Source organism: Mus caroli, unplaced genomic scaffold (assembly GCF_978045245.1).
Source record: "Mus caroli unplaced genomic scaffold, Mus_caroli_1 scaffold_16, whole genome shotgun sequence".
NCBI lineage: Eukaryota > Metazoa > Chordata > Mammalia > Rodentia > Muridae > Mus > Mus caroli.
In genome coordinates, this window is record NW_028227271.1 from 2511570 (window position 1) to 2580922 (window position 69353).

A 69353-nucleotide genomic window follows, 5' to 3' on the forward strand; every position below is an offset into this window, starting at 1 on the left:
AAAGCAATCTACAGGTTCAATGCAATCCCCATCAAAATTCCAACTCAATTCTTCAAGGAATTAGAAGGGCAATCTGCAAATTCATCTGGAACAACAAAAAACCTAGGATAGCAAAAACTCTTCTCAAGGATAAAAGAACCTCTGGTGGAATCACCATGCCTGACCTAAAGCTTTACTACAGAGCAATTGTGATAAAAACTGCATGGTACTGGTATAACGACAGACAAGTAGACCAATGGAACAGAATTGAAGACCCTGAGATGAACCCACACGCCTATGGTCACTTTATCTTTGACAAGGGAGCAAAAACCATCCAGTGGAAAAAAGACAGCATTTTCAACAAATGGTGCTGGCACAACTGGTTGTTATCATGTAGAAGAATGCGAATTGATCCATTCCTATCTCCTTGTACTAAGGTAAAATCTAAGTGGATTAAGGAACTCCACATAAAACCAGAGACACTGAAACTTATAGAGGAGAAAGTAGGGAAAAGCCTCGAAGATATGGGCACAGGGGAAAAATTCCTGAATAGAACAGCAATGGCTTGTGCTGTAAGATTGAGAATCGATAAATGGGACCTCATAAAGTTGCAAAGCTTCTGCAAGGCAAAAGACACCGTCAATAAGACAAAAAGACCACCAACAGATTGGGAAAGGATCTTTACCTATCCTAAATCAGATAGGGGACTAATATCCAATATATATAAAGAACTCAAGAAGGTGGACTCCAGAAAATCAAATAACCCCATTAAAAAATGGGGCTCAGAACTGAACAAAGAATTCTCACCTGAGGAATACCGAATGGCAGAGAAGCACCTGAAAAAATGTTCAACATCCTTAATCATCAGGGAAATGCAACTCAAAACAACCCTGAGATTCCACCTCACACCAGTCAGAATGGCTAAGATCAAAAATTCAGGTGACAGCAGATGCTGGCGAGGATGTGGAGAAAGAGGAACACTCCTCCATTGTTGGTGGGATTGCAAGCTTGTACAACCACTCTGGAAATCAGTTTGGCGGTTCCTCAGAAAATTGAACATAATATTACCAGAGGATCCAGCAATACCTCTCCTGGGCATATACCCAGAAGATGTTCCAACCGGTAAGAAGGACACATGCTCCACTATGTTCATAGCAGCCTTACTTATAATAGCCAGAAGCTGGAAAGAACCCAGATGCCCCTCAACAGAGGAACGGATACAGAAAATGTGGTACATTTACACAATGGAGTACTACTCAACTATTAAAAAGAATGAATTTATGAAATTCCTAGGCAAATGGATGGATCTGGAGGATCCTGAGTGAGGTAACACAATCACAAAGGAACTCACACAATATGTACTCACTGATAAGTGGATATTAGCCCAAAAACTTAGGATACCCAAGATATAAGATACAATTTGTTAAACACATGAAACTCAAGAAGTTCGAAGACCAAAGTGTGGATACTGTGCCCCTTCTTAGAATTTGGAACAAAACACCCATGGAAAGAGTTACAGAGATAAAGTTTGGAGCTGTGAAGAAAGGATGGACCATCTAAAGACTGCCATATCCAGGGATCCATCCCATAATCAGCTTCCAAACGCTGACACCATTGCATACACTAGCAAGATTTTGCTGAAAGGACCCAGATATAGCTGTCTCTTCTGAGACAATGCTAGGGCCTAAGCAAACACAGAAGTGGATGCTCACAGTCAGCTATTGGATGAATCACAGGGACCCCAATGGAGGAGCTAGAGAAAGTACCCAAGGAGCTAAAGGGATCTGCAACCCTATAGGTGGGACAACATTATGAACTAACCAGTACCCCAGAGCTTGACTCTAGCTGCATATGTATCAAAAGATGGCCTAGTCTGCCATCACTGGAAAGAGAGGCCCATTGGACTTGCAAACTTTATATGCCCCAGTACAGGGGAACGCCAGGGCCAAAAAGTGGGAGTGGGTGGGTAGGGGAGTGGGGGGGGAGTGTATTGGGGACTTTTTGGATAGCATTGGAAATGTAAATGAGGAAAATACCTAATAAAAAAAATAAAAAAAGAAAACAGTCATATGACAGCATCTGCTTATGAAATAAATTTGCTTCTATAAAGAGAAAATATATATTATAGAGAAGAAATGTACATAATAGGAATTTTCAAAAATGCTTTGTTTTATATATGTTTGCCCTTTTCCTTATAAAAAAGAACTATACTGCTCACAATTACAGATAGGGAAAATATACCAAATTAACTTCTACCTTCCTGAAGCTTTTATATTTAATTATCCCTTATATTAATATGTGGGACCTCATACAGTTTTGTTCCTTCAGAAATAGTTTAATCAGAATATAATTGCTACATCTGTTGTCATTGATGGGTTATTGAAATAAAATAGGCTAATATCCCCTAAATGTATTTTAAAACAAAGGCACAGAAATAAAACTTTCATGAGCATGCACTAAAAACTGGACCAGCACAGTTTACTTTTTCTTTTCAGCCCCATCTTTTAGTGAATTGGTCCCCGAAGTATCTGAGGCTCCTTGCAGAACACTCCACTCTGACTCCCTACCTCAGGGACCTCTGAATCCAGCACTGGTCCTCTAGAACAGAACTTGTTAGGAAGATGGTCAGTGCATCTTGGCTCTCTAGTTACCAAGTCCTTTGTCTTGAGGGAGCAGCTTTGAGATATTTCTATCGAACCAATGGGTGCAGTTAGAAAGCACCCATCCTCAGTATACAAGTCTGAGGCCACGTAGCACTGACTTCTGAATGGATCTCACATAACCCAGAGACACTTGGTTCAGATGAAGAACATTAAATTCGCAGGACATGTCTTAGTTGTCTTGCTGCTTTCAACAAATAGATATCGAGAAAGAATTTTCAAGGAAAGGTTTGTTCTGACTTGTAATTCCATCATGGCAGAGACAAACGGCAGCCATCACTTCAGAAATGGAGGCATGAGGAGAGAGCAGCTGTTCACTTTGTGTTCGTAGTTGGAAATCGAAGTAGTTGGTATTCTTGCCCATATCAATTTCCTCTTTCTATTCAGCCCAGAGTCTCTCCCTATGGAACAGTACCAACTTTCTGTACACCACAGGGCAGGAAAACATGGTAGCTTCCCAATACAAGAGGCTAAACCTTTAGCACTTCCAATCTGGCACTGACTGCCTAGAGAGCTACTGGGTAGTGGGTCTCACTGAAAGGCTGAAGACACCAGTAACTGATGGCCACGAGATATTCATTCAGAAAGTAAAGAGGCTTGCAAGCAAGTCTTCCTGCAACATCCTTCCACTTGGGTCACCAGGCTGTTGGTGCTGCCCCAATTCAGCAGGAGTGTTTCTTCCCCCAGTCACTCCCATGACTCTCTGCTCTAGAAACACACTCACAAGCACAGGATAGGTGTGTTTTAGCAATCCAGTCAAGCTGGCAACCAAGACCAAACATCACGCCTGAAAACCTTCCCCTCACTGGTAACACACACACACACACACACACACAGAGAGAGAGAGAGAGAGAGAGAGAGAGAGAGAGAGAGAGAGAGAGAGAGAGAGAGAGAGAGGCCTTTCCATGTCTCCTGACCTTGCAGGAAGGAGAGAGCATCTCCAGCTGGTGGCTCATGTTGGTAAGAACTGAGCTGTGGATTGTGTTAACATGCATTGTGTTTACTCTGCTTGTAGGCTGTTAAAAGGCCTTAGAAAGGAAAAGTGGGACAAAAGCAAACAGGTAAAAATATGAATGACTGATAACTCTCAGCAGTGGGAGCTGAGGCGACGGCTGCTCCTCTGTGTACTTTGCTGCTACACAGGAAGGACACTACTCCCCTTCTCAGGAAACACCCCCCACTTCTGTGATCTGCTGCCATCTCTTCTACTTCTTATTGGTCCTGTCCATCCCTTTGACCTTGCCATTGTAATCACCAGAGCTTTGTGTACACAGTAGGACCTCAAGTCCTTGTTGACGTATGGTGTACCTTGATCTCGTATTCAATCCCATCTTAAAGATGGGGGGGGGGGGGAACCAAGCCTCAGAAAAGCACCTTGCCATGTTAATAGGCAGGGCTGGGTCCCAGGGCTGAGTACTGAGGAACCTAACCTATGCTGGAGTTTCCCTCTATTGGGGAATTTTGGTCTTACTATGCACTGGGTTCTCTCTCACCTCCCTCTCAGACCATGGATAGGGGACCTGGCCAGTGTCTTTCTCCTCCAGCCTTACATGCCTTGCTTGCCCCCTGCTGGAGATACAGCTGGCCTAGGAGACTAAGGCAGGAGTTAGGGAGCAGGCTCATCACCTGACAAGGCCATGCTGGGTGATGACATCAGCTGGTGACAGATACACCTACACATCATGGGTGAAGGCCAAGCAATGCTTACTCTACAGCTTGGTGACTCCAGCCAGTAGTGGGAGGGTGATAAATTACCACTCTCTCTTCCCTTGGCCTCTAGCCAAGATTTATTTTTCTGTTGTCTTCCAAGAGTTCTTTTGTGCCCCTGAAACCACGCTCCCCTGCTCTGACCCTTCTTTGTTCTTTGGTGGTAAGGAGTAAGACATGTCTGTCATCAGCTCTTGTTGCCCTGTTACTTTGTCTTTGAAACTACCTTTGAAACCTCATTACTCCCTTTTCTGTATCTTTAGGAACTTAGCAGTCCAGCAGTTGCTCATAAACACAATTTAAGGCTGCCTGTGGCTCAACAGGGCTCTGGATATTGAAGAACAACTTAAAATAAGGTCAGCACATTCCTGAATGTGTGTTGAACTTAACTGACTTCTGTGATTTTTCTTTTTCAAAAACCTTCCCTGTAAGTTCCAGAATCATGGGCATAAACACATACATGCCATTACTACTATACCACACAGACCAAGAGACAAGGGGGTGAAAAGTGTGTGAACATGGTAGGCTCAACTTCAGGAAAGCCAAGTGGGCACTTGCGTCTTCAAGGGGACATTTAGGAAAATACCATGATGCTTCCCTAGCATCATCAGGACAGAGAGAATCGGTGTTTATCTTGTAGAAACAAGAAGTGAAACAGATAAGCAACAAACAAACTGGCCAGAATTAGTTCCTTGGTCACTCCAAAAATCTCTGTCACCTCTCTAGATAGTCTTTCCCCAGGTAGTGACAGAACATAGAAACCCTTTGATACGTCAATGAATTATTCCTTAAGGTAGTCCCTGGTTGGATGCCATAGCAACAACAAAGAAACACAGTGGGTTCTGTCACAACTACCTCCCCCATCCCTCATGCCTGTTATTTCCCAATCCATTCGTCATTTTTCATGAGTCTCTGAGCTCACTCGAGGTTGCCCAACTCTTGCTTAATAAGGTGCTGCTCGGGGTGAATACGGGGCACTCTCAACTGTTTCCTTTAAGAGGAATTTGTCTCTTGTTGTCTGCTGGGAGCACAAGCAGAGCATGCTGAGGCAGGGACCATGCAGAGAGCACTGGAGTCTTGCCCATAGGCCACCTGCCATTTTACTGTTTTCCTTGAAGGTGACCAGTATCCAAATAGCCCAGATGTAGCCTTGTCTGTTCACGTGTTTCTTCCCCTTTGAGTCCAGTGGCATGTCTGTTTCACACCCTGGAGCTGCATGTCAATCAACTACACACCAATTGCACATCAAGAGAGCTGACTAACTTAAAAGGCCCTCAACCAAGTTCCTCTTCAAAGACATTAATTCCGCTGTGCTGATGAGTCACAAGCCTAATCTATCCCTCGGCTTTAGGGTTTGTACCTTCTGAAAGCAGAACAGAACGTGGTTCCCCTTTTCCAGGCACTGTCAGTCAATCATTCCCAGTTTCCGACATCAGTGTCATCATTGTCTTCATGATCAGAATTCCCGATGGTGCCTCCAGCTCACCTGGGTGTCATGCCGTGCAAAGGGCGGTGATTCCTAGCACAGTCCTGAGTGTTTTGTGAGACTAGCCTTCTTAGACAATGTTAAAAGCACAGTCATGCATCCAGGGGCCACTCGGGTCACAGAGCTGTGACACAGAAAGGGAGGGTGGGTAAGCATTCAGCAAGTAAACACAGACCCATCCTCGGGGTCTTGGGTGGGTTAGCTCTGCAGTTCTGGCTTTATTTAATACAAGCTAACCTAGATACCATCAAGTTCTTCTCCTGTGTTCAGACACCAAGTCATGTCTTTCTCTTGTGTGTGCCCAAAAAATGACATATGGAGTCACCCGGTAGAGCAAGACTCATCTGAAGTCCTCAAGACCATTTCTGAAACTAGCCAAAACACTCCCTATCTAAATACTACATTTTGTAATTATTTCAGACAGCCTTGCATGTGACTACTGTTTTCTATACGTCCTTTCAGTCTTACCTCATAGCCCAGAAAGCTATAAGAGGGTGTGAACCACAGAAAAAAAGTCACCTCCCATTGTGGCCACTGTGCTCAGGATGGAAGACAGTAGTCCTGGGTCTGGTTTTACTTTCAACTTCCTCCAGGACACTGAGACTCACTCTTTTCACTCATAAAACATGGGATTCCAAGGCCTGAGTGTCTTCAAAAGGAAAACAGACAAGTTGTTAAAAAAAGAAAAAGTCTGAGTCTTTCTTTCCTGTCATAATCACACCCCACAAAAGAACAATTACACATTAAAAAAAAAAAAACTTAGTTATAATTTACCCTATACCTAACAAAGATATGATAGCTATGAAAGGAATTGTAAATAAAACAGAAGAAGAGAAGAGGAGGAACAGAGGAGTGTGTGAAGAATGAGTCTAAAAATGGCATTAGCAGTTCCTAACCAAATGAAAGAAGTGTAAAATGAGTTTACAGCGTGGCAGAAAACAGTACTCGACGGGTCTCCATTATCTCTTAAAAGAGTAAATGAGCAGAAACACTGCGTGTTGGAAGGTTCGGATCTGCAGAGTCTCTGAGGTTACTAGGATTGAAGGAGTGGCAAAAGCAAGGAGGACCCAGTTTCCAGGTCCTCAAAGTTCATGAATAGAATACTAAGGCAGAGCCTGCCAGGCAATTGGGATGAGGTGACTGCTTTGAGATTTCCTCCACAGCTGTGACACACACACCAGGCTCAGCAGCCACCTCCACACCAGTTGCAAGCCAATGAAGTTGTGTCAACAGCGTCCCTCAGCGCAACAGTATCATCCTGCCCACCCAAACTGTTTGCCTACAGACTGTGTCTCCACACCAGTGCTCAGCACACCAGGAGTCTACATAATATACTCCTTGTCCTTTGGAGGACTTCCAGGTCTCTGCCTCCAGCCAGAGCAGCAACTCATTTGTGTCTCTCCTCCCTCACTGTTTCCTTCCCACAGCTCTTGACAGGAGCCAAAAAGACTTAGTGGATGAGACAACCCATCCTGGGAAGAAAAAAAAGACCACTGAAGTGGTTGGAGGCCAATGACCAAGATATATTTTATATCCAACTTGTCTCGATCTCCCTACCCACCATGAGATGATGGCATCTCATCCACCACCTCCCCCAGAAAGGTAGCTAACTATGTGTCACAGACAACAGAGAGTCTGCCCCTCTGTGATCTATAGGATTAAGGGAGTCTTAAACATATGAGGGATAGCAGAAGGAAAGAAAGAAAGAAAAAGAGAGAGAGAGAGAGAGAGAGAGAGAGAGAGAGAGAGAGAGAAGCAAAGAAAGAAACAAAGAAGCAAAGAAAGAAACAAAGAAGCAAAGAAAGAAACAAAGAAGCAAAGAAAGAAACAAAGAAACAAAGTAGCCCAGCTGCCAAGTGGATGGATGATTGATAACAGGTTTGCCTCCTCTATGACCCCAAGATTCCTCATCTGCACAGCTTCTCCTGGTTTTAAAAGACCAATCCTATTCCTTTGTTTTATTTGTTTGCTGCTGTGCCTAGTCACCAGCATGTCTCTGTGCAGAGTGTGGTCAGGTGAGTTCATGCTAAGATGTGTGTGTCTGTAGACCTTCACATAGGTACCTTCACTGGGTATATCTGATGCTCTTGGTCATGGAGGAAGGCATGTCTTGTTTCTTAGAAGTGCAAATTCAGATGGGAAGAGGGTGCCATTTTGCTAGTAAAACTACCTGGGAGAATCTCAAGGACTCTGCACTGCCCATCACCCAAGCCACAGTAACAGACCATGGGAAGCAGTCAACAATGAGTAGAGCTACACGCAGGCTCATGTCTCAGGTCTTGAGTGTTATCAGAATGCTGAGGTGGACTGACAGAGCCAGTGAGGGAGCAATTGTCATGGCTGAGCACAGGTGCAAAGGGGACCAAGCATGAAGTCTGAGCCCTTTAGAGGCAGGCTGGTGTTGCCTAGTAAACACACCAAATATTGAGGAAATATGACCACCCTCGTGCACAATCAAGGGAGGAAAAAATGCCTCTATTCTGGATGTCCATCGTCCCTCCTCAAGAGAATTGCTTTCTCCAAAATCAGCCCTGCAGAATAAGCCAGTTGGAAGGCTCAGTGTGAAGGCATCTTCAAACTGTATCTGTTTCTTCTGGCATGAGCTCCAGGAGGAAAGGGGCTCTGTCTGCTTTACCCCAAGCTGTCTCCCTTGACTGTAACAGTGAGCAGTCAGCACATGATAGGTGCTGTTGTGAAGGGAGGAGATTCAGGGCAATGGGGTAGGCTGTGGCTGTGGCTTGGGTCCTATGATGCCCACAGAATAACCTGCTCTAGGGAGAAAGCTATTCCTCCTGGTCCAATTGCATTCTGATTAGACTCCTCCTCTGCCCTGGCCTGACTAAAATTCAAAGCTCTCAAGTACACCCCCAACTCTTTACTCTTTGAAAGCCTGTCTCAATGGTTGCCAGCCCACTACTGATGGGATGAACACTCTGCCAAGGGCCTCAAGTTCTACTGAGACTATGGCAGTCAGCCTAAGACAAAGGGGAAACAACAGGGTCCAGCTGTCTCAGGTTTGTGAACCACACCCCACACCACAAGAAAAGCCCAGGTAAGCCTAGTAGCATGGCCAGAGAGCAGAAGAAATCCGTGCATCTTCTCTCTGTTTCCCCCTTTACATCAGATGACTCTTGCTGCCATTCTGTCAAAGGATCTGAGGAGACACATCTTGGGGAATAAACACCCCAAACCCCAGAGCTATCCCAACACCCAGGCCACTAGAAGTCCCGCACATGGGAGAGCAAGTGTTCCATGGGACATGTCGATTGGAGGTAGCACATGGCTCTGGCCTACCTGAGGCTTCTTGGAGGTTAGTGTTTAGTTACTAGCAAAAGAAGTTAGAAAGTCATGTTGGGGGCCTGGGAGATAGTACGTGTGTTGTCACACAAGTGTGAGGCCCCAAGTTTAATCCCCACAACTCAATATGGAGGTTCCTGCTTATAATAGCAGCACAGGGAAATAGGGACAAGCAGACCGCTGGAGCTTGCTGGCCTGCAAGCCTAGCCTAACCAGGGAGCACCAGGTCCCAGTGAGAGACCTTGTCTGAAAAAAATAAGGTGACTGGCTCCCAAAGAACAACATCCAAAGTTGACCTCTGACCTCCACATGCTCATACACACACACATACTTGCACAATACTTGTGAGCATATGTGTTACCACACATACACAAATAAATATCCCCAACAAACTCCCTTAGTGGAAAGCAAAGAAGAAAAGTATTAAGAATAGGAAGGCGCCTCAGGGAAGAAATTAGAGCAAACTGCTCTTTCCTTTCTTCTATCATAATGACGAACTCTTGGTATTTAATTGTTACTAACGTCCCTTTTTAGAATAAAATCTGTTCCCTGACTAGACAAGGCTGCCCACTTTCTCCCTACCTATTCAATATAGTACTTGAATTTCTAGCCACAGCAATTAGAAAACAAAGGACACCAACGGGATACAAATTGGAAAGGGAGAAGTCAAAATATCACTATTTGCAGATGATATGATAGTAGTATATATAAGTGACCCCAAAAATTCCACCAGAGAACTCCTAAACCTGATAAACAGCTTCAGTGAAGTAGCTGGATACAAAATTAACTCAAATAAATCAATGGTCTTTCTCTACACAAAGGATAAACGGACTGAGAAAGAAATTAGGGAAACAACACCCTTCACAATAGTCACAAATAATATAAAATACCTTGGTGTGACTCTAACTAAGGAAGTGAAAGATCTGTATGATAAGAACTTCAAGTCTCTGAAGAAAGAAATTGAAGAAGATATCAGAAGATGGAAAGATCTCCCATGCTCATGGATCAGCAGGACTAATATAGTAGAAATGGCTATCCTGCCAAAAGCAATCTACAGAGTCAATGCAATCCCCATCAAAATTCCAACTCAATTCTTCACTGAGATAAAAAGGATAATTTGCAAATTCATCTGGAAAAATAAAAAACCTAGGATAGCAAAAACTATTCTCAACAATAAAAGAACCTCTGGTGGAATCACCATGCCTGACATTAAGCTGTACTACAGAGCAATTGTGATAAAAACTGCATGGTACTGGTACAGTAACAGACAGACACTGGAATAGAATTGAAGACCCAGAAATGAATCCACACAGCTATGGTCACTTAATCTTTGACAAGGGAGCTAAAACCATCAAGTGGGAAAAAAGACAGCATTTTCAACAAATGTTGCTGGCACAACTGGCAGTTATCATGTAGAAGAATGTGAATTGATCCATTCTTATCTCCTTGTACAAAGATCAAGTCTAAGTGGATCAAAGACCTCCACATAAGACCAGAGACACTGAAATCAATAGAGAAGAAAGTAGGGAAAAGCCTCGAAGATATGGACACAGGGGAAAATTTCCTAAACAGAACAGCAATGGCTTGCACTGTAAGATCAAGAATTAACAAGTGGGACCTCATAAAATTGCAAAGCTTCTATAAGGCAAAAGACACTGTCAATAAGACAAAAAGCCACCAACAGATTGGGAAAGGATTTTTACCAACCCGAAATCTGATAGGGGACTAATATCCAATATATACAAAGAGCTCAAGAAGCTGGACTTCAGAAATTCAAATAACCCCATTAAAAATGGGGTTCAGAGCTAAACAAAGAATTCTCAACCGAGGAATGCTGAATGGCTGAGAAGCACCTGAAAAAAATGTTCAACATCCTTATTCATGAAGGAAATGCAAATCAAAACAACCCTGAGATTCCACCTCACACCAGTCAGAATGGCTAAGATCAAAATTCAGGTACTGGCAAGGGTGTGGAGAAAGAGGAACACTCCTCCACTGCTGGTGGAATGCAAGCTTGTACAACCACTCTGGAAGTCAGTCTGGAGGTTCCTCAGAAAATTGGACATAGTACTACCCGAAGATCCAACAAATATCTCTCCTGGGCATATACCCAGAAGAAGTTCCAACTGGTAATAAGAACACATGCTCCACTATGTTCATAGCAGCCTTATTTATAATAGACAGAAGCTGGAAAGAACCCAGATGTCCCTCAACAGAATAATGGATACAGAAAATGTGATACATTTACACAATGGAGTACTACTCAGCTATTAAAAACAATGGATTTATGAAATTCTTGGACAAATGGATGTATCTGGAGGATATCATCCTTAGTGAGGTAACCCAATCACAAAAGAAGTCATTAGATATGCACTCACTGATAAGTGGATATTAGCCCAGAATCATACAACACCCAAGATACAATTTGCAAAACACAAGAAAGTCAAAAAGAGGGAAGACCAATGGATGGATACTTCATTCTTCTTTAGATTGGGAACAAAATACCCATGAAAGGAGTTACAGAGACAAAGTTTGGAGCTAAGATGAAAGGATGGACTATCTAGAGACTACCCCATCTGGGGATCCATCCCATAATCAGCCACCAAACCCAGACACTATTGAATATGCCAAAAAGATTTTGCTGAAGGGACCCTGTTATAGCTGTCTCGGATGAGGCTATGCCAGTTGCCTGGCAAATACAGAAGTGGATGCTCACAGTCATCTATAAGATGGAACACAGGGCCCCCAATGGAGAAGCTAGAGAAAGCACCCAAGGAGCTGAAGGGGTCTGCAACACTATAGGTGGAACAACAATATGAACTAACCAGTACCCCCAGAGCTAGTGTCTCTAGCTGCATATGTAGCAGAAGATGGCCTAGTCGGCCATCACTGGGAAGAGAGGCCCCTTGGTATTGCAAACTTTATATACCTCAGTACAGGGGAATGCCAGGGCCAAGAAGCAGGAGTGGGTAGTTTGGGGAGCAGGGCAGAGAGAGGGTATAGGGAACTTTCAGGATAGCATTTGAAATGTATATAAAGAAAATATCTAAATGAATGAATGAATGAATAAATAAATAAATAAATAAATAAATAAATAAATAAATCTGTTCCCTGTTCAAAAAATAAAAAAGTAAGTAGGAGAGGAGGAATATGGTGTGAGGTGTGGACATGATCAAGATACATTTTATACATGAATGAAATATGTAAGAATACAATATGAGTGTATATATAATATGAATATGTATATATTATGAATACAAAGAATAAGTAAAGATACTATTTTACTAAAAGATCCACAATGTTGAGGTTTTATAGGGGCAAGATTAGCATGAGCAAGAACCTCCAACACAACAAAAATGAAGTAAATACAGATAAAGGGATAATGGTGTATGTCAGGGATGGTGGCTCTCCTAGGTGCTCGCCATTAACTCGAGAAAAGTCACAATGAAAAGTCACAGAAGAGGAGTGAGGCATGAAGGAAAAGATTCACCTGCCTCAGTTTAGTTCCCAAGGTGAGTGAGTGAGGCCACCTTGCTTGAGCAGCCAACACACTGATGAGAAAGTCAGAGAGCGAAGAAGAAAGAGTGAGTGAATTACCCCAGAGAAGACATGGTTGTGGGTAGGAAACAGTAAGTCTACAGTAACAAAAAAGGGGGCACCAGGAGAGCAGGTGAGAAAGGGGTGGCTAAAGGAGTGGCCAAGTAGATGCCAACCTTGATTTTCCATAGACAGCTCAGTAGGAATGTGCTAAGACATCCCTTGCATTCCTTCTTGTGGGCAGGTCCCATGCTGGGCACCTACCTTTGTTCTGCAGAAGGGTCTAAAGTGCTCAGGAGACAAAGCAGCAGTCCCTTCCTCTGGGAGACAGATTGTCACACACAGAGACGCAAAGAACACAAAGCTGTTTATTTTTTCTACAGGCAAAGATAAACATGCAGCAACTAAGCCAGACTCAGGTACACTGGCAACAAAGTACCAACCCATGCTTGGCTTTGTCCCGTGTCAACAAAAGCTGTGATTCACAGGCTCCCTGCAGAAACAAGGAGTCTCCAACCCCAGCAAGAGAAGCTCAGCCCTTGGTCAGAGTCCCAGGTAAGATCCGGCTCCCAGGACAGAGACCAGCCCTCTGAGTGCCCAGGTGCCATTCCAGGCAGGTGAGAACATCAGCCAGGCACTGTGGGGCTCCCAAAGGATATCTGTACAGAAAGGCCACGGCACCTGGCACACTGTTTCCCACAACCAGGCTGTATCAGTCTGCCTCTAAATGAGCTGTTATGAGTCTAGTTTCCTTATCCAAATATGGAGTGCGAACACCTTGGTATCATTTCCTCGTACACTCGCCCACTCTTCCAAATCATGGCAGGAAGCAAGCAGACAGCAAGACCCAGGAGGACGAGCCATCTGCCACACCCCTCACAGCAGAGACGGGGACAGGGAGAGGGGAAGAAAGAGGATGAGGAACACTGGAAACAAACTGTACATCCATGCCCTGGTGTAGAATGTGAGGCAGTCAAGGTGAATGAGAGGTCAACAACATGGCTCTGAGAAAAAGTACTTGCTCTGCAAGCCCGATGACCTGACCTGAGCTTCATCCCTGGGTCCCCTGGTCAAAGAAGAGAACTCTTGAAAATTGCCATTTGGTCACCACACATGTGCTATTGTGTGTGTGCAGCAGACACACACACTAAAAAAAATAATAAAATAATAATAAATAATAATAATAATAATAATAAATGAGGGCTTCTCCAGTAACTATCACTTGGAGATGTTTTGGTGAGAGAAATAAGAATTGGGGATACAGGTCTTCAGAACGGGATAGTCTGGGAGACTTCCAGAAGAAGATAGCCTCAAAGATAGTGTTACTGTGTGTATCATTTTGTTCAAAGTTACCCAGCATGCTTCAGTTTTGTCTTCCCAACAGGACCCTGACCTTATTGATAAAAATCAAGAATGTGTGTTACATTTCTTCCAAATCCTCACAGGACTCACTCGAGGATGAACATGTAGCCAGTCATTCATGAATACCTGTCTTATCTGCCAAAGACTGACACAGTGGATCCATCCTCTGCATTTATATGGCTGAAGCACTATGAAAGCATTTTTAATATGCGAATACTCTCCATAAACTCATTTCGCAGATACACACTGAGCCTCAGAAAAGTTGTATCATCAGTACAAGGACCCATTGCCCAGTGCACCACTGGACTAGCCACTGGAGGGGTTGGAATCCAAACCCAAGTGTTTCTGTTCTCACTCCTGTCCATTGACGACAGAATGACAAATGGCCTTCAAAGGCAAAGATGAGCACAGACATGGCATCATGTGTGTGCATATCAACACAGGTGCTCCAGGAAATCACGTGATACCCAGCAGGCATGAATGATTTGGAACAAAATTAAAGGGCCATTCATGTTGTGTGGAAGCCTAAGGAAGATGAACACCGACCTGGAGGACCAGCCTGATAGCCTGGAGTAGCTGCTGAGAAAATGCTCCGGCATAAGAAACACAGGAAGGAACAGGAGACAGTGTTGCAGCCGCTTGTGTTGACACAAGATGTTTGGACTGGAGGGAGTTGGTCCTGCGCCTAAGAAAGCGGTTCAAAAATGAGGCAGTGTTTTTGAGTCCATTAGAAGATGCATGGTTAGGACATGACTGAAAGCAATTAAGTTTATTCTCACTGGTCTGCTGATCAAGTTACAACTAGAAAGAAGTTTCCACGTGGGGGAGGGGGAGAGGGAGGCAACAAACCAACCAACTGGTGGCTTTTTTTTAAATGCCATTTTCTGCGGGGTACTCAGGGTGAGCTCAGGGCTGGCAGATGCCTAGGGGATGCCATCAGCAGGGGCCCCTTCATTAATCAAGCTCCGCCCTTTGGGGGAGGCCCATAAAAGTCTAAGGACCTGCACCTCCCTAACCGCCTGGCTTCTCTATCCCCTTCACGAATCTACCTCGGAGTTCCTGTGCTGCCTTCTTTGTCCATCATGTCCCGGCAATCCACCATCACCTTCCACTCCGGCAGCCGCAGGGGCTTCAGCACAGCCTCAGCCACCACGCCTACCGCGGGACGCTCCCGCTTCAGCTCCGTGTCTGTGGCCCGCTCCTCAGGAAACAGTGGGGGACTGGGCAGGATCAGTGGTATTGGTTCTGGCTTTGGGAGCCGCAGCCTCTACAACCTAGGGGGGACCCGGCGGGTCTCCATTGGTGGATGTACTGGCAGTGGCTTCAGGGGTGGCTTTGGTGGCAGGGCTAGCAGTGGCTTTGGGGGCAGCAGTGGCTTTGCTTATGGAGGTGGCATTGGAGGGGGCTTTGGTGGCCCTGGCTTCCCTGTCTGTCCCTCTGGAGGCATTCAAGAAGTTACTGTCAACCAGAGCCTCCTGACTCCCCTCAACCTGCAAATCGACCCCACCATCCAGCGGGTGCGGAAAGAAGAACGGGAGCAGATCAAGACTCTGAACAACAAGTTCGCCTCCTTCATTGACAAGGTGGGCCTGTGCTCACCCATCCAAGTTCCCAGTGCCTGGAGTCACTAGGTGGGGGTGGCTCATCTCTGGAGATAGCAACAATGGGGGGGAGGGTCCCCAGGAGAACTTTGCTCAACCAGTGCCATCCATGGACATTCTCAAGTCAGGCCATCTGGCCCACAGGACCTTATAGAGATGCTTCCTTCTCCTCTCTGGGAGTCCCCCTCCAGAAAGAGAGGTTCTAACTATGCCGCTACCCTGGCGCAAAGTATCAGCATTGAGAAACTCAACCCAGACTCCATGACTCCTGCTAGGTTGGTCCCCATGTCCAGTCCATTAAAATCCTAGAGTCTCTAGGGTACTTCCATGGGCTCTCTCATTTGGAGGTGGATTTATCATAACATAGCCGCTGATCGATCACAGCGTAAAAGCCCCTTGTGCTTGTCTCCTTTGTTAGCAGGTGTGCCTGTTTCTGCCTCCCCGGCTTCTCAAGTGAGACTCATTCTCTCTGCTCCCCTGTAGGTACGCTTCCTGGAACAGCAGAACAAGGTCCTGGAGACCAAGTGGAATCTCCTGCAGGAGCAGGGCTCCAGGACAGTCAGACAGAACCTGGAGCCTTTCTTCGATGCATACGTCAATGACCTCCGCCGGCAGCTGGATGGCATCACAGCTGAAAGAGGCAGACTGGATGCTGAACTGAGGAACATGCAGGAGGTTGTAGAAGACTTCAAAGTCAGGTGAGTGGGGAGACAGGCTCCTGGCTGCACACAACCGACCCTGGGGCTGTTTCCTCTGAGGTCCAGAGAATGCAGAGGCGAGAATGCCACACCAGCCAGGAATGTTGGATGAGCAGGGAGCCCAGAGTGCAGGAGACGGAGGGGACCAAGGTGCCTTCGTCTCAGCATCAGGGCTAACAAGGAGCCTGTTCTTATCTTTCTACACCTCTGAGGTGGGCACCAGCAGCAGCATCTGTCAAAATGAACACTGCAGCTAATCCTGGTAAATGGAGTTGCTTCACCTTCAGCTGTTTATCTCCACTGGATTTATCTCAGTCCAGGGGCTGAGATGGCTTGAATTTCCCAGATGACATAAGCTCAGAGTGAAGGAAGGTAGCAAGGAAGGAGGGGTTCTGTTCTTCCTTGTGGAGGTGAACACCATCTGCTCATTGTTTGGGCTACAGTGCAAAGGCTACAGCTAGCAAGTCCTTTAGGTAGCTTAAGCTCTACTTCATCACAAATGACCATTGAGCACAGTTCTCAGTGGTCGCCTTGAGGCCCAGTGGGAAAATATTTCAAACAAAATACATCTGAAAGACTGTCCCGGAACAAATAGTTTTCTTTGCCATTTCAGCAGCCATTACTGAAGCAGCGTATGTTTCTGGTGATTAGGATTATGTGTCTATACAGTGTTATAATTGCCTGAGCACGTGATTCTGTTCCCGTGAGTCTACGCTCACCTTCTTATAAAAAAAAAAAAAAAAAACAGAAGGAATTATCTAACTTTTTTATGGAGGAAGAAACAGAGGTCAAGTGAATCACCCAAAGTCATGTGCAGGTCACCAAAGAGCTGGCAAGAACGGAAGAGCGTTTAACTCTTGCTACAGCCCTGGGAGAATTAAGCGGAAGCCTTGCTCAACCTCACACACCCCCTTCCCCTCATTCTTGCAGGTATGAAGACGAAATTAACAAGCGTGCGGCTGCCGAGAATGAGTTCGTGGGCCTGAAAAAGGTGAGTGGGGCGTGCGTGTCTCTTAAGTGAGATTGATGTATGAGCCCGTAATCCCCGAACTTGGAAGAGCCGAGCCTGAAGCCAGCCTAGGCTACACGGTGATACCATACCTCAAAGAAAGAAGGGCTGGATGTGTAGATCAGGGGTAGGACTTAACGCAGCATTTACCAAGCCCTGAGTTCAAGAGCTGGCCTTGAGAGGTAGAGAGACAGAGCTTCAGAGAGGAGGCTGGAGGAGGAGAGGAGAGAGAAAGAGATTGCGTTTAAACTTTAAATTTCAGAATATGAGGCAGTCTGGCCCTAGGCTCCCACAGAAATATGACATCAATGATGAGATCATCCAATGAGCTCAAACCTTTCAGAAGATAACCCTTATATCAGTATATATCCCTACTTCTGCTCAGGTTTCTGTTAGCCCACGAAGCTTAAACCCTGGTTTTAGTGACCACCTAGTCCATTCCTCTGGAAATCCAGGCTTGATGCCCTCCGCTCGCTTCGACTTACTGTTTGGATCTGGGGTCATTTCAGGACGTAGACAGTGCCTACATGAACAAGGTGGAGCTGGAAGCGAAGGTCGACTCTCTGACTGACCAGATCAACTTCTACCGGATGATCTATGAGGCAGTAAGAATCTGCAAGTGTTTCTTCTGTTGCTCCTGGTACCAGAGCCTAGAAAGGAAAGGATGCTTCAGGGTGTCATTCACTTAGTGAGTTGAGCTGGTATCTCTCCCCGAAGCATCCTACGTGGAAGCCTGCGGGAAAGGTGGTGCTGGAGAGGAATGCTGGGAACTTTGATTCATCAAACAGTTTCAACTCTGAGACCTTTCCTCAAACATACAAATGGCAAGACAGCCCTAGCCCTAGAGGGGATGAAGACTGCACTCACTCTTTTCCTCAGCTATAGTTCAACTCACGATGGCTGCTTAGCCTCTGAAGAGACTTCATTAGGGGGCTCTGCCATTTGGAAAGCAGATACCTGGGGCGGTGGAGAGACAGAGGAAGGAAGCAGTGCAGTCACTCTGTGGGGGTGGGGTGGCTGGATCGGCTGATTCCAATGAGCTCCTCTGTGAGACATGGGAACCCATATGTCGTGATTGTGTCACCAGTGGAAAGCATCACTGGAACCGGAGAGAACAGGTCCCACCACCACACTGATGAGTCGTCTAGGAACTCCCAGGGCCATGATTAACAGGACTGGGGGAGGGGAGGGGCGCCTGGAAAGACTTCTGCCAGGGATGCCAGAGAAGAGAGTCCTAGCCTAAGTAGTTAGTTACCTCAGAAGTGCAAGGTCCCTTCCTTTTTTTCCTGGGTGACTCTGAGTTGACAACCCTGCAGGAGCTGTCTCAGATGCAGAACCAGGTGAGTGACACCTCTGTGGTCCTCTCCATGGACAACAACCGCAGCCTGGACCTGGACAGCATCATTGCCGAGGTCAAGGCCCAGTACGAGGACATTGCCAACCGAAGCCGGGCAGAGGCTGAGTCCTGGTACCAGACAAAGGTGAGACACTACACTCAGGGTGGGTACTCTGAGGCTGCACTCCTTCACATCCCTCACGGAAACTGCACAAGTGGAGTTTGACACCAGGGAAATCTAGCTTAAACACAAGTCTAAGCACACACCACTGTGTTGCCCAGGAAGTGTCCGGTGCTCAGAAGGACGTACCTGATCCACATCTCACGATAGATGGAACTGGGTGAAACTCCAAAACGATGAAGAAGTCTGCATCACGGCCCTGAAGGGCTTACGAATTCTTCCTCTAATCTGGGCTCCTCCACTCTGCCAAATGGAGGTTTCTGGTTATAAATACAGAAACTGCAATCAGAAAATTCGGGGTCTAGAAGTTCAGAAAGAGGATGGGCATTCCCAGGAGGGAAAAAAAGAAAGACACCACAGGGTTTCCAGCAAGATCTATGTCTTTGGTCCAGCAGAGAAGGGTAAAGGAAAGTGAGAGACTAAGAGGGATTTAGTGCTGACAAGCAGCTACAAGATAAGGATGCACACACTCATACCAGAAGGAGGGCACAATGACCTTAGAGAAATGCCACTGCAAGCCTGGGTGGCCAGGTTTGTCCTAGAATAGTGTGGCAGGCCCAGAGCCATCCCCTTGCTAAACCCAGGCCCATCAGAGGGACATCTGCCTACTGCTCTCTGACCCCCATCACTTGTGCTGCCCTCTGTACTTTGTTAGTCCCTTCTGTAGGAAGTGGAAGAAAAGAAGCAGTTTTCCGATGTCAGGGGTCCACTGTGCAGCTCCTTGACAGTGAGAGAGATTTAGGGTACACTTAGCCCCAGCAGGATGTGACATTGGTAACAGACATCTCCCTGCAGTTTGGGTTTGGGGTTGTTTGTTCCTTCTAATCCTGAGAATCTGGCCGCAGAACAAGCCTAGCTGTCCAGCACTTTCCAAACAGTGGGTCTTGACTCAGACAGGAGCCTTTCTGCAGAATAGGCTGGAGGAGGCAGGGTGTGGCAATCCCTTGTATACAAGCTTGCCCTGGGTACATTTAGCATGAGTATCTCTAAGACCAGAGGCTCTACTAGGTCAACGCAGTGCCTCCTGTAGCCTCGGCACCATCCACATGGTCTCCTGCCCTTCCTCTCTGATTCCCAACACCACTGTCTACAGGGTTACCTAAACCCATGGGCATAGCTGATCCTGATACAAGAAGCGGCACCACACAGTGGCAGTAAGCAAGCTACTTCCTCACTTCTACAACTGACCGCCATTTCCCCTGCCTCAGAGTTTCTCATAGCTCCTTTGTACAGTGTAGATTGTTCTCTCTCTGAGATGACTATATAGGCACCTCTCACCCACGCTGCAGATGAGAGCTCAATGTTTCTCCTTCAGTCCCTTTCCTTTCACACACACACCACCACCACCACCACCACCACACCACACACCTTCAGACCCAAATTGCACTCCTTTGTGGCACTCTGGAAGACCCTGTTTGTTTGCCACTGGATGCTTACATGTTTGGATACACAGAGGCAACAGTGTAACAGGCAACAGTGTAACAGGCAACAGTGTAACAGGCAACAGTGTAACAGGCAACAGTGTAACAGGCAACAGTGTAACAGGCAACAGTGTAAGCATCTGAGAACCAGGCTCAGCTCAAGCTTGTGTGCTGTTTCTAGAGCTTGATACCTCCCAACAAGCAGATGGGCTCAGAAAGAACAACCCGGAAAGAGTGAAAGAAAGGGAGTGTGGCTGGTGAATGAGTACCTGCTTGGCTCACAGGCATTTGACTAGGTGATCTGCTCTGGTTCCAACAGTACGAGGAGCTGCAGGTGACAGCAGGCCGGCATGGTGATGACCTCCGCAACACCAAACAAGAGATTTCAGAGATGAACCGGATGATCCAGAGGCTCAGATCTGAGATCGATGCCGTCAAGAAGCAGGTACAGTGAGCGCAGGAATGCTCATTTCTTCTGGATTATCCCACCACCTCCAGGGACTCCTATCCAAGGATCACAATGCCTCCAGGGTCTGCCCACAGACTCATGCACCTTCTTTCTCTTCAGTGCTCCAGCTTACAAACTGCTATCTCTGATGCTGAGCAGCGTGGAGAGCTAGCTCTCAAGGATGCCCGGGCCAAGCTGATGGAGCTTGAAGATGCCCTACAGAAAGCAAAGCAGGACATGGCCAGGTTGCTGCGAGAGTACCAGGAACTCATGAACGTCAAGCTGGCCTTGGATGTGGAGATCGCCACCTACAGGAAGCTGCTTGAAGGCGAGGAGTGCAGGTGAGGGGAGAGGTGACAGTAGTCTGTTCTTACAGCAGACAGAACTTACCTCAGCAGCCTGAGCTGTGGCATTGAGAAGGTGCAAATCTCTTTCCAGACTGCTACATCATTCCAGGTGCGCCCCGTAGAAGCATAAGGGCTGAGCATGTCTAAGCAGTCACACCCCGTTAAAGGAAAGTGCTGGTTGCATGGTAGACCTGAAAAAGTGGAGTAAAAGGCTCTGGACTGAAAGAAACTGTCCTACATTTGGGCTTATAGGTCCCTACTCATTATGAAAAGTTGTTTTCCCTACAGCCCTTAATTTCTTCAGGAGAAGAATAAAGGGACTAGATTCTGGGACACCCCAAAGCTCGTAGGATTTTGGTAATCTTCCATTTGGCAGCTGTGTCACTAAGGACGAGTTACTTAGCCATCCCGCATCTCAGTGTTCCTATCTGTCAAATGGAGGTAGTGATAATTCTGATGTTGTATATTGTTTAAAGGGTTAAAATAAGGCAATGTCATGAAACACTTGCAACCACTCATGGTATGTAACAAGTGTTTGCGGGTTTTATTTAGGTTTTCTTGTCGTTTTGTTCTTGGAGCTGGTGAGGTAGCTGGATGGTTAAGAACATGTTCTGCTCTAACAGAGGACCAAAGTTTGGGTTTTGGCACTCACAATGGGGGGGGGCTAATAATAGCCTGTAATTCCAACTGCAGGGGATCCAACACCCTTTTCTGGTCTCTTCTGTCAACTACACTAGTAAGCACATACCTACACATAGACATACACATAAAATTTAAAGTCCTATTTATTTATTTTTATATGTGTGAGTGCTTTTCTTGGAACCTGTGGAAGTCAGAGAGGGCATTGGATCCCCCGAAAGCTGGTGTTACAAATGGTTGTAAGCCATCCTGTGGGTTGTGGGAACCTGGATCTTCTGTAGGAACAAGTACTCTTAACCACGTGGTTGTCTCTACACCCCTAAAAATGTTTCGCTAAAGTTAAAAAACATACAAATCTTGCTGGCATCCAATTTAGTGGCTAAAGGAATGGGCTTTGAGGGTAGATAAATCTTGTTTCAAACCCTGTAGTCTCTGATCTTCACTTTCCCGCTGTAAACTGAGATGATAATTTCTACCTAACAGGATTGCTGAGAGAAGGAATGACTGTAACAGGTGCTCAGTAATGTCGGTGTTAGCTCCACGTGAGCACTTAGGGATGAAGGCCAGTTGCTAAGACAATAATAGACTGGTTGTAACTACTGTTATTTTCATGATTTGGACACCTCTCCACACCTATAAGAGCCTTGGTGTCTGACAAGAATCCCTTGTTGAGAGAGAAATATGGTTACAAAGAATGTACTGCCATTCTAATGAACTCTAGTCTGCGATTGGTTTTCGCTTCCTCGGGTGGGGGCCTGGTTCAAACCCAAACTCTGCTTCTAAAGTTACAGGCATCACGGCTCCAAACCGCAGGCTCCATTTATGAGACCCTTACTATTTTTTAGTATCTCAAGTATTTTCAGAGTTTTAAACCTGCATGACTTCTTGCAATAAAAGAAATAATAATAAGGGGGTTTTCAGTGCACTTAAGACAATCACAAATTCATCATGGCAAATGCCTGCCAAGTGACAACCTGGATAGTAACCTTCCCTCCTCTCTTCCCAACCAGGCTGAGTGGAGAGGGAGTTTCCCCAGTGAACATCTGTGAGTATGACCCCTGTGGCCTGGGGCTCACGTGGTCAGGAGAAGGGTGGATACAAGGCAACTGAGAGAAGTCCACAGGCAGAGTTCATTTTGAGACAGTTTGGGGGGGCCTCTGTTTGTTGGAGGAGAAGTCATAGTGGGTTAGAGGGGCTTGTTTAATTTATGTATTTACTTACTGTAGTGTTGGGAGTTGAACCTAGAGCCTCTCATGTATTATGACTATGCTCCCAATGCCCACCCTGTCTTACCCTCTGCCTCATACAAACAAGCTCTGCTCCCAGTCATGTCTTAGTATTTTGTTTGTTTCCCACTGAGTTAAACCCACAGCACCTGAGTGACCATAGGTGCAGAACTAGAGAGATTTGGGGGGGGGATTTAAGACAGATTTCGTGGGACCCAGGCTGGCTTCAAATTCCAAACACCTTCCTACCTCTAGCTCCCAGATTAGATGAGAGTCTTTAGGCTCGAGGTTCTTCCCTGTGGAGTGACAGGGTCAACCACTGTACAGGTTGGGGCAGTTCCTGAGATGGTCTTACAAGATTCCTTGGGGTTGCAAGTCTAGGTTCAAGAGTTTGGAGGTGAGCATTTGACAGGGCCAGGGTGCACCAAAGCTCCTGTCTTTGCCTAGACGCTCTGGAGAGAACGCTTACACTAGACACAAGTCATAGCTAGTGAGATGGCCCTGCCAGCTCTGAACAATCGGGTGAGAGTTTGCTACTGCAGAGTATTGCTGCCAGGAGGTGATAGGCCTTTCCAGTAGCCACTACCTGGGTTGACAGTGCCACGCCACAGGGACTGCAGGGGAAGGACATGTGTATTCCTGTAAGCATCCAGAAGGAAGGAGACTCCAGAGTCAAATCTGAAGAGGCAGACAGGCTCAGACAGAGCAGCAGTGGCCTTATATAGCAGAGCGGGAAGTGTCTCCAATAGGTTCTAGAAGAGAGGCAGTGGGCAGAAGAGGGGAGGCACCACAGTCCAGCAGAGGTGGAGGCAGGATCTCACAGCACAAGCAGGAATTAGGACGGCCAGCATCTGTCTGTGACCATAGAAGCTCCAGGACACAGGCACCTTCCTTCTCTTCTGCCTGCAATTCTGATCCTGTCTCCTCTTCCTCACAGCTGTGGTCACTTCTACGGTTTCCAGTGGCTATGGTGGTGGTGCCAACATTGGAGGTGGAAGCCTGGGTCTTGGTGGGAACAGTGGCTACTCCTTCACGACCAGTGGTGGGCACAGCCTGGGCACAGGTCTGGGAGGCTCTGGCTTTACCACCAACAGCAGCCGGGGCCCAGTGGGCAGTGGCTCCAGCATCAAGTTTGTCTCCAGCACATCATCCAGAAAGAGTTACAAGCACTGAGGTGGCCAGCAGGCAGTCTCCCTTGCCACTGCTCCGATGCCTCTTTACACTTATAACTGGATGCCTGGGGCTCGTCTCTCATATCCTCTTCACAATAGCACCCTTCCCAGCTGCCAGGGATCCTGGCATCCTGGCTAAACCCATTCCCTGGCCTATGGCAGCCTCCTGACAGCCCTAGGCTGCTCCTGGTACTTCTTTGTGTTAGACACACAGACCCAAAGCTCATGCCCCTCCAAAGTTCACAATAAATGGACCTGCCAGGGCAGGGCATCTGCAAACACCCCCAGATATCTACAGATGCCCCTTCAGTACCACCTGCCCCTTTCCTCCAGATGCAGCAGTGGAGGAGTCCGTGTCTCCCAGGCCATCCTCAATGCCAGGCTGTCTTGTCCTTCTCTGGCTGCTTATAAACTACCAGCTAGAGTCAAAGCTCCTCTGTTTCCACCTGGAATGTGCCTATTAAATGCATGTGTCATGTGTTTGGCTCAGTCCTCTGTGTGCAGTGCTGATGAGCCTGGAGCAACTCTGACTCTCGGGCAGCCTCAGCCAGTGTTATTCCATACAAGCAGTACTCAAGGCACAGCAGCTCTTGCCCCTTCCAGAGGAGCTGGAGGGGGGATAGAGAAGGGGGGAGCATGGGGAGGGCAGCAGACCAATAGTCTTCCTCCTCTAGCGGCTCCTACTCTTTGGAATGCTTGTTTGGGAAGTCCCAACCCCTGGGCAGAGCCCTGCCCAGCCTCCTGCTCTGTATGTCATGCAGGGTGAGGCTATACCCTCCCCAAATCAGCCTGTGTTCCTGGGACAGCACTGACGTAAGATGGGTGGTCAAGGCACTGGCCAGCAAAGGAGCTGATTGTTCCCTGACAGCTTCAAACTTGTAGACCTGAGCAGAGAAATAACAGAGCAGGAGAGGAGTTAAAAGTCAGCCCCGAGGCCAAGGAGCAAATGAGCCCATAATTGCAAGACAGGGAGACACCAGGAAGCTCCTCATTCCTCAGTTTATAGTCTCCTGGACCCCTCCCCTCAGGACCTAGGGGGATGATGGGACTAACCAATGAATGGGATGGAGGTGTTTGGTCAGGGTGGGCTTGTCACATAGGATTACTGATAGGAGCTGCCAACCAGAAAACCACCCACGCTCAGAAAGGAGAGAAGTTCTATCATAGGAGTCAGAAGGGAAGGATGTGAAATAAGAGACCAAAGTATAGAATGGTTGAGGGTAACAATCTCAGAGTAGACAGGAAAAACTGTGCAAATAATTGCCAAATTCACTAGCTAAGACCAGGGAGGAAAGAAGAGGGTGGGAATGGGGGGGGGGGCCTCAGACTACTTCTTAGGAAGGACCAGAGACATCACTTTCCCCTGCTATGTGAAGCACAGGATTCTGGGCACACAGCCCAATCAGCCACTGGGTTCTAGTGTTGTCTCCAGGATTCCCTGGCCATATGACCTGCGTGACAATGGTTGCAGGTAGAAACCAAGGACAAAAACATCCAACATTGGAAGGTAAACTGTTGGAGTTTGTCTCCCATGATACTGCTCAAAAAAAAAAAATGTTGGCAATGATCTGCCATCCATTTTCATAAAGTTACAAAATAAAATGTAATGTTTGTGGTAGACCTACCTCATGATGTGGCACAGACTCAACTCTCAAGTGAATGGATTTTTAAAATACATATGTAAGTGACCAAGATGGGATGGGCACAGTCAGATGTTTGGGTCTGGGCGTTAGCTGTGGATGGAAGCTTGGGGAACAGGGACAGTCCAGAGTTTGTGACTGAGAACCTGGGCAAGTGGGGAGCTCTGGACCCAGGTGTGCCTCAGGCTGGACTTCCCAGGCCTGGTCCTGCCCGGGGTAGGGTGTTCCCCACCGTGATTAGCAGGCAGGAAGATGGGTTGTGGCCAGACATGCCATTGGGGTGAACACAACACAGTGGTCTTTGATCTACTCTGGCCAAGCCCAGTTCTTGAAAGGGATTAAAACTCGAGGTGAGCCCGGGCAAGCTAGACTTCGAAAGCTCTCCACTCTTGCCATTCTTTTGCTCCACTGACCTTTGACAACGACTTCCACCATGACCCAGCGATCCTTGGTGACCATCAAGTCTGGGGGCACACGGAACTTCAGTGCCTCCTCGGCTAGCCTCCTTCCTGGATGTCGGCCCGGTTTCAGCTCTGTCTCTGTGTCCCAGAGCGGGAAGAGTTTTGGAGGTGGCATAGGGGGTGGTTTTGGGACAAGAAGCCTACACAGCTTTGGGGGTAACAAGAGGATCTCCATCGGTGGGGGCTACCGCTCCACCCGAGCCAGCTTTGGGGGTGCTGCCTGTGGTCTGGGTGTCAGCGGCATAGGATACAGAGTTGGGGGAGCCTATGGAGGGTATGGATATGGAGGTGGGATGGCCCCTGGAGCTGGAGGCATCCATGAAGTCACTGTCAACCAGAGTCTCCTGACACCCCTCCACCTGGAGATCGATCCATCTCTCCAGCGGGTTCGAAAGGAGGAGAAGGAACAGATCAAGACCCTCAACAATAAGTTCGCCTCCTTCATAGATAAGGTGAGAGGCAAGCAGGGTCCCCACTGCTGAAGCAGCTGCCTTTTGGAATCTTTACTTTCTGGGATTTCCTGAGGTCACCTTTGGCTTCCTAGGATGCATGCACCCAGAGCCTAGGCAGTCTGCTGATGGGGTAGCCAAAAAGTGCCTACTTAGACCCACAACAAAGACACTGCTACTCTGGTGGTCAGTGATCGTGAGCTCAGCTAGACATATTGGAGGGAAGGCAATAAGGAAACAAAGGCTTTATTGCACAGAAGTGCGTTGGGTCTCTTTCTTTTTCCCAAGGCAGAGGTATTTCCCTGTTGGTGTACCTGGGAGTAGCCTAGGTGTAGGATACCGTGTGCATGGTGAGATGAAGTGTGTGACTGCAGCCTCCATTCCAATGGCTCTGTGACTTGGGCTCCTAAGGGTCCTAAACATACAGGGAGAGAGGCCTGTGGGACCTGATGCCATTGTGCACTGTCTCCTGCCTCTGCTGGGAAAGAGCTCCATCGCAGCCCTGAACCCCTCGGGCTACATCCCGGGGATGAAGAAGAGTGTGGAGCTGAGAGGTGTCCAGCTCAGGCTGCAGTTTAGACTACTGAGAGGAAAGCCACCCCTCTTCTCAAGCCCCAGTAGGGTGGAACAGATGGACTGTCAGATCCCTTTGTGGCTCTGTTGAACTACAAAAGCCTCCTCATTGGGTGGATAGACCCAGTGAAAGACACTGCTCGGGCACCAGTTTTTAAACGTTGTCACCTTGTCGATCCAGTGACCTGTGTCATTGCCTGGGTTATTCCAACAAGGGCATGACTTTCAGGAACCTGGCTGAGAAGGGGAGATCCTGGACCTGCCTTTTCCTGGTTTATTCAGATGGGAAAGGAAAGTGGTGGATGGATTGGGTAGGACTTGAAGCCAGGGCACTCTCTCTTCCATGGTGGGAGTGGCTAGGGAAAGTGGTCTTTAACATTTGTTAAGCCCCTGTGGGGACACTGCTGTCTCTGAAGGCATGTGTTCCCTCATTCTTGGAAGCTAAGTGACATTCCAGTCCCTCCCAGTGGAAGGACTTCAGGTTGAGGAAAAGCTATGCACAGTTCTCAGAACCGGGATCAGCTGGAGCTAGGTCCAGAAACCAAATAATAGCTCAAGACCACAAGGGACTCAGAAGCAACTCCAGGGAGCTGATTGCTCAGGGCCACGTGACTAGTGATTGTGCCCAGGCTCCTCAGTGCAATTCCAGAATGACCTCCTATACTAACATTTCTAGAATGACAGACAACTGATTCTGAGTTCCAGATCCTGAAAAATCCTCCCAGAAAGGAAATAAACAGATAGAATTTTCTGCCATAACCCTCCCACCCATATCATAGGAATCAGTTTGGGCTTAGTTAGCTAGTGTGTGTGTGTGTGTGTGTGTGTGTGTGTGTGTGTGTGTGTGTGTGTGTTTCATAAGTTGCCTCATGTCAACATGATTGGTATATTCAGATACCTTCTAGCCCCTCTGGACCTGTCATTTGCTTCCCAAGCCCACTGTACCAACATTGACTTTACTCTCCACGTCTCAGGCTCCTTGCAGCTCAGGGGAGAAGGTAGAAGCCACCACCTGAGTTTGGGGGTCATGCAAGGTCCCTTACTATTTATTGGGTGTCCTACATCACAGAGCCTGTGAGGGGCTGCAGGAGGAAAGCCTTCACCATCTCTTACCTTTGGCGAGGACAGGTGCGGTTCTTGGAGCAGCAGAACAAAGTCTTAGAGACCAAATGGAGCCTCCTCCAAGAACACAAAACAACCAGGGCCAATCTAGAGCCCATGTTCGAAGCCTACATCACCAACCTGAGGCGCCAGCTGGAGTGCCTGGGAGGGGAGCGGGGCAGGCTGGAGACGGAGCTGAAGAGCATGCAGGACGTGGTGGAGGACTTCAAGAACAAGTGAGTGGGTCCTCCATCTATGTGGCCCAGAGCCATGGAGCTAGGGGCGGTCAGGCAAAAGGAGAGGAAATGGTGCTATCCAGTTCCACTGAATTCAGCAGTTCTCTACATCTGACCCATCTGATGGAAATGGGACACATACTTGATAAGAGGTATAAGAGGTTGGGGTTTGAGAAAGGGAGGGATGGAGTTAACAAGGAAATGTACAAATGAGCCCCAAGGCTTGTCCAGATGTAACAACCTTGGCAGACAGAAAATGCAGGCTCTGAGACGTCCGCTCACTTACCCAAGTTACCCAAGGGCAAATCACAAGTGAAGAATTAAAGCCAGAGACTCCACCCCTCCATTTATTCAACTAAGTGTTCATTTATAGGGTTTATATCTTCACCCCAGACCTACCCAGGAGGCTGGAGGAATAGAGAAGAAAAAGATTGTCCCAGGACCACATGTAGTTTCCCAGACACAATAACTCCACAAAATCCATCTGGCTTCTGCAGGGAGTATGGGATGCCCTGACTCTGAGGCAGTCTGGATGGGCTGCAATGGAAAGGAAGCCCCCTTCTGAAAGGACTGTGTACAGAGAGTACTGTAGCATGCCGTGGGTGCCAGAGGCGGTACAGCCAAATTGAAGATGAGAAATCTAGGGTGGGCGATCCTATTGGCTTGAAGACTCTACCTTCATGACAGAGTTCAGTGTGGTTGAAATATGGGGGTACATAGCAGGGAGGCAGAAGCCAGGCTAGAGGCCAGGGGCTGCCAGTCAAGAAGGAGAAGAAAGAAAAGGAAGAGGAGGAGGAGGAGGAGGAGGAGGAGGAGGAGGAGGAGGGATCAGAGAAGGGACGGGCTTCTTTGGAGATCCAGGCTGTATGAACGTACATCACAGGTAGAGGCATGATACTATTTTGCCACTTTCAGTTTGAGTTTTCTTTTAGCAGAAGTAGGGGTGTTTGATTTGGGATTCCAGGCCACATATGTATGAGGGGACCACACCACCACAGAATGTTCTCCAAGTCTGCCCATCTGCCATACCCCTGAGCTAAAGAATATGTAGGATTGTATGCAGGAGGACTTCAAGAACTGGACCAGATAGAATGAGTCCAACCACACTCTCAAGCCCTCCTCCCAACACGCATCCTTCTTGGCCCTTTCCACAGGTACGAAGAGGAAATCCACAGACGCACAGCGGCAGAGAATGAGTTTGTGGTACTCAAAAAAGTAAGCGCAAGGACAGTCTCACTGGAGTCGGGTTCCTGGGGGAGGCAGGACTTTCACTGAAGCCTATGGTTTTCCTGGAGGCATGTCTGACTTTAAACATGAGGACACTGGGGTCTGGGGAGGTTCAGGTTTTTGTACAGAGGTAGTTAGAAGCAGGTCAGGATCCAGGACTCCTATGTCCAAGCTATGTGAGTCGTGGCACTAGCCCCTCTCCTTGCATGGGCAATGTAGCATGAGGGAAGCCAACTGGACCTGGTCCTCAGCCCAGAATCCAGAATACAAAACCAATCTTTAGGCAGAGCCATAGGAGGACTGAGCAGTGGAAGTCTAGAGTTCTGGCTGTCCTGCTTTGAGAATGGCAGAGGGAAGTGGGGAAAATCCTCCAAGGATTATACTCAAGAAAGAATGGAGCAGCAGCTCAGAGGAGAAGTGAAGGGAAATGGGATGGACAGAGGTGTGAGGAGAGAGGCCATGCAGTCTTTGGGGAGAGGCTGGAAGAGCTCATAGGCAATGGGAGCCTCTGACCCAGGATGGAGCATCTTCACCTTAGAAGGTGACATAGGAGACCCTTGCATATGGTCCTCGCTGATGAGCAGCAGACAGGCACTCCTGAAGGTCATACTATGGTGGACCTCCCATCTCTCCAGTCCCACTTGATAGCATTCAGGGAAGACAATGTGCTCCCTGGGGAGCTGAAGTTGTTCCACTAGCTTCAGAGGTAATTTCCAGAGGCTGCTAGGCAACCCGGGGGGGGGGAGGGACATAGGACCCAGAATGACCTCATGCTTTGTGCCTAGGATGTGGATGCTGCCTACATGAACAAGGTGGAACTAGAGGCCAAGGTGGAAGCCCTGATGGATGAGATCAACTTCCTGAGAGCTTTCTTTGAAGCGGTGAGACCCCGGGTACCCTGTCTGGAGGGCTGGAGGCTGGGAGCACTGGGGGAGGCACACACAAGCTGTCATCTCTTTCTGCCCTCCTCTCTGCCCCTCCCCCCAAACCATCTGTGGATTGCAATTCATGGAGCAGATCTTTGAGGGAGGGGGAATGAGGTTTCTGGGGGTAACAAGAAGTTTCCAAGGGTAGAAAACTCAATCTTGGCCAACCAGAATAATTAGAATAAGTGTGTTCTGTTGAGCAGACAGAATATCTGCATGTCACCAAATTCAAAGGATTCCTACGGAACTGTCTGAGCGCTGTGGGTCACTTAGCCCAGCTCAGCCCTGCCCAGTCTCACCCTGCTGCTGTTCTTCTTAGAGCACAATAAATTGGTGCAATTATATCAACCAGCAGAAGTCACCCAACCCTCTGGTGCTTTCTAACCAGTTATGACAATCGCTTGCTTCTCCTAAAGACATGTTTTTATGGAGCACCAGGGTTCTCTTCTGTGGATGCAGGGAGACCACAGACATAATCAAGACCCTGCTTTTTGGACTTTTCTCTGGTGCCCCTTCTCTTGTTCTCTAGCTCGTCTTCATGCCCCATCCCTAAAGAACATAGCACAGGGCAGTCGGAGGGAAGGATGGGACTGAGCAGTGCCTGGTCCCTTCTGACTCAGGCTTCTTGCCCAAGGTGTGGTCTCAATTGAGTATGAAGGGCTAGGCTTCCTCAGAGAGTGAGATAACACAGTACTGACAGTCCGTGGGCTTCCTAGACAACAGGAAGCTGCATTCCACCATGCAAGATCCTCTATGCCAGAGCCTGCCCCAGGGGATCACGATCTCCAAAGCACATGTGCGCACTCATACACATATCTGCATACATGCACAAAAAACTGCACACATGTGCATACACATATGCACGTGCGTGGATGCCCTGTCTCATCTGTTCCTTTTGGGCTCAATCACAGGAGCTGGCTCAACTTCAGGCTCAAATCTCTGAGACCTCTGTGGTCCTGTCCATGGACAACAACCGCAGCCTGAACCTGGACAGCATCATTGCTGAAGTCAAGGCCCAATACGAGGACATTGCCAATCGCAGCCGGGCAGAGGCTGAATCCTGGTACCAGACCAAGGTGAGGTGCCAAGATCCATCAAATTACCCAGGCATAGGGACTAGAGATTTCAGAGGCTAAAAAGATTAAGAGCCTTCCCTCTCCAGTGTCTCAGCCTAATGAGGACCCAAGTAGCTGAGTTTAACTTAGAGCTTACATATGTTCTGAGCATTACTAAGAGCCAAAACCACCAGGAGCAAGGGGAATAGTCAGATATAGGCAAAAATGCCAGGTCTCCTTCCAGGACAGATGACATGTAATGTATACCTCCAAAGCTTTACATTAAAGAAACGGGCATAAGTGGTCAGCTGCAGCCACCATGCCAACAGGAAGGGGTGAGGTCAAGACCAAGGCCTAATGCCTTCAAGAAGAGGACAGAGCAAAAAAGAGCTGGAGCCAGCTGGAACCAAGGCTCTGGGCACAAAGACTTTATATATAGATCACAGAATGAGATTTCCCAAGTTGGAGTAGATACTCTGAGCTAGGAGTCATGGAGACAGTATTGCTCTGGTGTCATGACAAATGTATGTGGAGGAAGATTCCCTATCATAAAGCATCCCCACGTGCATGATGCTGGTCTGGGAGGGCCAGATGCATGGAGCAGAAGAGAGGGAAGAGAGGCCAGGAACAGGAACAGGGGAAAGAGCCACAAGTGTCTGCTGTTGGCTGAAGTGTGTGCATATGGAGAACAAGTCCAGAGCAAGACATGGTGTCAACAGATTCAGTGGACAGGGTGAAACAATCTAGGACCCTCCAATCAGTGCATGAAAGTCTAGATGGTTCAGGGGAGCCACAGCCCTCACTCGTTGGACCTGGCTATCCCTGGTGGCTGCACACATTCCTCACACAAAGTCCCTTCTTCCTCCCAGTATGAGGAGCTGCAGCGGTCTGCTGGCCAACGTGGGGACGACCTCCGTACTACTAAGATGGAGATCTCTGAGCTGAACCGGGCCATGCAGAGGCTGCGTTCTGAGATTGACAACCTGAAGAAGCAGGTAGGACCGATATCTCAAAGGCCATCCCATCCATGCCTCTGCATTGGGGAAGGCGTGGGTCTGGGCTACCTTAGTTATGGATACCATTGCCGTGACGAAGCACAGTGACCAAAGCAACTTGGGGGAAATTGGCTTCCATAGCAAAGTTCATCGTCAAAGACAGAAACCCAAGCAGGGCAGGAACCTGGAGCAAGATCTGATGATGGAGAATGCTGCTTACTGCTTGCTCAGCATTCTTTCTTATAGAACCCAGGACTACCAGGCCAGGGATGGCACCACCCATAATGGGTTGCCCCCCCCCATCAGTCACTAATTAAAAAAATCCCCTACAGCCAATCTTATGGAGGCATTGAGGTTCCTTCCTTTCTGATAACTCTACCTTGTGTCGAGTTGGCATAAAGCTATCCAGGACATGGGCTGAACTCAGTCAATGCCGATGGAAATCTCTCAAATGAGGGCCTCTCAGGACTAGGGATGCACACTGGGACAGGCCTTTCCTCTGACCATGGCCACATGGTCACTCTTGTCTTGGTTTATGTACTTACCCACTGCCCAGAGATAGAACACAGAAATCCATTTTCTCATCCAGATAACTCTATGTTATCCTTGGGGACTGATAACAATCTTATCTTCAGGTGTAATACTCTGACCTCCATTGCATTAACATATTCTGGGGCAGTTAATCTAACCCACATGGGATCCACGAACAGTATCACAGACTTCTCCTTTCTCCTGTGAGCAGTGTGCCACACTCCAGGCTTCCATTGCCGATGCCGAGCAACGCGGGGAGCTGGCTCTCAAAGACGCCAAGAACAAGCTGGCCGAGCTGGAGGACGCCCTGCAGAAGGCCAAGCAGGACATGGCCCGTCAGCTGCGCGAGTACCAGGAGCTCATGAACGTCAAGCTGGCACTGGACATAGAGATCGCCACCTACCGCAAGCTGCTGGAGGGCGAGGAGTGCAGGTGGGTCCCCATCATGGCCCAGACCAATGCTACCAGAGCGGAACAGTATGCTCCAGAGGCCACATGAGGTCTCAGTGTCTGTTTCTTTCTCTATCTTGACTTGATCCCTTCTCTAGGTTGCCCCTTCTGTATTTTTGTTAGCTTCTAGTGCTCATGAGATAAATGTCAAGCTTGTTAAACACGGGGCTTGGCCCACAGCGTGTGCTCAACACAGATGACATTGTATGCGAGGGACCCAGTGCTCTCTAGGCCCTCCGCAGTGACATGCCTTCTCTTTCCATCTCCTGCAGGCTCACTGGAGAAGGTGTTGGTGCCGTGAACATCTGTGAGTAAATGTCTCGGGAAGACGGAAGAGTGGAGGGGGAGGAGAGGCAAATGGGAGTCCCTAGCATCCCTGAGATTTGAAAGTGAGCAACTAGGGTCATTAACAATATGTCATTAAGCCCCTCTCCTTTCCTTGGTTTCCTTCCCCCAATAGTGTCCAGAGCATTGAGCATTCCCTGTCTCTAGGGAAGGAGTCCAGGGTCTGTTTCTTATTCTGGGAAAGTGTCCTTAGACATTGCAGGGGACCTCTTATCCCTGAGAGACTGTGATGTGGTCACATGACCAGCCTAGCCTCAGAGGAGCCTGCACAAGACAGGACTCCCCATGCAGCCAAGGTCCCCAGCACTCAGCTATTCTGGCAGAAATATGGAGCCACTTACAGACCTGTCCCACCTACATAGCCACTTACATAGAACTGAAGCAAATTAGCTGAGCAAGTAAAACAGACATCTCAACATGGCCTGAGCATCCAGGAGGAGACCGGAAGGGGTGATCTCTTGCTGTCTTAGGTGGTATGGTGGCACTGGGTCCTGGTCCTGGAGATGAGAGCCCCTGGGCCTTGGCTGGATCAGAGGATACCAGGGAAGCCAGAGTCTGTGGCCCACTAGAGAAAGAATCAGAAGAAGCCTCACAGGAGGAACAGACTCCCAGAGGGAGGGCTGGCTACTGCTTCAAGTATTTGACAGGCTAGGACACGGTCCTCTACAGAACTGAGCTCATGATTGCTGAAGTAGTAGGGCAGATACTAACATTGAGTAATGAAGCTGAGGAGATTCTAATAGTTGTCAGGGAAATCTAGGTGGACATTGGATCTGTCCTGATATTGGAGTCCAACTCCCCATGCAAATTTGAGCCCTTATGTTACTTCTCATGTAGAGCCCCAATAGAGAAAGGGACAATACACCCCAGGAGCCTAAGACCTGGACTCAGGCAGAGGTGACCTTGTGCGTGCTGCTTGATCTCTTTGCACCTCCATCTCTTCGTCTGTAAACAGGGGGTCCCTGACATAATGATATTGAGGGACCAGTACACTACAGCTGTGAAAGCTTTAAAAGTCACAGAGTCCCATATGGATGTTGATACTCAGGCAGGCAGTGAGGAGACCTGAAGTCAGGTTCACCCTTCCACCTGCTGCTTCAGGAGGCAGCTGTCTGTCTTCCCAGGTTCCTTGGGGAGAGAGCTGCCTGGAGCCAAGCACTGTGCAGGCAGGACTCCTCTCACTGTGCCTGGAGAGGAGCGAGGGAGGGATGTCTGACAGCTGCCAATGACAGTCGTTCCTTCTTCTTTCAGCTGTGGTCTCTTCCTCCGGGGGCACAGGCTACAGTGGAGGTGGTGGCCTGTGTGTGAGTGGCGGAGGCTACAGCGGAGGCGGCTACAGTGGGAGTGGCCTCTGCTACGGGGGCGGAGGCAGCGGAGGTTTTAGCTCCACCAGCGGTCGCAGTGTGAGCGGCAGCAGTTCAAGCATGAGAATTGTCTCCAAGACATCATCCACCAAGAAGAGTTACCGGAGCTAAAGTACCACCCGCCTTGGCACTGTCCCCGGCCCCCATCTCCCCAGCACTAAGGCCTGATGCTTAGCCCATGCCCGCAGTCCCTAGCAAGAGTCACGGATACCAAGTGGCTTGTGAGTTTTAAGGTTATCATCCTTCTGCCTCCAGGCAGGTCTCCACAGAGATACCCCACCCATTCTTGATCTCAAAGTCCTCCCCTACCCACACAGACTCAACTGCCCTAGGCTACACCTTTCCCCTTAAGCAGTTAGGGAAGTGCAGAAAGTCCTTCACAATCTGTTTGGACCCTGCAACCACAAGAGGCTCTCAGTCCTTCACGGGAACTTTAAACTTGACATTGGTGGCCCAAAGTCACCTTTCTTTGATTCCCAACTCCTGAGTGACTCTGAGCTGTGAGGACCATGCATCCCTTGTCCTGGCTAAAAGAAGGCTCTCTAATCCCTCAAGGCAGAGCCAGTCAGAGAAAGGCAGATCTTTGCTGCTTACTCTTGCTCCAGGGACACAGGGACACTCCTGGTTACACAGAGGGAGTGTGAGGTTATAGGAAGGAATTGCACGGAGGTTTTTGGAACCTGGTCTTCACAGTGGTTTAGTCTGAAGGGTTGTGAGTCCTCAAATACCTGCTACGAGTTCAAGAACAAAGTACTTCCCAAAGGCAGTTGGTCCGTCGTCCGCTGTGCCGCGTGAACAGAAAGTTAACAGCGTTGGAGTAGCAGCCAAACCTCCCAAGCTGTCCGCTCCTCTCATGCATGCCTATTTCCTAAAACTGCTGCAATAAAATGTCACTGAGCACCCATGACGTTGTTCACTGAGTGTGTTGTGTCTCATACCCAGGGGGAAGCTCAGAACTGTGAACTCTGGGAACAGATGGTCTCACAGGTGCAGTGAAGGATGCTGCCCTCTGCCCTGAGCCTGGGGTTCCTGAGACCCGCATCCATCCTGGAGACAGAGGGAGGAGGGTGGTGGCTCTGTGGTATCCACGTGACTCAGCCCACTACCATCCTCCCCGAAGCATTACCACTATTCCTCACACCGCTTTCTGGGCCCTATTACTCCCATCTCCACCTCCTAACACCCAGCCCACTCTTCTCCATCTGCCTCCCAACCATCACCTGACCTCTAATTACACCCTTCACTCTCAGACCCAAAGCTAAGAGGGCATCATGAAACGGCCCAATTAGACAAGAATTCCCAAGGCCCAGGACAGTTTTACATTCCAGTCCGCTGATGTATAGGTGGCAAGGCAAGGGATCCAGGCTCTGAACCCAGGCTTCTTCCTCTGAAACTACAAAGCACATGAGGGCAGACAGAATGGGGTCCAAGCCCAGCCTTGTCACCACCACCCCATATTAGACTCCATACTTCGTGAGATTATAGGTAGAAAAGGCCCAGGATGGTCTTGGATCATAGTAAAGCCCCCCTAATCCACACTTCCATACTCTGGACTTGTGACCTGGACCTAATCTCAATAAGAAAGTCTTCTGGGCTATCAGGTGGGTAGAAAGGGGAGTAAAAGGTTGAGGGGTATTTGAGCATCACATGCTAAGAAAAAAGCTTGGATCCATCTGGAACATTCCCAAGGGCAATACTGTCCCCACAGGCACCCCCAGGTTGGAGCAGGTCTCATCACCATCTGCTGGGTGGCTGATGACAGTGCAGACTTCACACTGGCATGCTTGGCAGGGACACAGAGTGTAGGAGAAGGCGTCATTTCCTTCCCTCTTCTCTCCTCTCCTCTCCTCTCCTCTCCCCTCTCCTCCCCTCCCATCTCCTGTTCTATCCTCTCCTCCCCTCCCTTCCCCTCTCCTCTCCTCTCCTTCTCTCTCCTCTCCTCCCTTCTCCTCTCCTCTCTCCTCTCTCTGCTCCTCTCCTCTCTTCCCCTCTTCTCTCTTCATGCTCAGGTCTCTCCTTCCAATCCCCTGCAGTCTGTCTGGATGAGTGCTGTGGACCCAGTATCTGTGCCTGGAGGACCCTTGACCCAGCTGTGCAGGAGCATGGGGGCTTCCAATGCAGGGACAAGGAGTGGTAAACCACGGAGAGCGTCTTCCTCCATGGATCCGTCAAAGGGTGTCTGGAAGCCCATGGAGTCGTGAAGTGTCTATGGGAAGACGCTGAGACAACCCTCTAGTAAACAAAGTCTTTAAAATCTCTGCCCTGCCTCCGTCTCAGGGAAGCCCCCTTCAATGAGCAACCCAAAGTCCCACAATCCTCTTTCTCCCTGGAGGCTAAGCCACTGGATACAACATCCATAAGTGCATGGTTGGCCTCTTTCATCATTTCCATAAACAAGGAAGGAGGACAAATGGACTTTTATGGGACAACCCCTCCTCCCGGCATTGACCACTGGCTCCCTCTTGCTCTTGGCTACCCTAATTTGCACCCTGTACCTAGCAACTGCAAATACCCCAAGCTCATAAACCTGATTTAGTAGTGATTAGGGGTTTGAACAAGTCCAGTCCCCCAGCCCCCGCCAAATAAAAGGGGAAACGCTGAGCCACGGTGCGGTCAGTCCCGTCCCCATTCTCCTTTCTCTCCAGGGATCCACCTCTGCCTCCCAAAGTCATGTCATGCCGAAATTTCCAGTTGAGCCCGAGATGTGGCAACCGGAGTTTCAGCTCATGCTCAGCCATCATGCCCCGGATGGTCACCCACTATGAAGTGAGCAAGGCGCCCTGTCGGTCCGGCGGTGGTGGGGGCCTCCGAGCCCTGGGTTGCCTTGGCTCTCGGAGCCTGTGCAACGTGGGTTTCGGAAGGCCCCGTGTGGCCTCCAGATGCGGCATGCCGGGCTTCGGGTACCGAGCGGGAGCCGCCTGTGGATCTTCTGCCTGCATCACCCCCGTCACCATCAATGAGAGTCTGCTGGTTCCCCTGGAGCTGGAGATTGACCCGACCGTGCAAAGGGTGAAGAGAGATGAAAAGGAGCAGATTAAGTGCCTGAATAATCGATTCGCATCCTTCATCAACAAGGTAGGGGCAGCCAGGGTGAGGCGGGGCAAGAGCTGCTGCAGAGAGTGTCCTGGACCTGATCTATCTGGGGGACAGGAAGGGGCATTTGTCCATGGGCCTCTTAAGCATTCCATGGCTTTTTGTCACTGAAATGTCCTGCTTCCCAGCCCAGACTAGCTTGAAGCTTGCAGCACTCCTCCAGCCTCTGTCCAGGTACTTGGATTATGGGCACACATAACCATACCCAATCCAAGCCCTTCCACACTCTTCATTTTTTTTTTAAGAACATGACCTTTCTCAGTATGTCATCTGACAAATCATCAAGGTTGTCAGAGAACAGACCGTCAGAGAGACTTCCAAAGTAATAGGAAAGGGATGGCAATGGCTCAGGAGCTAATGGCCTTCCACATGAGGAATAAAACTGCCTCCTGTGTACCTGGACTATTCCAAGACTCTTAGGGCTGAAGGCAGAGGTCATAAACATCGTGAGCCCCAGATTTTCCATCTGTTTAGGAGTGGGGTGAGGCAAATGTGGAACAGAGTTCAGAGCACAAGGTGGCTGTTATCCAAGTTTTGCACTTGGCAGCCCCCAAACCAAAACTTTGGGAAGCTACGAGGCGGAGTGGCATGCCACCTTTAAGTAGCACTGAGCCGGCCTGTCATCCCTAATCCCCCTGGGTTTGTCTCTATACCCTCAAGACTCAGAATCCCTGCCAAGCACTACATGTTGTTTTGGAAACTCCAAGGACTGGGGCAAACATCCCTAAGCCAGAATCAGAAGTCCTGAGTCCTGGTAGAGCCCACTCCTCTTACCCTGAAGCTCTATGGAAGCTGCTCACAGCTCAGACTCAGGGATTTTGCTGCCTGGCTTGAGGATGATATGGATATAGATACTCAAAGGAGGTGATTTATACAAATATATCTGTGATGCCAGGCCATGGTGGTACATGCCTGTAACACATGGGGGGGTAAAGGCAAGAGGATCGGAGTAACATAGATCAAAGGGTAAGATCAGTCGCTGACAAGACTGACAACCTAAACTAGATCCCTTCCGCGACGGCTATCTTAAGAGGCCCTCTCTGGAAACCCCATAGCAAGGTTCCAGACTATGCTCTGCGTGGCACATAGATGACCAGATCAACTCATGCAGCTGCTTCCCATCGTGAGTCCAAACCCACAAAGAACGCAAGAGGTGAACCACAACTTGCCTGCATCACTGGGAGTCCGCTTCCTTCAGATGCCACCACATAAAGTAGAGCAGCAGCAGCAGGAAGCGTCAGCAAAGCTAGGGCACAACCCTTGACCTGACCTGACCTGTGCCCTTGAACCCGGGCATTCATGTGTGGGTGTGCTCATGGCAGGGAGAGGTTCACAAGGGGAGAGGGCATGGTCCAGGTCATGGGGCTTCCAAGGGGCCAGCCAAAAAGCTGTGTGCATTTGGGACAGCAGTCTTTTGGCCCCAACATGGACCACTGAGGGGGAAGATGAGAGGAGGCACAAAGATACATCCCTCTGGGTATTAGTCTCTGCAGAGACCTGGCGATGGTCTCCGGGTCCTTTCTACATGGTGACAACCCATTCTCTCGGGGCAGGTGCGGTTCCTGGAGCAGAAAAACAAGCTTCTGGAGACCAAGTGGAACTTCATGCAGCAGCAGAGAAGTTGCCAGAGCAACATGGAGCCGCTCTTCGAGGGCTACATCTGTGCCCTGCGGCGACAGCTGGACTGTGTGTCCGGGGACCACGGCAGACTAGAGGCCGAGCTCTGCAGTCTCCAGGAGGCACTGGAGGGTTATAAGAAAAAGTAAGTGGCCGCTACTGTCACCCTGCAAAGGGACTAGAGCAAGCGAGCTGCAGAACCAGCTCAGGCCCCCGTCTCCTCACCTGTAAAGCAGGGAACCCGACAGGAAAACAATTGAGTAGTGCAGGGCATCCATGTCATTGCCCACAGTGGGAGCCGTGCGTGAAGTGTGCCTCTGCCCCATCTCCCTTCCTTCCACCCTGCTTGAATGGGGACTTGGAAAGGCCTTGTTGAAAAAATTCTCTCACCTGCCACTCATGGAGTCCCAAGTCCCTGCTCCAGCTACACCCCTATTTGGGATTCCATTCTGCCAAACCCTTTACACACCAAGCACTACATTCTAGTCCCCAGATCACCCCCAGTGTTATTTCCTCCAGGATGCTGTGGCTTCTCTTTGCTCCATTTAACAAGCCTTCCTCTCAGGAGCCCCTCATCCCCATCCGGACATCACAACTCCCATCCTGTCTCCTGACATCTGTCTTCCCTGTCATCCCCTAGAGGGACCATAGGTTTCTGTTGTCCATCCCATCTCACCCACTCCCCTGAGGTCAGGCCCTGAGTCTGCCACTCGATGTTAATGAAATGGAGATTTCTCCCACCTTGTAGGAGGCCCAGAGAACTTGTCACCCGGAGGAGTCCATCTGCCCACAGCCTCATGGGAACGTATAGGGTGTGGGATGGGAGACGCAAGTTTCCATTGAGGCGAAACGAGACAAGAAGATGGGACAAGGAACGTGTCAGTAGAGTAGAGCCACGTTGGAGACATGACTGTTAAGTGCCAACCATTCTTGGTGACAGGCACTGTGCTAGGATGTAGTGCCCACCCCTACCCCACAGCACCAAAATCCCTTTACACATGTGACTAGGTGCCAAGAAGAACCACAGACGAGAGAAGAGAAAGGGGACAGGGACAGGGGACATGTTTGGACCATGACCTTGATAGATAATTTTTCTTCCAGTAGACTCCTTCTTCTAAAAGATACCCAAAGCCTGGTATAGTGGTACATATCTTGTAACACCAGCACCCAGGAGGCCGAGACAGGAGGAGTGTGAGTTCTGGGCTAGCCTGAACTACATAGTGAGTTGAAGGGTTGCAGAGTAAGACTCTGTCTCAAAAGTTCTTTTAACTTTTTAATCTATTGATTGAGAGCCACGTAGACTTGAAAAGAAATGGAGGGAGGGAGAGGGGAGCAGGTGACTGACAGGCAGGTTGTGGGAGTGAGTAAAGGCCAGGCCCAGAGGGGCCATGCCTTCCTCGAGAAGTACATAGTGAGGCAAGTTTGGACTGGTTCGCACCTCAAAATGAGATCTTTGGGTTTAAAATATGAGGGCCTTCTGGCACATCAACCACAATGGGAAACTCTTGCACAACACTTGTCCCAGCCAGTGCACTGGCAGAAGCCATTACAGGTGTCAACAAACTCATAAGAGCCCTCTGAGGCAGGCCTGGGTTGCCCCAGTTCTACTGGGGATACCCCTGTGAATAATGAGGCCTGGAAAGCCATCACCCACCCAGTTTGGTTATGTCTAGTGTGTGGCAAAGTGGGGATTTGAACTTAGACAGTATCTCCAGACCTCCTCGTCAAAGCTAGGCAGAGCTTTGCTGGACCCAAGAAAGATGGGCACCAGGAGCCTGGACTGGCTCTCCTCATCAAACAGTCTCTGTAGCCAGACAGAACACTGACTCCCATCCCCTCTGTCTGGGGTACAGTATGTGGGCCAGGGAGCCCCCAAGAAGTAGGAGGGGTATACCTGGGCTGTTTCTGTGCTCTGGTAAGTAGGTAATTGCTACCTCTACCATTGGGCTTCAGGTGGTGGCCAGACATACCCTGCAGGCAAGGAAGAGGTACAGGATCAGATGGGAATCTCCCTGGGACTAATGCCACCTCAGAACAGCTTGGGGAAGATGACCTGCTGGGAGCATGACCTTACCCCCATTTCCAAAGGAAATGGTTATATGAGGGGGCTTCCTCCGCAGCAAGAGAACGAGGTAGTATTGAGTATCCTAGGGCATGAATCATCACAGAAGCAGGCTGATGGTGGTGAGAAGGTGCAGGTTGAAAGGTAACTGAGGTATTCTAGAGACAAGAGTCTGTCCGCAGAAGGAAAGAGCCATGAGGGTCTGGAGAGAAGGCTGGAGCATAGCCCCACAGGCACAGCTAGTGCACCTGACCCAAGGAGACTCTTCCAAACTCTACACCCTAACCAAAGCCATGCTCCCCTCCCCATAGGTACGAAGAAGAGCTGTCCCTGCGTCCCTGTGCTGAGAATGAGTTTGTCACCCTGAAGAAGGTGAGGTGGTGTATATAGTGAAGGGAAGAATCCAAATACCAGCCCTATTCACATCCCATCCATGTCCCAAGACCACTCCCACAAACAAGTTCCTCTCCCTTGGTCTCTTGTGTTGGCCCTGGAAAAAAATGCCTGATACCCCATTCAACTCCACCCTGCCTAGAAACAGGGATTGACCCTGATCTCCACACATCCTCTGTTACCTTACATGGGATCACGTTCACCAACTGTTCATTGAGCATCTCTCACGTGCTGAGCGCAGAGCTAGGGGAATAGCTGTGAATCTGCCTGCCCAAGCAACTGCCTGCCCATGTGGCTAATGTTAAGTAAGAAACAAAATAATTGCCGATTTAACCACAGGCACAGAGAAGAGCCCTAAGCCCACAGCCATCCCTGCCATCGCTTGTCCAGGCAGTACTTGACTAGTGTTGGGCATGGCTCTGCATACCCGATTCAGGTCATGGTCTGTCACTGTGTTACAGGACGTGGACACAGCTTTCCTGGTGAAGGCTGATCTGGAAACCAACTTGGAGGCTCTAGAACATGAGATTGAGTTCCTGAAAGCCCTGTTTGAGGAGGTATTCATGACCATGAGGTCTTCTGGGTGATCTGTCAGGCAAATTCCAGAGGGACATGGGTGGACAGGAGAGCGGCGGCAAGCACTAGCGGGACATCTCATGCACTCAGGAAGTGAGACTCCCCAGGGTCATCCAGATAGATGGTTGTCAGGTCTCCCTTAGAGAAGTTCTGGGTCACCATAGGAATAAAGGGCGAAGACAAGGCAGGGAGCAGGCTGGGGATTATAGGCCAGGAAGAGCAAGAACAGTCGTAGGACATCTGAGTGGGTTCCTCTCATGGCTGCACCCTCGGTGCTCACTCCTCCTGTGTGATCTCCCCAGGAGATCGGCCTGCTGCAGTCTCAGATCTCAGAGACTTCAGTCATCGTGAAGATGGACAACAGCCGGGAACTGGACGTGGACGGCATCGTAGCCGAGATCAAGGCCCAGTATGACGACATCGCCAGCCGCAGCAAAGCAGAAGCGGAGGCCTGGTACCAGTGCCGGGTAAGGCTGGGGCACAGAGGGGCTGAGAGAAACATCAGAGGAGGGGGCAAAGGCAGGGAGTGGGGAGAAGCAGAAGACAGGGTTCCAGTGCCCTCTGCCCCAAGAATAACTAAGGACCTAACATGTCTGGGTTACCCCCACAGCACCAAAGAACCCACAGAAATCCCAGCTCTGCTGTTTCTGCCACGTTGGGTCTCTGCAGAGCAGATGGATCCCACACACAGGCCAGCCCTGTCACAAGGGTGCCAGGTCCCCAGCTCTGTTTATCCATAGACTCACTAAAGTGGCCCTCTAAGCAGCATGCAATCAGTATAATTGGTGTTGGTGGCAGAGGGGGTTCTGAGCTTCACAGTGTAGGTGGAGGCCGCTGGCTTGGGTGTTACTGGTGCTGGAGCAGAAACAGTGATTAAGGGTGCTCCAGACTTAGTAATTAGGGGCTTCCTGGGAGGGCAAGGGGAGCCCTGGGGCAGCTGGATCTAACAAGCCATGTCATCTCAGCCTCAATGGCTTGTCTGTGTAATATACAGTGTACATGCAATCACCCCCTGGCTCCCACGTTCCGCAACTGTTCATTGAGCATCTCTCACGTGTGGAGCGCAGAGCATGGGGCTGCAGATGCATCAGGGATAGGCAGCAAGCCTGCCTTCCTGACATTTTCCTTCTTGGAGACAGAGCCAAGGGTAGGCACAAAGCATTGTCATGAAGAAGATGAGAGAGGGTGACCCACAGGGGTGCTGTGGAGTGTGGCTTTAAATAGGATACCGGGAGATGGTGATGGCAGAATGTCCCTGTTGGAAGGAGTCTATGGTCCAGCCACACCCAAGCCCATGGGAACACTCAGCAGTTTCCAAGGGCAAGCAGAGGGTTCCCACAGGTAACGGGGGGTGGGGGTGGGGGGCAGCATATGGAGTCTGGACAAACAGGAACATTGACATTTGACCTGCTCTCAAAGGCCACACGATGCACAAAAGCAGAGAGCAGGAGAAGAGTGGCTAACTTAAATTTTTTTTTCACTTTGAATCTGATTTCTGATGTTTGTTTATTTGTTGCTTTGAAGTCAGCCAAAGCAAGATATCACATTGTTTTAGTTTTGACTGTCCAACCCCAGGCTGAACATGCAATCCTTCTAAAGTCCACAGGACATGGAAAATTGAAATAACCCTCAGGAGAGCTCAGACTCTGGGGCAGAGAAGGGATCAGATGCAAAAGGAAGAATCTGGGAGAGTAGGGATCAGAGACTGGGGCTGCGTGACATAGGAATAAGGAGCAGCCACATGAGACACCTGGCATCAATGAGAACCCAAAAGGAATGGGATGTGGGATAAGTACAGTCATGGGGCACAGTCATGAAACACCTAAGCTAGGAAGAAATGGGATGTGGGATAAGTATTATCATGGGGCACAGTCACGGAGCACCTAACCTAGGAAGAAACAGGATACGGGATAAGTACAGTCATGGAGCACAGTCATGGAGCACCTAAGCTAGGAAGAAATGGGGTGTGAGATAAGTATGGTCATGGAGCACAGTCATGAAACACCTAAGCTAGGAAGAAAAGGGATGCGGGATAAGTACAGTCATGGAGCACAGTCATGGAGCACCTAAGCTAGGAAGCCAATGGACAAAAGGCTGGGGACAGTGAGGAAGGGGCCAAGAGATGCCACAGTGAAGGGCTGGGGTCTCACCTTTCTGTCCTGGCAGTATGAGGAGCTGAGGTTGACGGCTGGGAACCACTGTGACAACCTACGCAACCGCAAGAATGAGATCCTGGAAATGAACAAGCTAATCCAGCGGCTGCAGCAGGACATTGAGGCAGTCAAAGGCCAGGTGAGGTCCCGGAGTGGCCGGGAGAACCTACCAGAGGGCCACCTTCCTGCTGGGCCATGCCAGGGCAGGACAAACCTCGTCAGTGAGGAAGAGAGACGAGCCTGGGCCACCTTGTCTCACAGGAAGCAAGATGCTTCTACAAGCTGCCCACCAGCCGCACAAGCAGCCCCACAAAGTCAGGTTCCCTGCTGTCAGAGAAGTAGCCAGGCAGAAGACTAAACTCAGGCTCTCACCCTGTGATCCTGACCTTCAACATGACTAAGTTGCTTATAAAGTTAGACCTACTCAGTTCAACTAGGCTTGTGAGAACCAGCCAGGCTCTACCATCTATTTATTAGCCACAACCCCATCCCTGTTCCTCTGTGTTTCTAGTCCCAGTAACACCTCTCCTGTGCCCTCTCCCCAGCGATGCAAACTCGAGGGGGCCATTGCCCAGGCAGAGCAGCAGGGAGAGGCCGCCCTCACTGATGCCAAGTGCAAGTTGGCAGGGCTGGAGGAGGCCTTGCAGAAGGCCAAGCAGGACATGGCCTGCCTGCTCAAGCAGTACCAAGAGGTGATGAACTGCAAGCTGGGGCTGGACATCGAGATCGCCACCTACAGGCGCCTGCTGGAGGGCGAGGAGCACAGGTGAGCGCAGATGGGCACCAGGGTGACTGCTATTCTGTCTCCTTAGGGTAGCTGCTGCTGTTAGCATCCCACAGTCTTGGGAAGCAAAGCACAGCCCCACCCCCACCCCACACCCCACACACACCCCTTAACACAGTGAGGGCAGAAAGTAGGGCTCCCTTCGTGGCAGGAGCCTGACACCTTTTCCCTTCTTTCTCTAGGTTGTGTGAAGGCATCGGGCCTGTGAATATCTGTAAGTAGCTGAGTCATGAATCCTGGACTCAGGATCTGGGGGTTGGGTAGAATTCCCAGGTGGAAACCCATCACATTCCACCCAGCCGTTGGAGCCTCTCACATCCCCACTGGATGAGCATGTTTGCCGTACTTCCTGTGCGGGTGGAGAAAATCCAGCATGGCTGCCCACCCAAGTCACCACCTGAACAAAGGATGTTTTGCTGTAGAGTTAACAGCAGGGTCAGGCGAGAGGTGCAAGGCGAGGAGAGTCTGTGAGAGGAGTCAGGCATCACTCCCAGCTTCACGGAGGCTTCAGGGAAAGGCGAGGGAGGGGGAGCGGGGGACGTGTGTGAATGTATAGGGTGCTTCCAAGCAATGGGTAGGATTAGGAAGGGTAGATGGATCCTTGGAGCCAGGTAGAAGCGCCGGGAGGTTCAGAGACTGGGATGGCCCAGGGTAGGGGATGGCCCACCTGTGGCACTGAGCATGTTTTTCTGTCCCCACAGCTGTCAGCAGCTCCAAAGGTGCTGTTCTCTACGAGCCCTGTGTGATGGGCACGCCCATGCTGAGGACCGAATACTGCACCGGGACCACGGGTGTCCTGAGGAACAGTGGGGGCTGCAGCGTGGTGGGCACCGGTGAACTCTACATCCCCTGCGAGCCCCAAGGGCTCCTGGGCTGTGGAAGTGGGCGGAGCTCCAGCATGAAGATGGGGGTGGGTAGCAATTCCTGCAGCCGCTAGTGTTAGCGCTACTCAGATTCTGAAATCGCTGGATATCACATCTCTACGGGGCTGAAGACCAGAATATTCCAAAACTCTTCCCTTCCCACACCAACTACACATTGCCCTGGGTGGGATACTCCTGGGAGCTGAGCTACGCCCAGCCCCGCTCATTTCTTCAAAGCCACCCTTCACATATCTAGATGCAGACCCCAAGCTGGACACAGAGTATGTGGAGACACATGAGAAGGGGGTTTTATTGTCTCTGTCACCTGGGGTAGCAAGTCAACTTTAAGACAGTCAAGAGAATGGCTATAATCTTACCACCACTTCTCTCCCAGGAGGGATGGCCAGCTGTATACACTACAGTTCTGTTTTGCAAAAGGCTTTCCTCACAAAGCCAGCCCTTGTCCTTTCTACCCCATCTCCTTTCCCTCTGGCTCTCAAATAGCTAAGAAAATTGAACTCATAGGACCCACCTGAAGCATGCAATATTATAAAAAAAAAAATCAAAAGGAGATTCCCCATTCGAATTCTGAATCTCAAAACCGAGATTTACAATCAGAGGTTCAGGGTCACTGGGCACTGTGTCTCCTGAGCATCGAGACTCTAGGATGTTGGGTAGTGTATTGAGCTCAAAGTAAAATACAGCGTTCATTGACAGCTGATGGCGAGATGTGCCTAAAATGAAGGTAATGGTGTATGTCGTGGTTGCTGCTCAGACAGTGAAGAGCCAGTCTTGGTTATGCTGCCTTAGTCCAAGCCCTGCCTACCGCCTTGGCCCCAGCCCCGCCTACCTCTATACATAACCATTGCTTCTTGCCTCCCTCTCATTTAGTCCCTCTAACTTTGGGCCTTGGGTCAAATAGGAGCATGATGTGGGGCTGCCCCAGTCACTTGGAGGCTCGTTTAGGATCTGAGAGAAAGAAGAGATGCTAGGCTGACATACAAATCCTGTCCACCTGGAGTTGAGGTTCTCTCTGAGGAGTCTCTGAGCTGTCTGTTTCCAATAAACTGACTCTGTTCATACACACTCTAGGAACCAAAATGTCTCACCCTGCTGGGTGTGGGGTTGGGATAAAGGTAAGGGAACTCTCAAGGAGCCTTCAAAGATTGCAGTCTAGGGATAGAAATGAAGGAGTTACACTCATGGGAAAACCTCACATATGTGATATGCAAGAGGCCCGCGGGATAAACATGACGGCATATGATTCATACCGAAACCTGCACTTCGCACATGGGCAAGACACTCTCCGTGTTATGAACAGCACATGTTATGCACAGCCTCGCCATTCCATGGATGCACATACACACATCTAGAGGCGACACATAGGACCCCATCATGCTATGTCAGGACTTAGCTTAGCATCTCCCATCTCCACCATTTGTCTCCATGGCCTTGGAGCTCCCACCAGGGGAAAGCTTTGGAAATGGGTGACATCTGGCCTAGGAGGAGGACCAGGACACCCCCCTAACCTCTCCTCATTTAAGGAGTCCAAGGACTGGAGTTAAGCCTGGAGGTCAGCAGTCCCACCCTTCATGAGGCCCTAGAACTCTCCCTGCTGGCTGCATTGACCTCAGAGTTCATCCCTCCTCTGGAGTTTTCTGTCCCTTGTGGTGGCCCCTGCTGGAGTCAGAAGGTGCCTCCTCCTTCCCACAACCACATTCAGAGTCTCCATTCTGTGCAGAGCCCTGAGCTAGAGGCCCATGATACCAAGATGAGAAACAAGGCCTGTTAACCTCCCAGAACTCTGGACCAAACTGTGCAACCATAGATGATGCTCAAAACAAGCTAGTGGCTGTGCTGAAAGCCGGTTAGAGAGATTCACAGAGACCCAAGAGTGGAGTGTGACGGGAAGCCCAGAGCTGCAGATTCTGGGCAGCTTGTTTAAAAGAACCCTCTCATCCGCTTTTTGTTTAGGCAATCTATTTTTGTTTTGCGTTTTACTTTTGAGATAGGCTCTCTCTATGAAGTCCTGGCTGTTCTGGAACTTGCTGTGTAAACCAGTGATAGCCTCAAACTCAGAGAGATCCTCCTGCCTCTGCCTCCTGAGAGCTGGGATTAAAGGCATGTGCCACCACACCCAGCCAACAACAGATATTAAGTACCTGCCTGAGTCAGGCTGGAGTGCTGATGGTACAGAGGTGAAGGAGACAACCCTTCCTGTAAGAAACAATATTAAGAGCCCTTAGGAGAGGTGAGACTGGAGGTACCTTTGGCAGGCCTGTGCCAAGGTGTGCCACTAAGAAATTATGCCTCGCAACAGATCTAGTGTAAAAGGCTTGTTGGGGGAGGGGGGAGAGCAAAAAGGCCACCTTGAAGTGAGCACATGAAAAAGAAAGACTGAGAGACAGAGAAAGGAAACAGAACCTTTTCCCCAGCTCTCAGTTTCCTCCCTCCCTCCTCCCCTCCTCCTTCCTCCCCGCCTCGTGGAAGTTGAGGGGAGAGCTGGCGAGGCCAGGACCTTTTATGAACCACACCTGCCACACTTGAAGTACTTTGAGATGGCAGGTAATGATGTAATCTGCTGCCAGGTCCCTGACGTTAGGCCGATGGAAATACCTGATTGCTTACACCTGTGACAGGATGCTAACTGGCACAATCACTGCTGAGAACCGAGTGTTGGTTTCCAAAAGTGTTACACATAGAGTTACCTAGCCAGTCCACTCCTAGATACATACTCAAGAGAAATGGACATGTGTTTCCCTACACAAAAAGCTGCTACATGGTTCATAATAACTAAGACTTGGAAACGATTCAGATATCCATCGGCGGATAAGCAAAATGATATGGCACAGCTGGACAGTGAAAATATTACTTTATTCCTGAGAAGAAATGGGATGCTAATGGGTGCTACAACATGGGCAATCCTTGAAGCATTCGAAGTGAAAGAAGCTGGCACGATTGGCCACTAATTGGGTGACTCCTGCATGTGTTAGGAAATACATAGATAAAAGGTAGCTCCTAAGGGCCAGCCAGAGAGGAAGCTGGGAGCCAGGGAAATAATGACAGCTGCAAACATCTGACAGAAATTTTACCAAGTCCCCTTAAATAAGCCTGTGGTGTGGAGCTGTGCATTGTACTCTGGGGCTTTTAAGAGCAGCTTAATGGGAGTGCAGAACTGAAGCACTGATTATAGCTGTTGTCTCTGACAGAAATATGGCTGGATGGCCCCGGGGCAGGGCTGGGGGGGGGGCAGGGCATGACAGAACTCGGGGTCTCAGTGTAGTCAGCAAGACTCAAAAGCTCCCCCTTCCGGAAGAGCAACAGGTAGCAGATAAGCCTGAACCTCAAAGGTCTGCAGGACTGTGAGATGAAAGAGGCCATTACTGTGAGGCACAGCAGCTGGCAGGGGCATAATGAGGGAGAGCCTCCATCTCTGCCTGCACCTGTGCCTGCCAAACTCCCTCCTGGTTTATAACCTAGGTCTCTGGAAATAGGAATACTCTTGGCCTGAAGTCAGCAACCAGCCTCTTGTGAGACTTTGATTCCAGGCCAGTGGGGCTCCTGAGAGTGGTTGCTAGTAGGTGGAGGAACCCAAGCAAGTGCTACCCGCAGCAGCCATGGACACCCTAGCTCAGGCCTGGTTACATCTCAGGGACTCCACACATCTTCAGGTTGTGTTGTCTTGCAATAGCTACTCTCCCTTCCACGGTGTGGGAGGTGATTCACAGCAAGCAGAAAGTGCCTCCTGGTGGTGACCTGCCAACTCTCATTCCACTCTTCTCAAAAACACCTCCCTCTGTGCAGACCCACTGGGTACCAGGAGACAGGAGGAATCGCCTATCCTGGTGGGAGGCATGAATCTAAACCTTGCTATCACTGAGGGTCCCAGTAGGGACAGCCAGGGAGCAGTTTGCAGAGCTCTGAGGAGGATGAGAGGAGTTAGAGGTGAGCACTATATTCCTGTGTCGCCTTCCCAAGTGTCTCACAAGCCCATGTGCCTCTCCCTGCCCTAGCTGTCAAGTGCTTTCTGCCTCAGAACTTGTCCCCATAATCCTTTGCTCCTGTGCTTCCCAGTGACCCTTCCTCATCCAGTTACCTCTGTGGTCCCAGGTTCACTTACTTCATCCTCTTTCCAGCTAGGGTTACCAAGCACTCAGAAAGAAACCCAGCAGCTTGGCTTGGGACAATGGCTTCAAAAATGGCACTGTGATTCTGGGGGGCTAAGGATTGTACATCCAAGGCCTGCCATGGAATGCAGATAGTTCTAAGACAACCTGGGCAACTTAGTAGAAGATGAAGGGTGGGAATGCAGCTCAGTGGTAGAGCAGTTTGCCTAACATGCACAAGACCCTGTGCGTAATCCCAGTGTAGAGTAGAGGGGAGGGGTGGAGTGAGGGGTGGGGGAGGAGGAGGGGAGGAGAAAGGAGGAGAGGAGAGGGAAGGGAAAGGGAAGGGAAGGGAAGGGAAGGGAAGGGAAGGGAAGGGAAGGGAAGGGAAGGGAAGGGAAGGGAAGGGAAGGGAAGGGAAGGGAAGGGAAGGGAAGGGAAGGGAAGGGAAGGGAAGGGAAGGGAAGGGAAGGGAAGGACCCTGAGCAGAGGAAGGGAAGCTGGGTCACCAGAACCATAGGGCAGGAAGATGCTGCCCTGCCAGCATGATTGCAGTCAACGCACACACCGTGAAAGCATGGTGGAGCTCTGTGGAAGCAATCTGAGCCGCACATACTGCCAAGAGCAACATTTTCACTCCGGACTGGTTATGTGGAGTAGGCAAGGAATTTGAATCCAGCCGGAAAAACTCATCCTTTGGTAGGTAGCAGGTGTTGCCCAATAAAAATGGATCAGTTTACCTCCCCTAAGGAAGCCTTTGGACCCTCAGTCTGGGAAGGCACAGACAGGAAGGTGCTGGACGATGGTAGCTTCTGCCTCTGACCCACCCACCCAGCCAGGCACTCTGGAGGGGCCACTTCAGAACTCGCTTTCCAGACAGGAGCAGGTCTCGACATGAGAAGCTCAGCACAAACGCATGCCCAGGCAGAAGGAGCAGTTTAGCAAAGCCTCCTCAGCTCCTGGGCTTCCCCTCCTGTCCTTCCCACACACACCCACAGGCCCAGCCAGGCCTACCCGGACTTCCTGGACCTCCCCTGGCTAGCTAGGAGGGGGTTCCCCTCCCCTCCCCTCCCCTCCCTTCCCACTCAGGCGGTCTCCCTCCTCCCGTGCCCCAGATAGTATCATGATGACCCAGCAATGGAGACTCAGTCACACCACTAAGGAGAGGCAGATCTCTGGGATTACACCCAGGCTTCCTGACGAGAGAAACTGTCACAGCAGCAAAACCTCCAGCCCAGAGTTGCCAGGGCGACTCCTCCCCCTGCCTCCACCCACCACCCCCTAGAACACAGCTCAGGACTGTGTTATGCATCATCTGGCAAAATAATGGCTCAGAACTATAAAGTGCTGATGGTAATAGGGATATGCTTGGCTGGCCCCAGTCACTCCCTCCCACCCTTCCTGCTTAGGGTGCAAGGAAAGCCCAGATGAAGACAGCCCGGGAATGCCCAGTGGGGCATTGAGCATCTTGCAATGGGAATGTGGGGTACAGTACAGAACTCGGGGGAGTTGCTCAGAAGTAGATAGAGGATTGATCCGGAGGGCCGGCAGCAGGAACAAATGTGAAGAAATGCCCTCAGACAGGCTAACCAGGCCCTGAAGGTCAAACCATGTACCAGGATGATATTTGCCCATTAACACTGGCAAGGGTGTGGTAGTGTTATAAAGCAGGGGATTTTTAATGGAAAGTGTTATGGTTTTAAATTTCTCTGCAGACAGGTACTCCTATTACTGTCCCTACTTACACCAGAACACACTGACCCAGACCACACTGCGACGGGGTGGTGAAAGTGGAATTATATCCAGTCCACCCAACTCCATCCTTAAATCAAGCCTTCTTCCCTCTTTGGTCTCCTTCCTGCACCCCTCTGGCTCCTCCTCTTTCTACCTCCAGTGGAGTTCTCTTGTCCCCTTCCCATTCTCCCATGATTCTTTGCCTGGCTTCAGAGACATGCAGACCCCTCTTCTCCAAGCAGGCACCCAAACTGGGAATCCCAACCACCAAACCAGGAGAAAGATCTGGATCCATTCTATGACCTCTCAAATTTCTGTGCCCCTGGCATCTCCAGGGCCACTTCTGTCTACCCTGATGCCTGAAGGATCCTATCCTAAAATACACGCAAAGCCAAATGCTCAAATATCCCTCTCTCTTCTTTCTCTGTTGTCTTTCTGCTTATAACCCCTGAAATGCGCTCATTCATTCAACAAAACCGAACAGCGTGTCTACACACCCTCCCACCATCCACTTCGGGAGACCTATGATAGTGTTGCTTCCTAGAGCTAGCTCTCCAGCCACGGTAGCCAGATGATTGCAGACAACCCCATGCAAGAGTGCTCAAGTGATAAGGAGTCCTCAGGAGAGAAGGAAATGGGGATCATAGCAGGGAGCCCCAAAAGCAGGTGAGAAAGTTGAGTATGAACAAAAACCTGGATGCTGTTAGAGGTGAAGCAGCGCCAGCAGCAAAAACAGCAAGTGATAAATGTCTGCGGTGGGAGAGTCCATCCTGACTGAGTGAAAGACAGGCAGGAGTGGCCGGGGTAGAGTGGGCAATGGGGCAGTGGGGACAGGGGCAGTCAGAGAAGGGACTGCAGAGTCATTACAGAGAGACACTGGTTCTGAAGGTGCTCAGCAAAGATATGACGTACTTTAACGGGCCTTCGAAGGATCCTTTGACCATGGAGTTGGGAATGCTCTGAAGGAGCAGAGACAAAAAAGCCAGGGACCTCTCAGGAGCCCGAGTCAGTAGACCCAGTGAGGAGCAAGCCATGGGTTCCTGCTGGTATGGCAGCAGGGAGCAAGAAGTACCTGAGGGCCAGGCCTTGTGAAGACGAGTGTGTGGTGGATGGAGAGAAACACCGAGCAAAGCAGGGAGAACAGGATGATCCCAAGACTTACCACAGGACCTGTTTGTCACAGAGACTGAGGCTGGCAAGGAGAAAATACAAAGTAGGGGGAATCAGGAGGAGTTTGGGATATATTGTTTGGGGTGCCTGTTTGATATCTAAGTAGGAGATATTGATTAAAACACATGAGAGGTGGCTCAGTGTTTAAGATTACACACTGCTCTTCCAGAGGTGCCAAGTCCCATCCCTAGCACCAACATTGAGTTCAAAACCCATTATAACTTAAAACTCCAAAGGATCCAACATGGTCTTCTGGCCTTCGTGGGCACCTGAACCCTTATGTGCGTACCTTCACACAGACAGACAGACAGACAGACAGACAGACGGCACACTCCGAAGTGCAACGATGCATGGTGCTCACTGATGGACAGACTATTTAAAGTCTGAGTCTGTGTGATGTCACCAGGGTATGATCACAGGCAAAGGTGAGAAACAGTCAGAAGGCTGGCCCGGGGACACTGGGTATGCAGAGCTTGGAGACTGGACCTGCTAAGAAGATGGAAAAGGAGTTGAGAGAATGCAGTGCTCGGAGGTGGAAAGCAGGCCATACTTGGAAGGTAAAGGTGGATTGAGTCCAACACTGCTGGTGGGCCAAAGGAAGTGAGGGCTGAGGAGACCATGGAGGTCAGCAGCAGAGGCTACTGGTGATCTTTAGTGGAAATATTCCCCTGTTCTTTATGTTTCTTCTTACTCTTTAGACAAACAATGGAGAGAACACGCATTGCTCCCCGGAGTAGGCTTCTCAGAAAAAAGCACTGATACAGTGATAGAACCTTATATGTAAATATATGGATATGTGTGTTACATACAGACAGGTATCGGTGTCTGGCTATAAGAAACATGTCCCCAAACATCCAAGTAAGCACATTTCCCCAATCACAAAACAAGGACAGGCTGTGTTGTGCACTGGAATGTAAAGGATGAGCGTGAAGTCCTGCAGATCTGTGATGGCTAACAGAGATCTCCGCCAGCTTAGAGCTTTCCATTTTGTATCCAGGTACTTATTGCTTTGTTTCTGTAACCCAGTCAAAGAATCAAAAAAAAAAAAAAAAAAAAACCTAATCAAATGAACGGTTCAAGGAACTTGTGAGGATAGGGCTGTCACTCAGCTCCGGGATATACCAGGGGTTGAGGGAGGGGCTCCAGGTCCTATGCGTGACTTTATACATAGTACCTAGGACAGAGTAGGGACTAAAGAATAAATGTCCTTGGAGAGTCACAAGCATGTCCACATCAGCCCCAATGAGCTTGGCTATAGATTCAGCCCTTGTGTAAACAGCTAAACCCTGAAGGGTAGACAGAACACTAAGGGTCATCTGAGCATTGACTCTATCTGCAGAGATGCCTCAAGCAGCTCTCAAATGCATGGTTTCTCGGAGCTGTGCATACCCCGTCTCCTGTGCACACCCCCTCCTGCCTTAAGAGACTTAACTCTGGGTATCCACGTTCCTTCAGAGCCTCTGACTAGAACTGTTAGCATTCTAACTCTCTGGTGGCTAGCCACACTTAAAGTGTGTGTGTGGAGGGGGGGGGGAGCCTTTAGATTTATGAGCAAAGCAAATTAATGTCCCCATAATGGCAATTGCGGTAGACTTATGGGGAAAAATAAGACTTTAATATTTATGTGTTTATGTGTTTTTAATGTTTATAGGTTGCCTGCTCCAGCCCGCATCCTGATGAGAATAGGTGTGTCTGAATTGGTTCATTGTGAAGGATGTTATAGATGTGAAGAGTTTCTGCTAACTACCCAAGCTCATAAATGCCTTCAAATGGCTTTTTTCGTTTTTATGAGGCCAATCCTCATGTCCACACACACATAAAAGAGGTGAGAGGGATCCACTAGCCTCACAGAGACTCCCAGCTCCAGCTCACCCCGCTCCACATTGCTCCTCAGCTACCGTCTACAAAGCCACCATGTCTTGCCGCTCCTACAGAGTCAGCTCTGGCCGTCGGGTGGGAAGCTTCAGTTCTTGCTCAGCAATGGCCCCTCAGCATCTGAGCCGCTTCCGGGCCAGCTCTGTCTCCTGCAGGAGTGGGCCTGGCTTCCGGGGCTTGGGTGGTTTTGGTAGTCGGAGCGTCATCAACTTTGGATCATCCTCACCCCGGATAGCAGTTGGATGCTCTCGTCCTGTCCGCTGTGGAGTTGGCTTTGGAGCTGGCAGTGGGATGGCCTTTGGATCCGGTGATGGTCTGGGCTTTAGGGCCAGCAGCGGTGTTGGCCTGGGGTTTGGGGCTGGTGGCTGCACTGGCTATGGATTCGGAGGTCCTGGATTCGGAGGCCCTGGCTTTGGTAGCCCTGGCTTTGGCTACAGAATCGGAGGAATTGGAGGCCCATCAGCCCCCGCTATCACAGCTGTGACTGTTAACCAGAGTCTGCTGACACCCCTCAACCTGGAGATTGACCCCAATGCCCAGAGGGTGAAGAGAGACGAAAAGGAGCAAATCAAGACCCTCAACAACAAATTTGCCTCCTTCATTGATAAGGTACCTTGCAGGCTTAACCTCTGGGACGGGCACTGAGAGTTAAGGGTTTCTGGGATGCTCTTCCCTTCAAAAAGAGCTCATCCAGTCTGAGCCACTGCCTTTAACCCAAACCACTTAAGGCATCTGCCAAGGGCATGGAGGTCTGGATGGCTTCTAGATTGTTCTGTGCTGAGACTAGACAAGCCAGAGGAACTGCTGCATCGTGAGGCAGACTAAGACGCTGGCCACAATTTCTGGAAAAAAAAGAAAAGAAAGATCATCCAGCTAACCCTAATGGCATTTGGGCAAGCCAAGTTCTATTTCTCAGTCTATTTCTTAGACACGTCTCCCACACCGGTGGGGGATTTCAGCCAGTGTCTGAATGGATCATGCTTAAAGTACTTCATTCTTTAAGATCACGGTGGCCTGGAGGAGATTTTCATAGTGTCTGAGGCAGATGGTCTCATCATCTGTTTCAGACGCAGGAAAGTAGAGAACAGAGTGAGTGATGTTGACATAAAAAGCAAAGAATTAATACACCCAACATAGGCTACATCGACCTAGTCAGGATTGAGGGAAGCACAGATGATCACCAATAGCTATAGAGAGAAATAATGGTGTCAGTCTTCCAAAAGCAGATAACAGGTAGACCGTGTCTGCACAGAGATGAAGCCTGGTTTTAGGAGATGGGAGAAAACCTCTGTGACCTCATTAGACTTTTGAGCCAAGGAGCTCGGCTGATAGAATACCAGGGATGCTGGCCATGGTGTGCAGTCCCAGGTAGACACCTCCTAGTACCACAGTGACCCCCCCATAGTGTTGTCGCTCTGTGTACTCGGCTGGGGTTGGCTGGTTTCTATTCCCAGGCACAGGCAAGCCCAGCAGAAGGCTCATGCTGTGTACTTCCTCAGGACTGGCTGATACCTTGCTCAGGTGTGGAAGGGGAAATAGTACTGAAGTGTCTTTATTACTAAATGTCTTTATTAACCAGCTGGGTGTGGGGAGAGGGTCACAGACCCACCCTCCTGGCTTCCGGTGAGTTAGAAGCATAATATAAGCCAGCAGAGGGAAGAACAGCAATACTACGGCACAGAGTCTTCTCTGGCCACCTGAAGACCTACTCCACGCCGGTGCACTACCAAGCACCTTAATGTGTCTCCTTTGTTTCCCATACATAGGTGAGGTTTCTGGAGCAACAGAATAAACTCCTAGAGACCAAGTGGAGCTTCCTCCAAGAACAGAAATGTGCCCGGAGCAATCTGGAGCCTCTCTTCGATAACTATATCACCACCCTGCGGAGGGAGCTGGATGTCCTAAGCAGTGACCAGGCTCGGCTGCAGGCAGAGAGGAACCACCTGCAGGACATCCTTGAGGGCTTCAAGAAGAAGTGAGTGCTCCTGAGCTGCCCACACCTGTGCCCCATAGGCACCTGTGCCCCATATGCAGCCCAATGCAGATAAGAGCGGCTGCATGAATGACTATTAGATAGTTGTTGGCTACAAAACCCAGCTCTGGGATGCATGAGGAACAGTGGTTGGTAGGATGTGGGAGGTGGGAAGAGACACTTTGTGGGTGCTGAGGAAGTGGGGGAACTTGTCCTTAATACTACCAGTGGGGATGAATGAGTTGACTCTGGGAAAGACATCTTTAGTTCTGGAAGGAGTGCCTACATTGGGCTATGTCCTATTTCCTCTGTGCTCAGTTGCAAGGACCTCGAGTTGTCTCTCACAGAGAAGTGTAGCAATGGTCCAGATTTTAGACCCTAAATTCAAAGTGAGAAAGTAAGGGACTTTGTGGGCCACTGGCTTACAGAAAGTTTTAAAGGCGGGACTGAGATATGATAACCTGTGAGTGGCAATAGAGAACCAAGTCCCTCAACAAACCGGGAGCACGGTGCAGGATGTGTGAGGGCTTGGAGGTAGTGGGAGAGAGGGCTGACCCGCCTCATCTCCATGCCCCCAGGTATGAAGAGGAGGTGGTATTCCGGGCCAACGCCGAGAATGAGTTTGTAGCGCTGAAGAAGGTAAGGGGACGCGATGATGGGAATTTCTACATGGAAGCAAGCACATGGCCTCGGAACCCCAGCTCCAGCCCCAGAAACTTCCCAACAGCCCCGTGGTGGCTAAAACTGCTCTTCTATTTCTTGAATAATTAAGGCTTTCTTTACTTTTATTTGTAAAAATCATTCCTTTTTTTTTGGTTTGGTCAGGAAGGGCATATGTATACCCTGGTCCATGTGTAGACAACTTGAGAGAATTAGTTCTCTCCTTCCACCATGTGGAACCCAAGGATTGAACTCAGGTCTTCAGGCTTGATGGCAAGCACTTTACCTCCTGAGTCATCTCTATGGCCTTTTCTTGCTTTTAAACAAGCCCTGGATAAGGCCCAGCAACCCCTGTGTGAGCTTCCACATTGCAGTAGTGAAAGAGACTCTGTAGGAACTGATGGCCCCTCCTGTGTATCTCCGGACCCCTCCTAATTAGGAGGCTGAGCCGCATAGGCCATGAGCGCATCCCTCCCTTTCTTTACGCAGGATGTAGACGCAGCTTTCCTGAACAAATCTGATCTGGAAGCCAATGTGGATGCTCTGATCCAGGAAACTGAATTCCTGAAGGCTCTGTACCATGAGGTGAGGCTCTTAACTCAAGGCTATGACTGCTCAGCCTGCACTCTAGGGGCTGAGTCAGGCCTTCAGGTTTCCAGATACTGCCTTCCACCCCCACTCAGGCCTTTGTGCTCTCTGTCACTGTGTCTGAAGGTGAGGAAGGACAGGGAGGTAGGCGTCTCCACAGCCATATTAGGCCTGACAATGAACTCCCATCATCTGTGGTCCAAACCTTCATTGTCTAAGCTAAAGATTGAATTTGGGGATGTCTGGCAAAGCGATTTGAAAGAAGAAAGGAAATGCATCCAATTTTACTAGCCAAACCAGTGACTGCCATTTACTTTCAAGCAACCTATTTAGTCTGAAGTTGAGCCAGACATAGATGTAGAGGAAGGTCTCACCAGGGTGGACACCTTGGATCTCTGAAGAACCTGATCTAGGGACCTCCAGGCTCTACTGTGTTTTAAAATATTATTACTTCTCAGTGGACCATGACCAGCTCTAGATAAATGTGAATTTAGGTAGCTGTCAGTCTGCTCGCCTGAGGTACCCTGGTTTTGATAGTCACCTTAAGCCAAAGCAGGTACTGGAGGTATGGTCTGAGCTTATGACAGGGTTCTAAAGTCAGACTCAATTGCTTCTCAAGCATGCCTTTTTCTGAGCCCCAGGCCAGGTAGGAATGGGGACTCTCACAGTCATAAAGCAAGAAGCAATGCTCCCTGTCCCTGATTCACAGGGGACCCTGTGGCAGAGTCGCAGCTGCTGATGGACCACTGAGCCCCTCTGCCCTACTGCTTCTCCAATACAGGAAATCGAGATGCTGCAGTCACACATATCAGAGACATCTGTCATCGTGAAGATGGACAACAGCCGGGACCTGAACCTAGATGGGATCATAGCTGAAGTCAAGGCACAGTATGAGGAGGTGGCGAGGCGGAGTCGTGCAGATGTGGAGTCATGGTACCAGACCAAGGTGGGCAATGGGAGACTGTGGGAGGGGTACAGGTGCCCTGTCCAAAGGTGAAGACTTTGGTCTGAGGTCTTCAGCCCAGACTATGTATGTTCAAAATTTTGCCCCACCCCACCCCACCTCCACCCCCAGTATGAGGAGATGCGAGTGACTGCTGGCCAGCACTGTGACAATCTACGTAGCACACGGGACGAGATCAATGAACTGACCCGGTTGATCCAGAGGCTGAAAGCAGAGATCGAGCATACCAAGGCTCAGGTGGGGAAAAGAGGAAAAAGCTGTGGAGGGAAGAGGTGGGGCCCTGGCTTTGAGGAGCACCAAGTTTGGTGAAGGTAAAGGATCTAGCAAGGCCTGGACACAAATCCAAGGGCTGGCCATAAAAACTTCCTGGGGAGGGGGGCAGGATTATGGACTAGAAGGAAGGCCTGGGGCTGATGGGGGGGGGAGCAGAAAGCATGGAAGAGTCTGGATTCTTTAGTCTCAAAGCAGTAGAAACCTGATGGGTATGGAGAACGGGGAACTGCAACACTCTGCCTCTTTCCAACCATAGTCACTATCCCTGGAAAAGCAGCCATGGAGAGCTGCAACCCAGTCCTGGCGCCAGGTTTCACATCATTAGTTAGGGCGGGATTTCCAACCCCACTCGGGGACCCCTGAGTCCCTAGCAAAGCTCACACATAGACTCTGTTCTCTGCAGTGTGCCAAACTGGAGGCTGCTGTGGCTGAGGCAGAGCAGCAGGGTGAAGCAGCCCTCAATGATGCCAAGTGCAAGCTGGCTGATCTGGAGGGTGCCCTGCAGCAGGCCAAGCAGGACATGGCCAGGCAGCTTCGAGAGTACCAGGAGCTCATGAATGTCAAGCTGGCCCTGGACATCGAGATTGTCACCTACAGGAGGCTGCTGGAGGGCGAGGAAACTCGGTGAGACGGGGAAGGAATGAGGTCAGACTTCTAGAAAGATTGACCAAATAAGGAGAGGGAACCAGGTGAAGAATTCTGGAGTGAGCAGTCTCTAGGGGGAACAATGTATCTTCTGAAAACATTAGTCGGCTGCCCTCAGCAGGGTTGTAGAAGGTTCTGTGCTGTCAAATGCAATTATAGACAAGCTGCGCCACGTCATAGGCATTTTGCTTGGCTGATTAATTTGTTAAAATAGTCATAGGCCGTCAGAGAGTTTCGTGCAACAATTTAGAGGCAGGGTCTAGATACTGGTGTGTTTCAAGATACGCTAACAGTTGGGGTTATGAGCCACCAGTTTCTGGTCTCCCCAAACAGGAAGCCCCCCGACAGCAATCAGGTTCACAGCTCATAGGAATTCATTTCTCTCTCTCTCTCTCTCTCTCTCTCTCTCTCTCTCTCTCTCTCTCTCTCTCTCTCTCTCTCTCTCTCTCTCTCTCTCTCCAGGATCTGCGAAGGAGTTGGGCCAGTAAACATATGTAAGTATCTCACCTTTTCTCAGCCCATTTCTTCTCCCCTCCCCCTCCCCCTTTAATCTCCCAAGATCTGGTCTGGCCAAGGCAGTCAGGGAAGCAGGGCCATCAGTGTCCCTGGACTGGGAGTGTGTCCTCAGCAGAGGCTTCCAGAACAAAAAGCAGACGATGGTTTGTGGGACTCTCAAGGTAGGAAAAGGTTTCTGGAAAGAGATTTTGGCTTTCAGTGGTATTGTAGGCTGCCATCACAGAGACTCAGAAGTAATAGAAAGGCTGTGTCACAGAGGTGATTCATATCTGGTTCACAGGGATAGGGCAATGCTAAATGGAAGTCACCCCCCCTCCTTCAACCTCCTGCTGCTTCTAAGAGTATAGACTATCCCCAAAGCAGGTGTGATATGGCGCCATCACTGTAGAGCAATGTGAGTCTCCTCTCTGTAGAACTCCAGTCTTCCTGAGAAGGAGAGTGCTAGCCGATGTCACACTAATCCTGGAAGGATACCAGCTATGCTCTCAGAGAAGAACCAGGATTTGCTGGAAGGGAGAGGGTTAGCAATGGCCTTCGGTATAAGGTCAAGCCCAGAGGTCACAGGGGTGGCAAGGACTCTGGCGCAACAACAGAGAAGATAATGTAAAGCGTACAGGTCGGGGCTACTTCCATCAAGACTAAGCTGGATTCCAGTTCTGACATAAGGGCTGTGTCTAGTGGGGCAGTTGGGCTACAGAGCAGAGCCATCAGTTGGATGGGCAGGAACTGGTGCTAGCTGGATTTCTTGTCTGATGGATACGTGGGAACAAGCAAGAGGGACAATATAATGACAGAGGAACCACTGTATGGTTTGATGAAGGTCACTACTCCAGCGTTTGGGTGCTTGGCCTCTCATAATCCACCTGATGTGGGACACAGATAAATAGTAGTTTGTATACATGTGCACACATTGATGGCAGCCAATCTATGGGCATGGGCAAACACCCAGGGATACAACAGCATCTGTCCACTTCCATTTGGGTGTCTGCTTTCTGTGTAGTCTTGGTTTTTGGGCCACTCAGCCAGTGGCTGGTGAGTCCTAGAGTCAACATTTCTTTCCTTTCCTCTCTGCAGCTGTGAGCAGCTCTCGAGGAGGTGTGCTGTGTGGGCCCGAGTTGGTCTCTGGATCCAGCCTTTCCCACAATGGTGGAGTCACCTTCTCCACCAGCAGCGGCATCCGTGCCACCGGAGGGGTTCTGGCTTCCTCAAGCCTGAGGGCTGGTGGGGACCTGCTGAGCTCTGGGTCCAGAGGAGGCTCAGTGCTGGTGGGTGATGCCTGCGCCCCCAGCATCCCCTGTGCACTGCCCACTGAGGGAGGCTTCAGTAGCTGCAGTGGTGGTCGTGGTAACAGGAGCTCCAGCGTCCGCTTCTCATCTGCCACCACCTCCCGCAGGACCAGGTACTGAGCACCTAGCCCCAGGGGCCACTGCCCGGAGAAGAACCAGCTGAACATCCCCTGCTCCTATCCCCTGAGGTGCACAGACTCTGGTCCTGAGGGATCTCCAGCCACTCTTCCTGCCAGCACACAAACCTAGCCCATGTCCTCCTGAAGGATTCTCCCTAATTGCTTTCCTTCAGATCCTCCTCAGGCTCCAGCCACAGTAAATGTATTTTCAGCACTACTGCTGAAAGCAGTGGCCCTGGGGAGAGAGGGGTGGTTCAGAGCCAGCATGAGCACAGACCCCTGGGATCTGCAGGCATCCTTAGCCCATCTTGTCCCTCCCTCTTCCCTTCCCTGGCAGAAGATGCTTCGTTATCCCTCCCCTGACCCCAGAGGGCACACAGTCCTTGGTGGCCCCAGGGATACCTAAGTTCCTGTGACAGTTCTTCTCCCAGTGGTTCATCCGGGCCATTTCTCTTATGGTTGTTGGTTTATCTGCGGTATGTGGGTCTGCCAAGTAGGTGGAGTTCAGATGGAGAGGTGGTCTCTTTAGCTCCATGTGCCTTGTTCTTGTGGTGATGATATGAGGCCCAACTCTGTGCCCTGTGGTTGCAGCAGGGTTGTGTCTGCAAACTCTGGGAGTCTGAGGGTGGGCGGGACCTGTTTGTACTACTCTTTGTATTTCTGGGTTTTCAATAAACTTGCCAAGCTAACTTCACAAGGACTCTCTGCCTGTCCATCCAGATCACCGTAACCCTAACCCTGATCACGCTGAGGAGGCGGCTGACTGAAACCCACTAGTTCACCCTCATGAGAGTGAACAAGGGAAGGGGCTGGTACCCTGGGCTCACAGAAAGGAAGGGTGCAAGCCTTACCAGGGAGGGGCTCACAGTTGTGTAAGGCAGAGGTGACACAGAGTCAAGGTCCTGAAAACAAATGCCCATCCCCACACTCTTCTCCAGGTCAGTGTCCTCTTCCCGAGCATGCTGAACACGCCCCATATTTTCCCACTTCACCACCAAGCCCTCTGAGATCATTGTTATAGTATCCTTGTCTGTCTGTCCCCACTCTTGTCTGTCTCCACTGTTGTCTCCATCCAGCTTACTCAGCAAAGTGCTACTAGAGAAGTCTTTCTCACACAGAAATCTAATCATGGCTCCCCTGCTTAAAGCCTTCCACAACTTCCCATTGCCTTTCAGAAAGTAGCCCAAGATCCTTAACATGGCGTTCTGGTCTTGCGGCATCTGTCTACATAACACTGCTCCCAGCCACTCCCTCAGTGCACCCTACTTCCAACCTTCTATTTTTAGTTAATTCACTTTATAAACACCTGTCCAGTGCCTATTACATGTCAGGGATGATGCCGGGCAAATAATTGATAATAAAATCCAGTTCTTATCCTCAAGCAGCTCCAAGTCTAGTCTTCAGAGGAGGATAGATATAAAACAGACTTGAGAGGCTGAGTGCTGTGCTAAGGCCAGCACAGATGTCACTGTGTATAGCACAGACTTGGGCAGTGCTAGCTTCCTGAAGGATGTGGCACCCAGCAGAGATAGATGCAAAGGCTGGTGACTGAGCCATCGAAGTGAGACAAAGAGTTCCAAGAGAGGCCACAGTTTGTGCAAAAGTGCAAACACCTAAAGGTTGTAGAGAGCATGCTACGTAGGGGGACCTGCCTGGAGCTGGGTAGAATGTCATTAGAGGTCAAGACATGGCAGCACATGGAGACAGGAGAGTCCATCCACATAGGACCCATCCAGCAGCCTAGTACAGCTGCCAGATCTCAGCCACACCCAGCACAGTTCTTCTTAGGTAGGAGCATGCCTCCCTTCTTCACACATCTTGTCTTCCTAGACCCCAGCCAACAACCTAAAGCCTGTCACCTTGCTCAGACTCAAGACTTACCAGCCCCTGCTCACTGTTCCAGGAGCCCCTGAATGTCCAACACATCTCTACATGCAAAGTCGCATGCATCCCTCAGAGACAGCCACATAGAAAGCTGCCCCAGGAGGCTTTGGTATCCCTCTCAGCCAGACCAACACCTCCCACATCAGTGACCAATTTATTGCCCTACCTTCAAACTGACCTCTAACTACTCACTCTTCCAAAATGCACCTGGAACCTTTTTGTTTGTGCTAGCTGGCACAACATCAAGCTTTGCCAACAGGCATCTCAATAAACATTAATGGGCCGCAGGAATGTAGAGGTTTACCTCCCCTTGCTCTCCCAAAGGCTCTTTCTTGTTCAGCTTCTCCAGTGCTGGGTTCCCACAGCCCAGATGTTGTCTACAGCAGCAGGTGTCTGCAGTACCAGGCAGTGTGGCATTTAGTGACTATGCACAAATCTGTGCAGTCCCATACCCATATCCACTCCATCAGAAAATCTTGTCATCTTAGCGATCAAGTAAAATCCACAATCCAGCGGCTTCCCATCACTTCCATGGCTGACACTGACACCCAAACGGTTATCTCTTGCCTGGATGGCTGCAGGCAACTCCTAACTGGTCCATATTTCCTCTGCCTTCCTTGCATCTGTGTTCAAGCAGCTGTCATCTAGGAGAGGCTAAGGCTAGCAGGTGACTTTTCTGGAGGTTGGCCCACCATTTTCTCATGGCTTACAAAGTGTGAGCTCTGAGAGGCAAGGTCCCAAGAGACTTCATCTCAGGATTGCTTCTTGCAGCTAATGCGACTTTTCCTATCACTATTGCATAGCCTAATGATTCTTAGGCGTCAGCCCATCATCCTACAGAACACATTTCCTGCAGATCAGCATAAAGAATCAATGCCGTTTACATGAATTAATGGTTTTTATAGAATTCCTGGTTTGAATCGAACAATTTTAGGAAGAAAGTTTTAAGAAATGGTTGTTTTGCCAGAAAGATATCATAAAGTTAGAATCAAGGATAGAGTGTGCCCCCTCCTCACAGAATAGTAAGTAAAGGCTACATAACAAAGAGAACAATGAGCTTTCATAAATTACTCTAAGAAGAGAAAAAGGCTTGGGACAAATTTGTAATCAAGGAAAACTAGGTCAGGTCCAAGGATGAGGCCACAGGTGTGCACTATGATAAAGCAAGACCATGTGAAACTGTTGCTTTGAACTAAAAATGAGCTTATGGAATGAAGCGCTGCTTTGAGCTTACTATCAGCATCCTTCTGTAACTCCCCTTTTGTGTAACGTTTTATCTATGAGGTAATTTTATAAAGAACTTATGTCTAAGAAGGTATAGATCACCAGATAGTAGGAATAAAGTGTGGCATCGAGGGCTCAGCCCCATCTACCAAATGTATAAATGTATATGTCTGTTTGTCTACATGTATGTATATATGTACGTGCATAGGTATATGTATGTAAGTATGCCTGAATACTGTGGAGTTGATAATACAAGTGGTTGGGTCTGGTCAGGGTGTGTGTGTGTGCTTAAATTCTCCCTTTCTTTCTTTTCACTCTGGTTCTCTCACCTGGCCAGAGAAAGGAACCCTAACAATAAATCCTTTACTTAACCTAATTGCTGTTAAACAGCAGTTGTTAGTCTGTTTCAGGCCTCAGAATGGTGAAGAGTTAAGAAAAGTAAATGCTACAAAATAAGAAACATTTTAGCCCTTGAAAAATTTAACTTTGCCTCCAAAAATTGCCAACACTGTCCCCTATTTCTGCCTTCCAGAGAGAACGGGTGCTCAGGCATTCTCTTGGCAAAACAGCAGCCAGAAGGATCCTGCAGAAAGTAAGCCCAGCGGCTGAGGGTGTAACTCTATGGCAGAGTTTGATCTTTGCACAAGTAAAGCCCTGCATACAATCCTCAGATATAAAGTGGATTTTTAAAAAAATAATAATACAATAAAGTTTAACAGTCTAGATAAATTCAACTATTGGAGTTTTCTGAAAAGTAAACAGAACCAGGCAGATCCTGGCAGAAGGCAAGAATTCAAGAAGCAACCAAGTCTTTATTCTCTCTTCCTTCCAGAGACATTGAGCTTTGGGTGGGCCTCAGCTGTGGAGTGGAAAAGTATCAGCTTGGATAGCTAAGAGCCTCATGAAAAGCCTTCCTACGCAAATACAAAAGGATAGAGACGCTTTCGGGTTGGAAAATACAGAAACAAAGTCCATGGTCTGTTTTCTCTTGTGGCTTTGCATTAGGGCCCAGCCCTGAGGGCTGGGCAGGACTTTGTAGCAGGGTTGTGGTGAAAACCCTGAGAGGTTTGGTGGCTCTGGCATGATGAGGAACCAGGAAAAAAAAAAAACGTTCCTGAGAAGGGCAGGTGGGGTCAAACTGGGAAACTGGAGAAGGAAATGCCTGTGTGACCGAGTACACCCACATCCTGGGCTTTCCTTGAACTTCACTGGCATGCAAACCCAGAGCCATGTTCCAAGGACTTGGATTTGAAGTTAGACCTATGCCCTGCCCACATTTCTAGCAAAGCCCTGAGTGATACCACAGAACAGCCACAAAGCAGTTAGCACATGCTTGGGAAAGTCAGTGGCCTTTGGCCACCACCACCCCTCCAAGAGGGCTGGAGTACGCACCCTGAAACTGCTGACAGGGCTGATTCCTCACTAAAACCAAACCAAACCAAATTTGAACCTTCCCAAAGGATTGTATCAGGACACCAAGTCAACACAGCACCAATATCTCTCTCCCTCTCCCTCTCCCTCTCCCTCTCCCTCTCCCTCTCCCTCTCCCTCTCCCTCTCCCTCTCCCTCTCCCTCTCCCTCTCCCTCTCCCTCTCCCTCTCCCTCTCCCTCTCCCTCTCCCTCTCCCTCTCCCTCTCCCCCCTCTCCCTCTCCCCCCTCTCCCTCTCCCTCTCCCCCTCCACCTCCCCTCCCCCTCCCTCCCCCTCTCCCCCTCCCTCCCCCTGCCCCTCCATCCCCCTGCCCCTCCCTCCCCTCTCTCTGTGTACTAAAGTCATTTTAATGTTCAAGGAGTCAAGAAAACACAAGCACTTCCCACAGGGAGGGATAGTCAACAGGTACTCCTCACCAATGATAAGCCTGTGAAGGTCATCACCCAGAGACTATGAAACACTACTGTAACCATGCTCTATAAGGTAAAGAGACACACATCAGAAATGACTAAGAGAGTAAATTGGATATTGTAGTTCAGACCTATAATCTCAGCATTCTGGTTGAGGAGGAAAATTACAAACTTAATCCAAGGTCTCCATTGGTTACAGACTGAGTTCAAGGCCAGCCTAAGTGAGTTTGGAGATTTGAAGTTAGATACTCCAAGACCCTGCCTCAAAACAGAAAGCTTAAAAGGGGACGAGACATAGATCAGTGATAGAGCATTTGCCCAGCATATTCAAGGGCCTAGACTCAATCCTCAATAAAGAAAGAAAGGGGGAGGGAGGAGAGAGAAACAGAGAAAGAGATTTTCTCAGCACTAGAGAACAAATGATAGAGACAAAACCAAGTAGACCTTTTAGAACTGGAAAGTAGAATATTTGGAATGTGCGAACAGAGAAGAATGGACAGGAAAGACTCAGTGTGCTGGAGACAGAACAATAGTCATTATCCACTAGGAAGAACAAAGAAAAAAGAACTGGAAAATATTAGGCTGAAAAAAGTATCACATTGCACATGGGAGCAATAATTCAAATCAGTATTAGCATAGAGTTCTCATCAGAAGCATAGAAGGCTGTGAGGCATCGAACTGCAACTCCCAAGGGCCAAGTAGGAAAAGGACTTCAGGTGCCTATTTGTTTGGTTATGTTTCGATGTGTGTGGTACCAGAGCTGGAACCCAGAGCCTGGTGTGACCTGGGTAAGCCTCTTCCACTGAGCTTTATCTTGGCCCTGCAAATACAAGACTCCAGAGCCAGCAAGCACATCCTTCTGAAGCAAAGGCGGGGGGGGGTGCGGGGGGAGACAGGTATGCTTTGTAAGATCCAAGAGAAATTCCCTACAAATCTTTGTGAACTTGGGCTTGAGCTCCTCAAAGTAAAGGGAGGTGACACCGTGGGGAAATGGGAAACGTGCAGTGCAGGGATGAAGGACACAAAGTATCCAACTAGATGTAAGACACTGACTTTCTTCCTGTAGCAATGCTAGAGTGAAGGATACAAAGTATCCGACTAGATGTAAGACACTGTCTTGCCTTCTGTAGCAATGCAGGAATGAAGGACACAAAGTATCCAACAGATGTTAGACACTGTCTTGCTCCTTTATAGACTCTGAAAAGTGCACAACTGTTGAAAACAAAACAGCAGTGACTTCAGAGTAGATGGTAATGGACACAGCAGTATGATTCATAACAACTGTAAGATAAAGAATATGGGGATGGAAGTAATAAAGCCCTAGCTCTCTCCAGGAATACTGGTACATGCTTGTAGTCCTTATGTTTGGGAGGGTTAGGAAGTAAATCTGAGGCTAGCCCAAGCTATGTAAACACTCCCAGGTCAATCTAGACTACATACAAATCCTCTCTCTCTCTCTCTCTCTCTCTCTCTCTCTCTCTCTCTCTCTCTCTCTCT

The 69353-nt window shown here is 49.4% G+C and overlaps 4 protein-coding genes across 6 annotated transcripts; all 4 read left to right on the forward strand.

The window, feature by feature from the left end:
- The first annotated feature begins 15110 nt into the window (after positions 1-15110).
- Positions 15111-24107, forward strand: LOC110310203 (keratin, type II cytoskeletal 75). 2 transcript variants are annotated; one of them, XM_021182942.1, is made up of 9 exons: positions 15111-15611; positions 16113-16327; positions 17258-17318; positions 17846-17941; positions 18653-18817; positions 20594-20719; positions 20843-21063; positions 22719-22789; positions 23869-24107. In XM_021182942.1, exons 1-9 carry the CDS (start codon positions 15111-15113, stop codon positions 24105-24107), a joined length of 1695 nt encoding a protein of 564 aa, XP_021038601.1. The 2 variants fall into 2 exon arrangements, with proteins under 2 accessions (XP_021038601.1, XP_021038602.1); XM_021182943.2 differs by having other exon boundaries at positions 22719-22753; positions 23872-24107.
- A 2072-nt stretch (positions 24108-26179) lies between these two features.
- LOC110310198 (keratin, type II cytoskeletal 75-like) lies at positions 26180-36347 on the forward strand. 2 transcript variants are annotated; one of them, XM_021182937.2, is made up of 9 exons: positions 26180-26659; positions 28358-28566; positions 29721-29781; positions 30579-30674; positions 31631-31795; positions 32644-32769; positions 33512-33732; positions 34023-34057; positions 35347-36347. In XM_021182937.2, the coding sequence occupies exons 1-9, from the start codon at positions 26180-26182 to the stop codon at positions 35568-35570; spliced, it is 1617 nt and encodes a 538-aa protein (XP_021038596.1). In that variant the 3' UTR covers positions 35571-36347. The 2 variants fall into 2 exon arrangements, with proteins under 2 accessions (XP_021038596.1, XP_085687551.1); XM_085831425.1 differs by having other exon boundaries at positions 33527-33732.
- Positions 36348-38129: 1782 nt separating this feature from the next.
- Krt82 (keratin 82) lies at positions 38130-47587 on the forward strand. The gene is made up of 9 exons (XM_021183051.2): positions 38130-38534; positions 40106-40314; positions 42543-42603; positions 43086-43181; positions 43503-43667; positions 45367-45492; positions 45899-46119; positions 46320-46351; positions 46839-47587. Exons 1-9 carry the CDS (start codon positions 38130-38132, stop codon positions 47072-47074), a joined length of 1551 nt encoding a protein of 516 aa, XP_021038710.1. The 3' UTR covers positions 47075-47587.
- Positions 47588-55924: 8337 nt separating this feature from the next.
- On the forward strand, positions 55925-62909 carry Krt84 (keratin 84). The gene is made up of 9 exons (XM_021183030.2): positions 55925-56494; positions 57652-57860; positions 58436-58496; positions 59007-59102; positions 59887-60051; positions 60181-60306; positions 60746-60966; positions 61450-61481; positions 62578-62909. The coding sequence occupies exons 1-9, from the start codon at positions 55925-55927 to the stop codon at positions 62907-62909; spliced, it is 1812 nt and encodes a 603-aa protein (XP_021038689.1).
- The last annotated feature ends 6444 nt before the right edge of the window (positions 62910-69353 follow it).

Bases quoted from the DNA above. Each gene is read 5' to 3' on its own strand.
- LOC110310203 (XM_021182942.1), top strand. From the start codon at position 15,111: ATGTCCCGGCAATCCACCATCACCTTCCACTCCGGCAGCCGCAGGGGC. The intron at 17,942-18,652 runs GTAAGAATCTGC...ACAACCCTGCAG, and splicing joins ACCGGATGATCTATGAGGCA to GAGCTGTCTCAGATGCAGAA. The intron at 22,790-23,868 runs CAGGAGAAGGGT...TCCTCTTCCTCA, and splicing joins TGGCCTGGGGCTCACGTGGT to CAGCTGTGGTCACTTCTACG.
- LOC110310198 (XM_021182937.2), top strand. From the start codon at position 26,180: ATGACCCAGCGATCCTTGGTGACCATCAAGTCTGGGGGCACACGGAAC. The intron at 32,770-33,511 runs GTAGGACCGATA...TCCTGTGAGCAG, and splicing joins TTGACAACCTGAAGAAGCAG to TGTGCCACACTCCAGGCTTC. The intron at 33,733-34,022 runs GTGGGTCCCCAT...CATCTCCTGCAG, and splicing joins CTGGAGGGCGAGGAGTGCAG to GCTCACTGGAGAAGGTGTTG.
- Krt82 (XM_021183051.2), top strand. From the start codon at position 38,130: ATGTCATGCCGAAATTTCCAGTTGAGCCCGAGATGTGGCAACCGGAGT. The intron at 40,315-42,542 runs GTAAGTGGCCGC...CCCTCCCCATAG, and splicing joins CTGGAGGGTTATAAGAAAAA to GTACGAAGAAGAGCTGTCCC. The intron at 43,668-45,366 runs GTAAGGCTGGGG...CTGTCCTGGCAG, and splicing joins AGGCCTGGTACCAGTGCCGG to TATGAGGAGCTGAGGTTGAC.
- Krt84 (XM_021183030.2), top strand. From the start codon at position 55,925: ATGTCTTGCCGCTCCTACAGAGTCAGCTCTGGCCGTCGGGTGGGAAGC. The intron at 56,495-57,651 runs GTACCTTGCAGG...TCCCATACATAG, and splicing joins TTGCCTCCTTCATTGATAAG to GTGAGGTTTCTGGAGCAACA. The intron at 60,307-60,745 runs GTGGGGAAAAGA...TGTTCTCTGCAG, and splicing joins TCGAGCATACCAAGGCTCAG to TGTGCCAAACTGGAGGCTGC.